Source organism: Cupressus sempervirens, chromosome 7 (assembly GCF_028749045.1).
Source record: "Cupressus sempervirens isolate cs-2001-9-10 chromosome 7, ASM2874904v1, whole genome shotgun sequence".
Taxonomy (NCBI): domain Eukaryota; kingdom Viridiplantae; phylum Streptophyta; class Pinopsida; order Cupressales; family Cupressaceae; genus Cupressus; species Cupressus sempervirens.
The window spans coordinates 631,819,590-631,891,678 of record NC_143124.1 but is presented as its reverse complement, the minus strand read 5'-3'; the positions used below and the strand labels follow the sequence as shown (position 1 = coordinate 631,891,678).

Genomic DNA, 72,089 nt, shown 5'->3' with positions numbered 1-72,089 from the left:
CCAACTTGTTTCTATTTTCAGAATCTATATGAGCAAATGCTTCACAACCAAAGGTTTTGAGAAAAGAATAACTCACCTTCTTACCAGTCCATGCTTCCTCTGGAATACCACAACCCAAAGGAGTAGAGGGACCTCTATTAATCAAATATATAGCAATATCAATAGCCTCTACCCACATGTTTAAGGGCAACACTACATGCAACCTCATGCTTCTTGCATGCTCCATTATAGTCATGTTCATGTGTTTAGCCACGCCATTTTCCTGTGGAGTCCTTGGAATAGTTTTATGTCAAAAAATACCATTACTAGAGAAATAATCTTCAAATTCATGATTGTAATACTCACCACCATTATTAGATCTAAGGCATTTTAATTTCTTTCTAGTTTCATTTTTAACCAAGCATTTCCATTTCTTAAAAGTTTGAAATACATCAGATTTTTGTCTAAGGAAATAAACCCATAATTTTCTAGTTGCATTATCAATAAATGTAACATAATAATGATAGCCACTAAGGGAAGATACTTGAGCCGGTCCTCATACATATGTATGTACAAGCTCTAATTTCTCACTTTTATTTTCCTTCCTAGTCTTCACAAAACTCACTCTCTCTTATTCTCCATACACACAACTTTCATAGAAATCCATATTGACACATTTCAAACCTAATAAAACTTTCTTTGAATGAAGTACTTTCATACCTTTCTCACTCATGTGCCCAAGTCTGTTATGCCGCAATATTGTATCAAAATCTACAATAGCTATTTGTTCTCCCTGCCCAACTACAACAACTACTCCTAAACATTCATTTTTATCTAAAACAATCAAAGTAGAAGGAACAATATAACTTGTACAAAGATATAAGGTGCCTACTTTCACACCTTTTGCTACTACAAGGGAACCTTTTGAAACCTTCTAATTTTTATCATTAAAAGTAACTACACAACCCTCATCACCGAGTTGCCCTACTAAAATTAAATTCCTGCTCAGCCTTGGAACATGTCTTACCTCATGTAGTAGCCAATGATTCCCATTCTGTAACTTAATCTTAACTCTTCCCTTTCCAACAATCTAACAAGGTTCATTATACCCTAAATAAACAAGCCCAAAATCCCCTTGGACATAATCAATAAAATAACCTCTATGAGGTGTAGCATGAAATGAAGCACCAAAATCTAAAACCTATGAATCATCAACACTTTTTCAAGACAAAAGAAAATCATCCTCTTTGGATTTGTTACTTATAACATTTACTTCCTTATTCCCTTCTGGTTTATCTCCTTCATTATTCTTTCGAGTCCAACAATCTTTCTTTTTATGCCCTAGTTTACCACAATTTAACAATCTCTTGGTCCTCTAGATTGAGATCTCTTTGCCTTTGACTTTCCTCTTGATTTCCCATGATTTCCAAAATTATTTTCTCTCTTAGTCATTTTGCCTCTACTTTGTACGTTCAAAGAATTTCTTGATGTAGATCCACCTAAGGATTTTCTATGAGTTTCCTCACTCAAAATAACACCGATCACATCATCATATTTTATGGTATTAGATCCAGAAATAGAATTATTCACAACCATTACCAATCCATTCTAGCTTTTAGGCAAAGAACACAAAATCAAGAGAACCCTAATTTCTTCATCAAAATTAATACCCACAAAAGATAACTGACTAGTAACAGTATTAACCTCATTTAAATGATCTACAATAGATCCACCTTTTGTCATTTTTATATTAAATAAACGCTTCATGAGAAATACCTTATTTGAAGTGGAGGGCTTTTCATACAATTTTGCTAGGTTTTCCATCAACTCTTTTGTTATCTTTTCTTTTGTAATGTTAAATGTCACTGATGGTGCCAGGCATAACCGAATACTTCCAAGTGCCTTCCTATCTAAAATCTCTCAGTCCTCATTTTTCATAATTCCTTGGTTTTTAGGTTTTCCTCCCAACGTCTTTCAGAAATCCTTCTAATATAGATAGTCCTCCATTTGCATCTTCCATAACTAAAAGTTCTACCCATTAAACTTGTCAATCCTTAGCTTATCCTCATCTATCATCACTCCCACTCAATTGTGAGACCTTCCTATAGAGGATTGCTAAAAAAAGAAACGACTATAGTCTAGCTAAAAAAAAATGACAACCATCTGGCTCTGATACCACTTGTTAGGACTAACCTCATAAAGAAATAATAGTTAGATGCAAATAGAACCAATACCATAAAATAATAGATCACACATAAGAGAACACAAGACACCAAGATTTAACATGGTTCACCCAATCTGTGGTCTACGTCCACTAAAAGCAAGTCCAGTATTATTATTATCTAGTGACTACAACCTAATTGCAATCCGTAATCCCTTACAGCTCAATACCGCCTCAAGAACCAATTCCGCATCACACCTTTGAAAATCCCTAACCATAAGCCTTTTTATACAAGGATTTTTTTTGTTGCTTACAAAATTAGGGCTAGAATAACAGAAAAATAGTAGTCAATGCCTTTTACAATATAAGGTCATTTTTGGCTTCAAGGGTACTGCCCCTAAAAACCCCCATGGGGGCATTTCCCCTTAAACCCACCTTGTACTTTGATAGGGGGTGCACCTGGGACGGTGCCCTTGGACCCCACCCTATCTTGGGGCTACCCCCAAACCCCCATAGAAATCATATGGGGAGAAAAAATTGTGTTGAATAAACCTCCAAGTCTAATTAGGCTCCACATCACAACACTAAGAACTCACAATGTTCAATATTATGTGGCATATAGATCATTTAAGCAATTATGGCCATAGAATCAGCTTGCTTATTATGTAGCCTTGGAAACTGAGAAAAATTGATTATGACAAATTTAGATTTCAAGAAATCTACCATTTTCTTGTATGGTAGTAATTTCTCATCTTTAGTTTCATAGTCATCATTAATTTGCTGGATGACTAAGTGGGAATCACCATATACCTTTAGATGTTGTATGTTTCATTGGATAGCTAACATTAATTCTATTATAAGAGCCTCATATTCTGCTATGTTTTTTGTACAATCAAATGCTACTTGGTATGATTTAGGAATCACATCCCCTTGAGGTGTAATAAACACGATACTAGCTCCTAGACCATTTTTGTGTGTGAACCATCAAAGTATAGTTTCCACTCATTAGCTATTTCCATGTTAAAGATGGCTTCATTAGGAAATTATGTTAACATAGGATGATCAGTTGGTATTGGGGCTTCTACTAATTGATCAGCTATCACTTTCCATTTGATTTCTTTTCTATCTACATACTCAATATCAAATTCAGTAAGGATCATTACCAATTTGGCTAAGTGCCCCATGAGAGTAGCTTTTCTTAGTAGATATTTTAATGGGTCAATTCTAGACATGAGCATTGTTCTTTGATAGAGCATGTAATGTCTTAGTTATTGAGCTACAAAGACCACATTGAGGCATATCTCTCAATTAAATAATAGTTTAGTTCATATCTCATAAGTGTTCTACTAATATAATAGATGGCTCTCTCTCTTCCTTGTTCATCATTCTATGCTAAGAGAGCTCCTAGTGTAGTTTCAATAGCTGATATATATAAGATGAAGGGCTTCCCTGGAATAGGAGCCATCAAGATAGGTGGATTCAATAGATATTCTTTGATTAGTTGAAAGGATTCCTTGTAGTGGTGAGTCCATTGAAAGGTTACTCCTTTATGAAGAAGGTGTTGGAAGGAGTGACATTTATCTACTAGTTATGTAATGAATCTTCAAATGGACTGTAGCTTTCCTTGCAAACTTCTGAGTTTTATCAAAGTAGTCATGGAAGGCATGTTATGTATTGCTTACACTTTCTCAAGATCAACCTCAATGCCTCATTGAGAAACAATGTATCCTAGGAGTTTTCCTAATACAACTCCAAAAACACACTTCTTCGGATTCAGTCTAAGCTTATAACTTTCCATTCTGGTGAAAATTTTGTCTAGTATACCCAAGTGATCTCTTCTTTTGGTTGTTTCACATAGTATATCATCCACATAATCTTCCATTTGTATATGCATGTAGTCATGGAAGATAGTAGTCATAACTCTTTGGTATGTTGCTCTAGTTTTCTTAAGTTTGAAAGGCATGATGTTCTAGCAGTACGTTCCCCAAGGGCATGTACAAGTTGTCTTGTGTTGATCCTCAAGGGCTATTCTAATCTAATTGTATCCTAAGAAGTCATCCATAAAGGATAACATGTCATGGATAGCTTTCATGTCTATGATGATATCTATGTTGGGCAATGGAAAGTCATCATTAGGGAATGCTTTATTGAGGTCTTGAAAGTCTATACATATCCTAATGCCCCCAAAGTGTTTACTTATAGGTACCAAATTTGAAATCCATTCTGCATACTCGGTAGATCTTATGAATCCTGCATATGAGAGTTTCTTTAATTCTACTTTGACAAGGAGAGCTTCTTGTGGATGCATTTTTCTCAATGTTTATTTTACTAGTTTAGCCCCTGGTTTTAATGGCAAGTGGTGAAGAACTAACTCTGGATCTAATCCTGGCATATCTACATAAAACCAGGCAAAGTTGATTTGTCTCTGTAGAGAGAATCTGATAAAATCATCCTTTTCTTCTTGTGATAATGAGGCTGCAAAATGTACGATCTTGGGATTGTTGGGTGTTCCTAGATTGATTTCTTATGTCATTTCAATTAGCAAGGAAGACTTCTTATTGAATGGGGGTATGTCCAATCTTCCATCTTTGGGCATCTTAGAGAGGTTTTCACCCTTAGAAATGTATTTTATTTTTACTTTTACATAGTCTAATGGTGCCTTTCGGTTTTCACCAAGAGACCCTTTCTTTTCATTTTTTTGATTTTTTGTTTTATTCTCATTTTTGTGACTAGATGATGGAGTTGACTTCCCAAAATATCCCAAGGTGTTTAATTCAAAATAAAAACTTGCTTTATGGTCACCATGTGGTATACCTTCATGGAGCTTAAAGAATTCTGCAATAGCTTCATCATTTTCAAATCGATCAAAGCTTGGTGGTCCTCACTGATCCCAATCTATTAGTTTAGGTAAACTAAATGGATGTCATCATTAGTGTTGAAAAATCTTTGTTTAAAGGTAAAGATATGGACATCAGGTTCATCAATATCATTGGTTCTATGTTCAGAGGAATGGGGGCTTGGGTCTTGGTGTATGTTAACCCAAGATTCAGGACGAGTTTTGGAAATAGGTGGAGTTTCACTAACATGTTTATCCTCCACGAGTAGATTATTAGGATCATCAAAGATATGGTCAAGTGCATAGGGGCTATTAGGATCATTGGCTTTTAGCTGGGTGTCCTCAAGTACCTTTTTATCATTGGAAACACTCACATTCTCACATGAGAGTACCTTAGTAATGAGAGGACCTATCATAATGGTTTAAATCTGAGGCCCAAACTAGGACCTTTTTGTCTTGTTGCAACAATGGGTTCGATTATTCCTTGTTTTCGGGGTCCAAGACCGCTATGTCCATCATATCCTTTTTTTGTATTATGGTAAACTCAGGTCCATATTTGTCAGGAGATATTACAGTAGGTTTTTGTCATTTATCTTTGTCAACCCATGAGGATGTGTTCTCATAAACATTTTCCTCATGCAATCCACCTCCATAGTGAATGTCATTGAGGGACTTAATGATATCTTGATCTTGAATTGTTTTATTGGTAGTAGATGTGGTTTATCATAAGACTTGGGGGAAAGTGGTAGTTTCCCAATATGAAATGCTTGAGACTTAGAGTATTCCCCACAACCTTTGTCTTCAATCTTTAGCTTTCCTTTGGTGGCAGTAGTAAGTTTTTCAAGATCCACATACCTAGAGGAAGAAGTGGAGTTTGCTTCACTATTTACTGGAACTTGTTGTGCAGGGGTTCCTCTTAGATTAGCACAAAATTGAAAAGTATCTGGATCACAAAGGATAGCAATTTCCATGTTATTATAAGAGAACTTGAGACATTGGTGATATGTGGATGGTACTACTTTGATGGTGTGGATACAAGGGTGTCCCAATATCATATTACAATTCATTTCAATATCTAAAACATGGAATATTGTATTCTATATAATAGGACCAACTCTGATAGGTAATATTATGACTTCCTTAGATAAACATTCACCATCATCATATGCCTTTATTGTGAGATAACCCTGATAGGTTATTGCTTTCTCCAGCACAAAAAAGAAACTCTTTTTACTTCAGCTCTGATACCACTGAAATGACCCTAGCTATAAAGGTCACTAAATCCTAATATTGTACTGTGGTAATTTGCAAACAAGCTTTTAATTACGGAATTGTGACAACCCGTTAATACTCAGTATGCAACTGTTAACAAGTAAGGGTGTAATAACTCTCGAGAACTAATTGTTTAACAAGATACAATAGACAATGATACCCTCAAGTTTTAAGAAAGGATCTAATTACAAGCAAATTCTTTATATATCCAACAACAGTCCAAACTGAATACAGAGCCTGTACTGGATATCTACAATAGCTAATAGTATCAAAAGAAAAACTTTAATTGGCCTTGACCCGTAGTCGTCATTGTACCTTGCTCAAGAATTTAGCAATGGTTGACATTCCTCCCGCTGCGTTGTTAACTCATTCAATCACTTCTACAGATTTCTCGAGACTTTGAATCACATTGAGCTCCAGCTGATGAATTGCTTGGGCATCCTTATAAGCCGGCATCTCCTAGGGATCTTTAAAGTGGGCATCAACTAAGCTAGCACCAAACCCTTCAACTTCCGCGAACTTAATGCCCTTCAAAATGGTGTCCCTGTAATCTGTTCAGTTGGTGCGCAATCCCTCCAATGTTGGTGCCATAACCAGCCGAATCCAAGTCGGGTCGAGCTCTGTAAACAGACAAGCAAATCATCCTACCTCCGACTCGCACTCAGATCTTGGTTTGGTGATTACTCTGCCAGGCCTCTTGGGAAAACGTTCGCCGTTCGGTAGGAGATGCCGCTGACTTGCCCGAGTTTAATCAAAATCACTGGGCGATGGTTGATTTAATAAAGACTTCTGAAATCGTTCCCGCCTATAGCTCGGTTATGGAAAATGTCTACCACTTGCTATTTAATGAACCGCGACCTCATCACCTCTGCTTGCGTTGGCCCTTAAATATATTTTGACCAATCTATAACCATTTCTCCGCTACTCCTTCGAACTTGTCCCCGATTAATGCATCTTCAGCAATCACAATTGATCATTTGAGTGTGGTAATCGCCCATGTAATGATGCAAATCAAGATGCAGATCACTCCCAGTCTAGTCTGAGAAATTCAAAGAGTTATACTGACACCGGCAAACTCTGCAATATTTACTAATATTCAAACAGTGTCGGAAATGAATGCAAGGAGACGCCTGACTTGTAGATTTTCCAGACACCACAACATAGAACACATGAAGATCACATGGATGTCTACTGAAAATCCTGAGCAATCGAACAATATCTTCAAACAAAATAACACGTTGTTCCCTGATATAGTTATGCAACGATTGTCCCTCGATTAGTCACTGCTCATCATTGCTTCACCATAGATGTTCTTTGCAACAAATCCTCCAATTCTGCCCCTGAACCGATGATCTGGATCAAATCCTTCAATGAACAAAACTACACATTGGCCTTAAGCCGCAAATAATCACCCTGATGAAATGACTGTATCGTCACCTCCAATCTGCAATAATTCGGATGATATTTCACACCCTCAAAATTGCGTACCGATTGAGAGTTATCATTCTCAATGGCCAACTGTGACAATTGCAGGAACCCTAGGTTCCACAATGCACCTGTGATTAAATCACAACCTGAAAATCAAAGAGAGATAATTAACTGCCTTATTCGAATGGAGCCCCGGGGTGCCTATTTATTCTTTTCCCACCATCCTCTCCAGAGACTTCTAGAACCTTTTTGATCTTATCTCATAAGTGACTTTATTAAATATTTTCCAAGTCACTTTATTAAATACAAGGTTATCTTTTAATATTTATTTATTTAATTAAAATAATTAATTAGTCATCCTTGGACAACCAGATTAATTAAATTAATTAAATCGAACTGTCACCAGAAAATTGGGGACATGACAGTCCGTCCTTCCTGAAATTGCTTGTCCCCAAGCAATGGCTGAACCATGAACCAATCAGTCTTCTTGGATCCCAAATGTAAATCTGTGTATCATCCCAATCCACATCATACTCCCGTGGAGAAATCATCAATACCAGTAACTGAGAAACTGTACTCAACATCCAAACAACTGAAACTTTTGATGAAATCATCTGAAAACCAACTGTAGATGCCGGTAGAAGAAAACATTCTGCGGAACTCAAGCCAACTGAAACATCAACTCTATCAAAACTCAAGCCCCTGTCAAAAAGACACCTGCACCCAACTGCATTGTAGATATGACAACAGCCATAGGTACCTGAATCACTGCCATCAAATCCGATCTCTGAAAAACTGCTCCGGGTGTGTCGATGCTGCAGGCTGAGTAACTTGCTACTACCAACTTTATTTTCAAAAGATGGTGCCAATCTATCCCCTAATGGATGGTAAGAAACTGGAGCCAATCTACATCTGCGTGAAATAAAATCTTCTATCTCTGTGTCAAAAGAAAAATGATGAGCGTACCCTACCATATAATGCCGGTAAGAACCTCCAAACTCTGTTGCTGGCTCATCATCACTGAACTGGGAATCAACAGATGGCTCCATTTTCTGACTCCAAGTGACTGTAGGCTGGCTAGGATCCCGTGCATTCTGCTCGACAAACCCCTCCTCGAGATCCCTGTGAGGTAGCATAGTAGAAAGGACCCCTATGATCTTCTCAACCAATCTGCAAATAACACTAGTGTCATGGATGAGAACACCTTCTGTCACTTGAACACATGCACTATCCAACAAATACTTCATGAACGGTTCAGTGCAGTAAAAATTATACGAGGAAACATTAACATACTCCCCTTTACACCACAACTGGTCCTCCTGTAAGGGTGGCATACTCAACTGTACCACACTATCAACTATCTGAGAAGAATCAATCTGGAAACTTGACTCTACCGGTATCCCGAACTCATTAGAAGTAGCTACTACCAAATCCTGAATATGTGTGTCAGCCTCAACAATATGCTCCTTAGTAGTAACTGCGGAAGTGTACTTACCATCATCCACCTCAGTAGTCAAATGAACTGGTGTTGGGGCTGGTCTTGATCGCAAATGCTCCAACTCCACGGTCACCTCCTTCAATTGAAACTGCGACTTCTGTAGATCTTGCCGTGTGTCCTCTAATGCCTCAGTAGTTGCTATGAGCTCTTGGGAAAGCTCACTCACCTCCTCTTCACGATCCAAGAGTGCCTCATAGGCTGTACTTCCCCACTCAACCAAGTGATCATGGTCGGCTACCAATCGTAAATAATCCTGCTTCAAAATCTAAACAGCTTCACGCAAGGCATGAATCTCTGCCAAAGAGAAGTAACCACCGCTGGACTCATCTGTCATAGAAGAACCCCAACCAGTAATAGCCAACAACTGAAGAGCAGTATCAAAATGCTCACAAGCGATAGCAATGTCTCGCTCACTAACTTTCAACTGGCTAACCACATGATGGCTCTGGCTGAACTGTCTCCAACAATCTTCTTCTGGAGCTCTTAAAGGAGTATCCTCAATATTAACATCCATATCTCGTGAATCATCTCCAGGGTCCATATCAATATCCAAGGTGTCAAAATTTGTAGTTCTGCTATCAAGCTCTTCTGTACCCAAAGAAACTATCAAAGAAGCTGTGTCTTCAAAACTGTCCATTTCATCCTCCTGGATGTCATCAAGGCCAAAATGATCCTGGGACTCATCCGTACATGATTGCAAATATGAAAAATCTTCAACACCTTTCAGCAAGGATGGTCGACTAGAAATATGAACCAAACCCAACAACGGTGCATAAAAACTAATACCAACATCGGACAAACTGTTGGCACAAGGAAAGACAACACCGTGTATTCTACTAATCAAATCCATGATAGCATCCAAGCAATCATTGCTACCATTAAAACATCTCCAGTTAATTGAATCCCAAATGTTGCTGAAACATTCTTGAGTCCATATCCGTAAACAAGAAACAGCTGGTAACTCAAGCAAACTCCTTACCTGAGTAATGTGACCAATACCAACTAACTTCACATACCTATCTGCCATTGTCCTTGTATCCTGGATGTGAGTGCAAGATGAACTCGTAACATTATCAGCTACCATATATGATCTGTCTGCTGTAAGGAGCTGAATGTCAGGCATGTAAGATGAAACTAAGCCCAGCTCCATGCCATGCTTATTTCCATGACTCTCCCAATCCTGTAATGCCAAAGTTGCTCGAGTGTCCTCAAGCTCGCAAGAAAGCTTGACAACTTTCTCCTCCTTCCTCCTCAAGGCATTTGAATAATCTTTGGTAAGGCTAAGAAGATGGTCTCGGTCTGATAGAAGATGTAAATAGCTTGACTTCATGGTTCCCATTCCTTCACTAATTGCTTGTAAGTCAAACCAAGAAGATTTTGCCTGAACTCCCTTATGTCTTCCTTGTAACTGAATCATCTAGATGTGCTCTTCTAACATCTCCCGCATCCTGTCATGATGAGATAAAGAAGCCTCAATACTATCTTTGCTCACCTTCAGCTAGCTGGACAAATCATGTGAAGTACTACCAGTTTCATCCTTATGTGTCGAAGCATCTAACTGAGCCTGGTACTCTCTCTCAGCAAAATCATAAATGCTCACTGTCTGTTCATTTTCACCAGGTATCTCATCATCATGCACAATGACATCTTCATCATCATCTGAACTCACTTCACTGAAATCATTGCTTGTCGGAACCAAACTACCCTGAGTACATGAGACATCACCTTTGGGAAACTCGTATTCAACTGTCTCAACTTGAGTGTCAAGTTGACAGTTACTATCCATCAGCGTAATATCCTTCACCACTTCTTCCTGTGACCGAACTGAAACCTCTGACTGGTTGCACACTTGTTTCTCGAACTCCTCATTAAGTTTCCTAGTAACATCTCTCATTGTATCAGTCAACACTTTGTGAGAAGATGTGCCAAAATGAAATCCAGTTGATTTATTCACCTTAGCTGGGACGGACAGCCTGTCAAGCATACGGTGGTGTTTAACCAATAGTTCAGACATGTTATGTTTGATTTTTCTGAGCTCATCCTGAATGTCTGAATAGCTCTCCTTACCACAATTCCGACTCTGAATACTGCGTCTATTACTTGTCCGAGATTGTGTCCTTGGAGACTTTGTGCTGTACCTGTCCATCTTGGTTGAAGTAGAGTGTTGATTACTCATGTAATTCGGTTCTCACCCCACAGGATGGCAAGAAAACCGCTCTGATACCACTGAGATAACCCTGACAGGTTATTGCTTTCTCCAGCACAAAAAAAAAACTCTTTTTACTTCAGCTCTGATACCACTGAGATAACCCTGACAGGTTATTGCTTTCTCCAGCACCAAAAAAAAACTCTTTTTACTTCAGCTTTGATACCACTGAAATGACCCTAGCTATAAAGGTCACTAAATCCTAATATTGTACTGTGGTAATTTGCAAACAAGCTTTTAATTACGGAATTGTGACAACCCGTTAATACTCAGTATGCAACTGTTAACAAGTAAGGGTGTAATAACTCTCGAGAACTAATTGTTTAACAAGATACAATAGACAATGATACCCTCAAGTTTTAAGAAAGGATCTAATTACAAGCAAATTCTTTATATATCCAACAACAGTCCAAACTGAATACAGAGCCTGTACTGGATATCTACAATAGCTAATAGTATCAAAAGAAAAACTTTAATTGGCCTTTACCCGTAGTCGTCATTGTACCTTGCTCCAGAATTTAGCAATGGTTGACATTCCTCCCGCTGCGTTGTCAACTCATTCAATCACTTCTACAGATTTCTCGAGACTTTGAATCACATTGAGCTCCAGCTGATGAATTGCTTGGGCATCCTTATAAGCCGGCATCTCCTAGGGATCTTTAAAGTGGGCATCAACTAAGCTAGTACCAAACCCTTCAACTTCCACGAACTTAATGCCCTTCAAAATGGTGTCCCTGTAATATGTTCAGTTGGTGCGCAATCCCTCCAATGTTGGTGCCATAACCAGCCGAATCCAAGTCGAGTCGAGCTCTGTAAACAGACAAGAAAATCATCCTACCTCCGACTCGCACTCAGATCTTGGTTTGGTGATTACTCTGCCAGGCCTCTTGGGAAAACGTTCGCCGTTCGGTAGGAGATGCCACTGACTTGCCCGAGTTTAATCAAAATCACTGGGCGATGGTTGATTTAATAAAGACTTCTGAAATCGTTCCCGCCTATAGCTCGGTTATGGAAAATGTCTGTCACCTTCTATTTAATGAACCGCGACCTCATCACCTCTGCTCGTGTTGGCCCTTAAATATATTTTGACCAATCTATAACCATTTCTCCGCTACTCCTTCGAACTTGTCCCCGATTAATGCATCTTCAGCAATCACAATTGATCGTTTGAGTGTGGCAATCGCCCATGTAATGATGCAAATCAAGATGCAGATCACTCCCAGTCTGGTCTGAGAAATTCAAAGAGTTATACTGACACCGGCAAACTCTGCAATATTTACTAATATTCAAACAGTGTCGAAAATGAATGCAAGGAGACGCCTGACTTGTAGATTTTCCAGACACCACAACATAGAACACATGAAGATCACATGGATGTCTACTGAAAATCCTGAGCAATCGAACAATATCTTCAAACAAAATAACACGTCGTTCCCTGATATAGTTATGCAACGATTGTCCCTCAATTAGTCACTGCTCATCATTGCTTCACCATAGATGTTCTTTGCAACAAATCCTCCAATTCTGCCCCTGAACCGATGATCTGGATCAAATCCTTCAATGAACAAAACTACACATTGGCCTTAAGCCGCAAATAATCGCCCTGATGAAATGACTGTATCGTCACCTCCAATCTGCAATAATTCGGATGATATTTCACACCCTCAAAATTGCGTACCGATTGAGAGTTATCGTTCTCAATGGCCAACTGTGACAATTGCAGGAACCCTAGGTTCCACAATGCACCTGTGATTGAATCACAACCTGAAAATCAAAGAGAGATAATTAACTGCCTTATTCGAATGGAGCCCTGGGGTGCCTATTTATTCTTTTCCCACCATCCTCTCCAGAGACTTCTAGAACCTTTTTGATCTTATCTCATAAGTGACTTTATTAAATATTTTCCAAGTCACTTTATTAAATACAAGGTTATCTTTTAATATTTATTTATTTAATTAAAATAATTAATTAGTCGTCCTTGGACAACCAGATTAATTAAATTAATTAAATCGAACTGTCACCAGAAAATTGGGGACATGACATATTGTGATCATATGAGAGGCATCAATGTCATTTTCAGAGTAACCAAGACCTTCAATAACTTGCATGGTACAAATATTAAGTCCCACTCCACCATCTATCAAGACTTGTCTAACCTTAGCATTATGGAAAAAGACATCAAGATGAAGGGGATCATTATGGTTAAGTCCATTTTGGGGAATATTGTGAGGTGAAAAAGTGACACGCTGTGATGTTGGCAAGTGCCCTATCATGGCCTAAAACTAGGCAACATCAATGTTATTCATAACTATAGACTCCTTCAGTGCTTGTTCAAGGATCTTCTGGTGCTAAGGGGATGAGTGTAGCAAATCAAGAATAGATGTTTGTGTGGAGGTCTTACCAAGCTGGTCAACAAGGTTATAATCAAAAGTAGCCAGAGGTCTAGAGGAAACTCTAAGTCTAAGAGGAGTTGAAGGTTTGGAAGGAGCTCCTGGTAAGGTAAGTTTGGTATGACGGGTAGTAACAACACAATGGGGATCTTGGTTCTTGATGGTAAATGTGGACATGTGTATCAATCTTCTCAAAGCAATTGATAGTATAGTCATAATCAGTGTGGGTGTAGTTAACATTGGATTTAGCATTTGAATTTGAACTAGAGGATTTTCCTTTATCATGGTCCACCAAAGGATTTTTAAAAATGGTGTGATCAATATCAAAGGATAACAATAATGATGGATCTATGTCAACTAATCCTTGGTCTATCAAGTCTTGAACTACATGTTTAAGTTGAAAACAAGAAATTCTCTATGTCCTTTTTTTCAATGGTAATCATATAATTTCTTATCATCCCACCAAGAAGGTTTCACTTCTGGTTCATATCTGACTGCTGGTAATTGTAGAAAGTTATTTTGGATCTATTGTTGTAGGACAACGTCAAGTGGTAATCCCAAGGGTGTAAAATTTTTATCCTTATTTCTAGGAGGTTGTCTAAATTGATCTTGAGCTAAGGTATCAAAGGTTTGTGTTTGAGGTGTTGTTTGAGATGTAGTTTGTGTATTTTTTGTACGAGGACCCTTGTTAGTGAACTTGGGCTGTGTAGTGCTAATCATTCAAGCATCAACAATACCATCATTTGTGACATTCTTGTTTTTAGAAAAGAACTTTGGTTTATCAATGTTTGTGCTCATGTTGTTTGTATCCTTATTGATCTCTAGGAACCCCTTGCAAATAAGGGCATCTTCAATGCCAAATCCTGTTTTCATCAACTTAGCAATGGTGCTAGGACTCTTGATCTTAAGTTCATACACCAGTTCAAGAACTAGGTTCTCAATACATAAGTTCGCTTGTTGTTCTTTTGGGATATCCATTGGAATTTGATTGGCAAGATTTCTCCAACATAGTAAGAAAGTCATAAATGGTTCTCCAATCTTTTTCTTTGTTGCAAATAGATCAAATAATGTCACTTCATTTGTTATGTTAAATGAAAAATGGGATATAAACGTTCTACCAATTCATTCCAATATTTGATGTTGCCAAATAGTTTAGAGTACCATTTGAGTCCTAGTCCACCAAGGCTTCAAGGAAACAATCTCATAAGATATGTTTGTTCTTGACCTATTTTTGTACAAGAGGCACAAAACTCTCTAATGTGGTCAAGTGGATTTCCCTTGCCTTAATATTTGTCAAATCTTGGTGTCTCAAAGTATTTTAGAAAAGGAGGCATGTATAGAATTTTATCAAATGGAATAGGACACAAATCTCATTTAGTGTATAAAACTTTATTATTTTGAAATTTCAATGCCTCAACTTGGTTAGTCAATTGTTTAAGCTTTTGGACCATCTCATCATTAGGCATGGAATCAAAAGTAATTATTTTCCCTTTTTTCTTCTGGGTTGACCTTTTACTTCGATGAGAGTCATGTCGGCTATGTTTTGATGCATCACTAGGTGGCGGTGGTATGTTAGCACCATGAATGCGAAATGGTTGTTTTTGTGGTTGTGTCGTTTGTTGTACATATTATTGGGGTACTATTAAGCTGTTGTTTTGCACGATGCTTAATGACAGGAATCCTTTCAAACTCCTCTCTTGAAAAGTCAATCTTTGTGGATCAAATCCAAGGTTCTGGGTGATCTTGTGACCTATTGAATTCCACTTAGTTGAAGATAAATGTTTTTATTCATGAGGAGGCCTTTGCTAGTTTGGATGATTTTGGATGAGATGTGAAAATCTGTTCACTGCTTCAAAATAAGACACACAAAAGAACTATGTTTTTGTATTTTTTTTTTAAATGAATGCAATCTAACAATGCAACTAATATGAATTTCTAATTTAACAAGGGGTTAGTGAAGCAAATAACAAAGATAGGGTATCAAGAAACTTAAGCAAATAACATGAAAGTAAAATTCTAATCGACATAAGCTATGGAAACAACATGTCTGTAAGTTAAGCTTTCGAAGAAATCGGTGGGTAACCAATGAAAGTAGGAGCAACGCTTCCATGATTCCATTGATGCAATCGTCAATTGGATTTTCTTAATAGCCATAAGATGTTTCACTTTTCATCAAATTGCAAGGCCATAGAAAGTGTGCTCATGTGAGACAAAAAAGTTATGTAGGAACAATTTGGTGATTTCTTCTCGAGCTAGATATGTCAGCAGAATTTGTCAAACCATAGCAAACACCAAAATTAAAATAAAAAATAACACAATACAATTTTGGCTCAATCACAATTCCATGAACATACATTCACAAAATATGACACACTTGGGCAAGATTCACTACACTTCAAATGCAAGCACCAAAAGCATATGTTATTGCAAAATAATGGTGACCCTGATTACATATTACAATCACGTATTTATAAGAAATCATCTCCTTAATTTGTGTTGAGAGTGAGAGACATATTCATGCAATCATATGCTTATAATTTAATAAAACAAACTAATTACATACAAACTAACTATCTAACTAGTGCTTAGTAGGACTCCATCCATTTTTATATCATTAATTGGATGCATGCGCCTTTACATGTCATAAAACAAAGAAATAATGAAAAAATAAGAAGAAAAGAGCCTTTAGTTGATGTGAAAGTGTCTAGAAGTTTCAAAAATAGAAGCTCAACCTTCACTAGGTGTTTTTCGAAGTTAAATTGTTGTCAGAATGTGTTTCTGATGCATGGAAAGCTCTAATTTTGGAACTGGCGATTAATTGTCGGCGTACCTCTAGAGAAGTGCACCTCAGGAAAAAGTGCATCAACGCACCTACACACCTCTGACTTCTTCAAAATTCTTCCAACACTTTGTGACAAAAAAAATGCATCAGCACACCTGGCCCAGTAGTGCACCAGTGCATGTCAAGGGTAGACACTTGTTGTGACTCCCTTTCAGGTTCTACTTGGACCTATTCCATTTTTGTCCTTAGAGGAGGAGGAGTAACTGATCCCTTTTCAACTTTTCAACACAAACTGCAACTTGTAACAGGGATGTGGATACATAAGCTACCTCAAGTCCTTGTGACTCTGGGGGCATATGAGTCCAATCTTCCTATTGTGGTTGATTGGTTGTTGTATCCTAGATCTTATCCCCAACTAATTTAGTTCCAATAGGCATAAAATCAAAATCTAACATCTTAAAGACATTAGTCCCCTCTACATCCTGTTCATCAATCCACTATTGCATCTCATCCTCTAATGTGGTAGTTTGTAGAGGTTCATCTAGGATTGGTGGTGGTGTAGCCATAGAACTTCTTCTTCTTTCTTGTTTTATGGCTCTAGCTAGCCTGGTCCTCCTATTCAAAGGTACATTATCCTCATCATGGAATTGTCCAACACTAGAGATTGATGATGGATGTTTTTGGGATTTTGGTATGGTAGACTAGAAGGATGTAAAATGGAAATGATGTTCAAACTAGTATTCTCACAATCTAAAAGTTTTAATTGTTGACATAACTGGAATAATGAACCAAATGGATATCCAAAAGCGTTTCCCATTTTTTATAAAAGGGTCTTTGGTGCTTTCTATCATAGATGCATAGTAATGAATGTGCAAATAAACTGAACAAATGAGTAGATATGAGTGACAAAAGCATGATCCTAAGGATTATAGATGTGCAAATACATTAAGAAAATGCACATGAATAATACACATAAGCACACAATTAGAAAAAAAATGCAAATATTCAGAATGGAAGCGCAACAATAAATGATAAAAGCACAATTGTTTGATAGAAGCACATAAATATGTGGCAAATGCACAATTCTGATGGAATTTGGAAAATTTTGTTTTGATTTTGAGGTTTTCTATTTTTTTTTATAATTTTTTTATTTTCTCTAATTTTTGGCAAGAAAAATATGCACATATGTAAAACAATATGAATGATTCCCTAAAAGTGTTTTCTAAAATGAAATGCACAAACACACCACAATCCTAAGGTTGGCCAGGACAATATCTACTAAATTCCCACTTGGACTAGGTTCAACCATGCTAACTCCGTGTGGATAGAATGGTAGCCTAAAGGCACAAGTTCCCCTTTATAATGCACTCACTTCTCAGGCATACCAAGCTACAAATTCCAAGGGTGATGAAATCCCAAGGAACCACTACCCCACAACAAAGCCATGAGATGTATGGGATGTCTAGCACCAATAGATAGATTTTTTTTGGCAATATGCAACAAAGTATATCGTAAGTGCATTAGTTTGTTGCTTTTGTCATCCCAACATAACAATATTACAACCACTCCATGAAAATTTCGTCCCAATGGATTTTTATTTATAGTGGATTGAAAGAGCTCGATGTTAGCTTGTCACCACTTGGGTTGTTCCCTCTCACCAGTTCTGTTAAAGAAAATCTTGGGAGGCAGGCCCTCTAAAGATTAGTACAACATTCTCTTACACATAGGATCCACGAATGGAAAGGAGAGATGATAATTTTTGTACTAAAATTGGGAAAACATAAAACATGGTTATTCCACAAGACATGATTGACACAGTGATCTACTTTAAAGAGGACACATGAAATTGAAAAACATGTTGTATTTTAAGCCCAAATCAAGGTTATGGTTTCATTTAACAACCCCTTTTAGCAACCTACAAAAAAAAGATTAATCAAATGTGTTTTTTAAGGGTCCTTCTACACAACATCCTACAAAATAAACCTAGAAAACTACCATAATAGACAACAACTCATCAAGATGTCAAAAATTGAAAATGCAACTAGAGAACTAATAAAAAGCTAACTACTAAAATAAATACACAGTTTAGTAATACAAAAGTGCAGTTAAAGTGAACCAAAGTGCATGTAAGAAACATGTGCACCAAAAATAGATGAAAGCACATAAAGGTGAAACGTAAGCATAGAATAAATGGATGCGAGTTTTTGGAGAACAGATGCAAGTTTTGGAGAATAGATGTGAGTTTCTAGAGAATAGATGCAAGTTTCTAGTGAATCAATGTGCCAATAGAATAAATGCGAGCTAGAAAAGGGGAGATGTACAAAAAGGTGAAATGGATGCATAGATATGTATAGAAGCATAGTTGTAATGGATGAATGTGTAGGTTTGGAGAGTAAATGCATTGAAGCAACCTGTAAGTCAATTGCACACAAAAAAATTGAAAAAAAAGAAGATCAAATTTTGGGGGCTGGGCCCTATAGTGGGTGCCCAAAAAAATGTATGCAAAATTAGCGACAATGTGGAAATAAATAATCTAAACTAACAATGCATACCCAATGAAGAATTAAAATTCAAAGTAAGTTAAAAATGAGACTTTTACCTTTCCTTACCAGCCATACCGTGCCTCCATTGTCCTCTTAAGTGATATAGTGCAAGGCAAGAGAATCCCTAAAGGAGATGTCCTAGCCCCCAACAAATAACCACACAATAGAAACACAATGCAAGAAATAAGATTTGATACCAAACACAACTCTTTATTCATAAAATAATTGATTGCATGCAACGTGCTAGGTTGTAATGCCTTCCCAATTATGGTCAAATACAAAGAATGTAATAGTTCTTCAAGATCCTCAAGATCCAACCCAAACCCTAGCTATTCTAGATCCACACTCTAGTAGACACCTCTAAGGAAAATCTAAACTTGTTCGCAAGCTATGAAGCAATCTCCTTGTTTCCCAACCTACAACTACTAGCTCTTCTCAAAATTTTCTCCTCTGCCACATCCTCTTCTCCAAGCTTCTACTAAAAATAGATCACACATTGAGAGCTTGATTACAAATGCTCATATGCCTTGCTTAAATAGGCACTTACCACCCAAGATGTTACAAACACAACCAATGTGAGATAAAAGGTAAATGCAACTACCTTACAAAAAATATTTAATCCCACCCAAATACAACTAAGCACCACCATGTGGCCAATTAGAAAATTATATTGCTCTTGTGGATCACAACAAATATTAAATGCATGATTTAAGAAACTTTCCACAAAATTCTAAGATGCCACCTACACACCTCGATAAATGAAATGATAACCATTTTTCTTATTTTTTCTTTTTATGCCACCCACACACCTTGATAAACGAAAAAGCCTTTTCTCTCCATTTTTTTCTATTTTTAATTTTTATTTTCAATTATTTTTCCTCTAATTTTTGTCAATTTCTCTCTCCTCCACATTTTTTTTGTATTTTTTTTATCACACCTCTTTTATTCCATGATGCAAGATGCTCCTGCATCACCAAGCTTGAGTTTCTTGATTTTGTGAGCCCTCAAATCTTGATAAGCTCCCTTCTTCAAGATGTTTCAAGGTTTTGGAGATTGTGAATTTCAATGCAAAATTCTATCAAAATGATCCTAGAATGCTAAATGCAAATGATGAAGATGGATGGATGAGAAAACTAAGATTCTAATGAAGCCATTGATGAACAACTATGGATTTGATGGATAATTTCTTTATTGTCTAATTCTTTTTATTTTTAAGTGTTCAAATTGCTAAATTCTAATTGTTTGTAAATTCTAAGTGTTCTGATTATCTTGTGTGAGAGAATTGGGGTTCCTTTTATAGACTTTTGGAGAACCCTAGCTTAGGTGACAACATCCGATGGTGGAGAGATAATCTAGGACACATGGACATGTGAGATTGACTTAATTGAAGAAGTTAAGAGAAATAAGGACTTAGTTGAGATGTGAGAGATATAGTAGCAAATGGAAAGACACATGGCAATCATCTCATCAAGACTTCTCGAGAGGACTCTTTCTCTAAGGGAGACTCCTGAACAAGTGTCTCGTGAGTCATCCTTGACTGTATGAGGTCGATTGACTGACTTCAAGTTAATAGAAGAAGTGGAAGAAGACTTTGTCACCCAGAGACATGTGTCCTAGAGACTAAGTCACACAAAGCCACATACCCTTTTTCGGCCTTATAAAAAATGACACATGGGTGAAGATAGATAGGATTAATTAATAATTAATTAAAATTATTTATCGGTGCAAATATGATGTGACACATGACATTGACTAAATAGGTGGGCAAGTGAGTGGATAATTAAGCAATTTTAGTAAATCACTTAATAGGATCATTTTGAAGACTTAGGATAGTGTAATTGACCTAAGTGAATTAGTTTAATAAATTAAATAATTTATTAATGCTAATAGAAGAATAATACTAATTAAATATAAAAATGTATATTTAATTAACAGAAAGTGGTTAACTTAATAAATTAAATAATTTATTAAAGTTAATAGAAGAAAATATTAATTAATTGACTTGACAAATTTTAAGTATATATAGTAATGTTGGAAGTTGAACACTTATATCAATTTCCATTTAGCTTTGGCCTAATTTGATGGAGGGACTTAATGTAAGTACATAGAGACAAGTGACACAACCTTATGTTAAGTTTGATTTGCAATCTAATACCATTATCTATTTGTTTCACACTCACATGTATCTATTTCCATGCATTCGTGCTTAACCCATCTCTATCCATGCACATAATTATATATTTTTCACTTACATACCATTTATTAGCTTGGATTGATATGCATTCCTGCACATTTGTCATTCAAGTATCTTTTATTAGCTTGCATTTATACATATGTCCACTCAGTCATTCATTGCCTTATTTTACTAGCCATCATAAATTGTGTCCACATGCATTTTTGCGAATTATTATATGTCTTGCTATTTAAAGATATTTAGTGTGCAATTAATTCATATGATAAACAAGAGCTCTTGGCGAGCATAAGTCCCTACCTTGTGTAAGGTTGAGAAAGTAGGTAATGAAGGTGCAAGGTCTTGATAGAGCTAGATGTTGAGTAAACAAAATTATAATTTTAGATTTTAGATTTTGAAAAATTGTAGGATATCAATGAAAGGAATAGTTTGTGATAATTTATTAACATTAATCTAATTAAATTTTAATAATTCTTGATTGATAATAAAATATATTAAGGTGTAATAAACTATAAAAAATTGAGATTTTATAATTAAAAGAATTATTAAATACCAAATATAGAATCTAATATTTTATATTAATATTAATTCTATCACTAATTAATAACTATTAACTACAAATATATTTATAAATACTACTATTTTAAAGGATAGTTAAGAATAGATATTATTTATCAAAATATTATATATTTAGATTATACTTGTAAATATATTTAAAAAATAATAATAACTTATTATTGAAAAAAATATTTTTTTTCACTCCCATGCGAATTCATAATATGAGCATATAGAGCTTCCAGCACTACTTTTGTGCATGTTGTAAGAAATAAGAAATATAAAGAGAAAATGATGTCTCACTTCTAAATGTATAATTATAATTAAAAAAATATCCCCAAGATTGTCTTAGATTCGCTGCTTCTACCCGTGGAACACATAATTAATGATGTCTCCAACTTGCCTAACATCAATAAATGAGTCCTTATCTTGATCACTTTCTTCTCACATTTTTTGTAGATTTTTTGTGTATGAAAATTTATTAAAAGCCCAAGAAATTCTGCAGCCACCAATCAAAAAAAGTAATTTGCATCAGATAATTTTTTTAAAAATATAACCTTTTGGAAACTTCAACATATATCAATTGATGAGTTGAATAAATTAAATCTAGGGAGGGCAAGTGAAAACATTAGTTCCTTGTCTTATATAAGGCATGGACTAATAATTATGGAGAAAAACATGTAGGAACATTTCACTTTTATAGTTAGAACATATTTAGATAAAAAAATATAATCTACATTATACAAGTTATTTACATGCTTGAGATTATTGTCACCATCCTTATTAGCATTCATATACCAGAGGTCATGGTAAAGTAGTTTTCACAGAGCCATCATTCATTCATATACGAGATATCATGGTAAAGTAGTTTTCATAAAGTCAAATTTAGTAGATTGGTTTTAAAGTTATAAAATATTTTCTTATATGAAATTCATTTCATGATAATTGAGTTTTTATCCTAAAGACTAAATTCAATCTACAAACTCTACACAAAATTAGAACTTAAAATATTTAATAAACTAAAGTATTCCATTTACTAGTGTCTTACTTTCATAAATTTTGATATAAACTAATAATAATAATAATCAACACAATCCAATCTATTTTTTTTCAAAATAAATTCTGTACAACAATAACCTTAATTCTCCAACATTAGTTCCAAAATTAATTTTTTTTTAGCATATTACATTTAATTTAAAAAAAAACTGTATTATTATTATTATTCATTGCATTTATTTACATTAACCTAGTTTTTGGAAGGGGGATTTTATTTCTGTACAAGAATAAAACTCTCGGGGCTCCAAAAATGAGTTAAAAAAGTAATAGAACAAATTGCCTTTCCGCAGCCAGTGCGGGCGCTTCTGGCGGGGAGAAGGGGAAGATATGCACCGTTAATCGTCATGATAAAAAACCCAAAAACGATTTGAGACAAGGAATCGATTTGTGGAACAACATAGGCGAACCAATCTGCATGTGCTGCAGCGGCAATGAAAGGGGAGGGGAAAAATTATATTAGTTCAAATAGCTCCGACAGTTGTTCAGACTCCGAATCTTCTTCTTCATCCTCATCTTCTTCCCCTTCGTCTTCTTCATCATCATCAGGCAGTTACAGTGGATGTAAAAGGAAAAGAAAGCACCGTAGTAATGGCAAGAGATCAAAGCATACCCACAAGTCTAAAACAGATAACCCCAGGTAAATAATTCAATATCTTCTTTCAATTCCATAATCTCATTAACAGTTCCTTAACACATCGTTTGAAATCTTAATATCATTTAGCCATAAGGTATAACGGAAATCCCAGTAGAAGTTGGCAGTTCCCCAAAAGAATCAAATAGATTTTTCTCTTTCGTGACGTCCAAGAACTAATGGGCAACCTTCACCAATCAGATGGCGGTTGGGAGAAATAAGCCGTACACCTTGGAGGTCAAGATAGCCAGTAGTTCGAGTAATGGAGATTCCTAGCACGCGGAGCACAGCGTGTAGAATTTTTTTATATTCGAATCCTGGCTGGTCCATAGAAAATTATGGTGCACAATTAGAAGGGGTCAAGCCGGGGACCTTTTATGAACTCTACTAAAAAATTGGAAGGAGTGGCTCTCAATGCCAATATCTGTCTGACTATATGCATAAGTCAAAATCTTCTCAAGAAATGCACGAGCATTTCGATGATCCAGAAGCCTATGTGTCCTATTGGTCCTGGAGCAAGTAAGTTGGGACACGTGCAGGAATTCAACACTGAGCCATGTTTGGATCCCTGTTTATTCTCTCCCCACGAAGGAGGGCTCAACCAGTGGCGTGAGCAAACTTGTATTAATACTGACAAAATTGAGAGTAGAGACTGACAGGTTTGAAGGACATATAGCTCCGCCGGCTTATAGAGGTTGAGGGAGAAAGTAGCAGTCGAGTACATAAATGACTTATGGACTGTAAAACTATTGAACATGATGGTTGTGCCAAAAAATGATTAGACCGTTGGCAAGTTTGTTAATCTGACTTTGGGATGCTATGGACTTCTATGATTTGCTCATTTGAGTAACTCATAAAATCCTAACAAAAATGCCTCTACAAGTCTATGCATATAGTGACATTGCAGAAATTTATTTTCCTTTGATATCTGTCAAATGAGACCCAGGTAGGCCTATGCTAAAAGTATTGGTGGAAAACTTGGACACGATAAGATATCACTAGACCCAATAAAATTCAACTCGGCAAAAGCTTGACAAGTTAAAAAATTGATTAAATTTCCTTGGGAGCATAACACATTTCTTTGCAAAATTCAATGACTAGATGTATCCAATGAGTCAATAAATGAATACAAATTTTTTTTTGTCTTTTAAATGGATTGATCTGAATGCAAATTGAGTACAAAATTGCATCCTCATGTGAATCTTGATGGATCATAGCTCGATAAAGTTGATAGTTGACAAAATGGAAATAGTAAAACTAAAAGTAGCTACAACATTTTACATCTTTCTCTATTGAAAACTAGGGTAGAGGTAGAATTGGAGGGTCTAGTATGGTGGCTCCTTGCTTGGCATGAAAGGCAATGGATTGACCTCCATCGTCGTAGTAGATGCCGATGACATTGATTTCTTGGCTTTACCAATATCATGCAATCCTATTTTTCTTGCTGCACCCACTTCCTTAAATGTCCGCCTCACAAAATCAAGAATCTCATCTTAAGTAGATAATGGAGGCTGCTCATCCTGCCCTGCCCAATTGCTATAAGGATCTATGTCATCCAAATCAATAGGATCATTTGATTTGTCCTCTATCTATCTTGTGTGTTATTTACTGTACAAAGACAAGGATATTGAGACATTTTTGAGCTAATTTGTTCCTCTTTTTTGTGTGGATGGCCTCATACAAGCTCCATTTGTAGTCACATTTGGATGCACTGCAAGGTTCACACAAAATGCAAAGTGCTAATACTTGGAGATTTGGGGTATTTGCACCCCACTTTGTCCACCAATAATTTATAAAACAAAATATTGACAAGTTAAGTCAAAACATATTTTATACCCCACTTCGTCCACCAAGAGTTTATAAAACAAAATATTGAAGAGTTAAGTCAAAACATATTTTATCAAATTATTAATAGTTGTAAATTTGAAATTTGCATTTTTTAGACATGTGAAAGGCTCCAAATTTTATACTTGGTGTTTGAGCAGTTCTCCCTTGGATATCTAGCTTCAAAGAAAAGAGCCTACGCCTTGCTTCTCTGAAACTTTCCAGTTCTTGGACAATAAGGTCTTTCACCTCAACCTGGGGACTCATCCTCCTAATGCATGTCGTGATGCTTTCCATAACCACGCCATTAGGATCTGAGAAGGTATCACCATTAGGATTTGAGAAGGTATCTAAATAGAAAACATTGGGGTTGAAGAAGTACCTTGATGCATTTATGGGTTAGTGGAACCGATTGTTCCACCTCCTACCAATAATCTCCCATATGGGATCAAATTTTATGCTTTCCCCCTTAAATAATTGTGATGGACTTCTTAGACCCATAAATATACCCCATCGGGTTTTGATCCCCATCTTCCAAATGAAGAACTTTAACCTAGGGTTCCGTCACCTACAATTTACAAATACAAAAAGATTTAAGTTACAAATTTATGATGAAAAACTTATGTTAAACAAATATTTAATTGGAATTTAAATTCTAAGTTTTGAAGTCACTCTGCCGATCTTCGCAGCTCTTTTTGCAATTTTTTTTGTCAAAGATTATGCTTGCAACCCGCTCTCCTTCAGTGATTTCTTTGAATAAGATGTGTCTAGCCATGCTTAACTCACAAGTATATGTTTCAAAGCAGTCAATGCACAAATAATGCTTTCTAATGTTAGAAAAACTGTTGCAGTCCTTGTGACATTCAATCTTACCAACTTCTTCCCTCGAGTGTCATCTATGATCAAATCAAGAACCTGAATGTGACTGTAGATAAATTTTACGATGCTCTTTGCCTCATCTATAACCAATGTCATCTAGTCAAGTTTGCCTATGTCCTCCAAATGAAAGTCAATGCAATGTGCTGCAAAAGTTGACTAAAAAACATCCTATGTTTGCCATGGAGCAATCTCCCAGCTACCATATACGTTGTTGCATTTTGAATTATGTTTTGCACAACATTTTCTGTGCCCACCTCCTTGACAACTTCCAATATTAGAGACAATGTTTCTACATTTTTACTTCGTTGGAGGCATCCATCGATTTCCAAAAAAACAACTTCACCTTTTGTTGCTATCAAAAAATCAATGATGGTGCAGTTTTTCTCTCCATCCACCCATTTCGAAGAATAGTGCAGTCATATTCTTTGCATACTTTCTTTAGTTTTTCCTCTACTAGCCTTGCACTTTTAGTTGCATCCCCAAGCAACCTACTAGATACAAAGTGAAAGTATAAAATTTTAATTATTAAAAATAAATAAATCTAAACTCAACATAAATCATATAAAGTAAAGAACATCAATTTAGCCTTAAATTGAACATAAATTAATACAAGTATACATTAGCATGAAATTTAAATCAACTAACTGTTGCCCCAATTTCAGTCCATATCTTTGCTCTAAGGTTCTAAGTCAAGTCAAATGTCAATGTCTTGAGTCTGAGTCTAGATTGCCTATAGGGTGGCTTTTCTTCTCATCATTCCTTTGAGCTAATCCAATGCACGAAATCATATGAGCAATGCACCATACCAAGGCTAGGTGATTAGGGTTTGGAGGGTTTTGTTATGCATTTCCCGATGAGAAGAAGGTCTAAATATTCTACTGATTCATCTTTCTTTGTTCCGAATCATGCCAAAGACAAGGATTCAATGCTATATTGCAGCTTTCATGGAAGACATTGCAGATGATCAAGATTAGAAAGCAAAGAAAGCAATTCATGTTGCTGAAAGCAGTTGAAACCCTCAAAATCAATGAGTGGTGAATGTGTGTCATCGATTCAGTAAATGGATGGTTCAGATGTGATCATAATAAGCTACGTGGGTTGATGAAAAGTCAAATGGATGAAAGAATGCATGTTATTGGCTAGTTGAAAGTCAAAAGCTTACCTGTTAGATCGGGTCCCATTTAGTTCTTTTTAAGCGATGCCTTGACAATTACATGATCAAAAGCCTTGAAAACTTGAGTTGAGATGCTACGACTAATCATAAGATCGCATTGTCGTAAGATTGCAAGCTGTAGGAGATGTTGAATGATCGGGAAGCTGAATTTGAAAGGTTACGAGGTTACGCCAATGTTGCCCTAGCCGTAAGATCGAAAGAGAAAAGGAACAGTGATACGATGCTACGAGATTGTCAGATCGCAAGAAGTATTAAAGGGTAAAGTTGAGAAGCTATGATGGTGGAAATATCGTATGATCGGAAGTCTTTAGAATTAAAGTCAAGATGCTATGGTGAGATCGTAAGATCGCATTGTCGTAAGATCATAAGCTAAAGAATGCATTGTAGGATCAGAAACCCGCAAAATTCAAGTTGAGATGCTATGCGGTTGCCGTGTGATCATAAGATCGTATCATCTTCACACAGAGGTTAAGATTCCTGTTGAAAGATCGAAAAGCCTTAGGATCAAGGCTAAGATACTATGATGACATCGTTAGATCGTATCGTCGTTAGTTCGTAAGTGTTGCATATTATCTTAACATTGTGATAATGTATCTTCAAGTCTATGACCTTATGATAAATCAACTAGCGTATGATCGTAAAGGTTTGAAAGAGGATTCTCGATTGCACAATACACAAGGTGTTGCAAGATTGTGTCATTGTTAGATCGTAAATAGTCAAATGCATCGTATCATTGAAAGGCTAAGATGAAAGAGCTTCGAAGATATGAAGAGGCCGTAAGATTGTATTGTCGTGTGTTCGTAAAGCTTGCAAAGAAGAATGTCACTGTTGTGTAATCAGGAGCTTTTAAAATCAAGGTTGAGATGTTACGTGGGCATCGTAAGATCGTACCATCGTCACATTAAAGGTTGAGGTTCCTGTCGGAAGATCAGATAACTTCAGGATCAAGGCTGAGATGCTACGAGATCGTCAAATCGCAAGCAAAGAAGATGGAAGTTAAGAGGTTATGATAGTCATAAGATCTTATGATCGTGAGATCGTAAGAAGTTGAAGGTATCGTGAGATCGCAAAAGCAAACCATGGGAGTCTCCAAAGTTGTGATAGATTGGGTATCGTAGTATCGTCAGATCATCACATCGGAGGATCATGAGATCGTAGTCATGATAACAAGGCTTTTTCAGTTTTATGACAACCGTCAGATATCAAGAGATTGATGGCTATCGTTATGTCGCTAAAATGAATTATACGAAGAATAACCAAAGCGATACAACAAAAACACTACATGTTGAATAGGTGGGTCCGTGTTACAGAGCAAACTGGATGGTTAGGGTTTCCTGAATCTCAGTCGTCTAATCCTTAAGATCAACGGTAGTCGCATCGTCGCAAGAAGTAAAAGGTAACCTTGGTCAAGATAGTGAAAAAGTGCTAATAAACCATGGTTACATCATTTGCATCAAATGAATACATCAAAGGAATGAGTTACGAAGCTACGATATGAAAGTGAGGGACCCACGGAGGAGATCGCCAAGGGAAAAATAATGAAGGGCTATAATGATTTAATTTGGACCGTTGATTTGAGATCAACGAAGGAAATTTAAAACTGTAGTGACTGTTGAAATATGAATCGTATGGATTTGGCGCCAAAGACAGAATATGAAGGAAAAGAAGATTGCTATAGGATTTCTAAGGTTACATTGAAGTTGAACAGTTATCGTATACTTTCAGAAACATCATAGATTCAGAATTATTGATAGAAAAGAGGCCACTGAATAATTTAATATTTTATTTCCTTTTCTATTTTGTGACTGTTGCTCTGCTGAACTGAAGGATAAACAACAAACTATAAATGTAATCTCATTTGATAATAAAAAGGTCAGCAAACTTGATGTTGAATTGGTTTGTAATTCCATTTACCCTATGTGCTTGTCATGTTTGGTGGCCCATGCATAAATTAGTTCTGCATTAAGAGTTGAAGGACCATTATATGTGATCCTGTGATAATCAAATGAATTCGATTTCATTTTGATATTTGCAGTAGAGGTGATTCCATTTACTTTCTTCATATATGATTCTGCTTCCTCTCTTGTTCATTTCATATCATGTTAGATAGTTTAATTAGGAATTGAAGGATAGATGTGTATGAATCTATTAGTAACTTGCTGAATTCCATTTCGTTCAAGTTTGGTAGTCAAAACAATTCCATTTCCCCTCATGAGCATTTCTTCTTCCATTCCTCTCTTGCATTTAGATGGTTAACACTGCAGTTAGAATAGAAGTAGGAGTGAGAAAATCTCAAGATCATCTATTACAGGTATTCCATTGAGTGTGATAGGTTATTCAAATCCACCTTGCCCAAATTGTTTGTGCCTACAAACAATTTGGTTATCTTTTACTGCTCTCAGGTTAAGAGCTTATAATGTCCAAACTTCTAATCTCATAAAAACATATTTGTTGCATATCATTGTAAATCATAGGGAGCTGTACCTAATCAATTCAGAGGGCAGAGATATAATATATACACTGATCCCTTTGTTGGTAAACATCATTTTGTCTCTCCAAACATTGGGTATCAAAGAGTTAAGATTATAAAATCTAATAGGAGAACAAACTGTTAACCAACAATTTTTGACGACTCTACTGGGGAGAATTCATGTGAAAGCTTTGAAAATTTTTCCTTCATATCAATTTGCAATCTATTTCCATATATTTGAGTTGCAAGAAGGGACTTGTGGTAGTCAGGTGTTTGCCATAAGGACTTGATATTGGTTTTACAACCTCAACCTTTTGAAGAAAAGAAGCAAATTCAAAGTTGAAGATTGGTAAGGTAAATTCAAAGCACCGTTTTTCTAAACATTTGATACACTCTGGATTCCAAATATACCAGAAGTGCCAAGGAGAAAGGAAAATTGACCCAATATACGAAGAGCTCAAAAGGGCAAATTTTCCTATCCTAGAAGACCTTTGCAGAAGAGGAAGAACACATGCAAGGGAATTTGTGACCAAACAACTCCAAGATACTCTTTTGTTTGCAATTGCTCCTCCAAATAGAACACAGAGAAGTCAATCTTCTGCTCCTTCTGTTGCTAGGACTTCCATTCATTCTGTTTTTGATGCGTTGTTGTTGATTGGTGCAACACTTCCAACTTCTGTCACTTTTCAAACGAACCAAATCACTGTACCAGTAGTTATGGCACAACCATGTAGAAATGCAATTGGTCCTCTTGCCCTTGCAGCTAATAATGATTTGCCAAGAGCATCAAGGAAGAATTTCCCAAGATTTAATGGTGATGGTTCCACCTCTACAGAACAGCACTAAAGTGCTTTCCATAAGTCTTGTGGTGTAGTAAATCCTCAACATGAGAATGTGGCTGCCAGAATGTTTGTAGATACACTTGTAGACAATGCTACTGATTGGTTTCAAGACCTACCTGCAGGATGCATCACAGATTGGGATACTATGAAAGAAAGGTTTGAGGAACGGTATAAAAGTACAAAGGATGCACAAGTATTGTTGTTGCAATTGGTGTAGATAAAGAAAGAACCATCAGTTTCCATGAGAAATTTTAATGCAAGATTCAATAAGCTCATCAAAAGGATACCTACTGCAAGTGCACCAACAAATGATAATAAGAAGACTTTCTACATTAGCTCTATGCCTCCTGATCTAGGATATCGAATTAGAAGAGCAAATGTAGCAAACTTGCAAGCTGCCTAGACACTAGCTGTGGAGATGGAGGATGACATGATAGCCTTTGGTAAGTGGAAGAGAGAGTTCCAATCCGGAACCATGGGTAGTATAGCTAGTACTTCTAATAATATAGAGGCTATGCTTCAAAAATTATCTAATGAGCTTATTTCATTGAAGAAAAAAATCAATAGGCTTGCTCATTCTTTTCATCAACCTCATCAAGAAGGATCTAGATATCCAAATGGAGGGAAAGCATTGCAAATACCACCTATTCAACAAAGATTAGCAATTGAAGGTGTCCCAAAAAGACAAAATATGTGTGCCTTTCATTTAAGGGCAAACCATGATGGAGATACTTGTGCTGATATGATTAGATAGAAGCAGATGGTGGACAATAAAGAACAAACAATTGAATATCTTGAAAGTGAGGATGATCATGCTCCTTGTGGCGACTTTGAAAACTTTTTCTTGGAGTATGAATTAGATTCAGAAACAGGAGGTGACTGCTTTGCAACTCTAGAAGGGCCTCAGTTGATAGTAATGACCAGAGGTCAGAAAAATAGAAATCAGATCAACAATTCAGTCCCTGTCAAAAATAAAGCATCATCAAACAAAACTGATAAAGATAAAGGTATGGTACCTTCAACTTCATAGAAGGAACACAAAGGTAAGTCATCTGATTCTTTTGACATAATACAATATTGTGAAGAAACAAGCATTTAGATATCTCCATTGGATTACTTGAAAGCTAATCCTGATCAGTTGAAAAGGTTAGTTGAGCATTACAATAAAGATAAAGAACAGATTAGTATTAATGCTTATATTGATTGTCTCAGTAAAGCTAGTACTAGTGGATCTTCTTTGGTTGATGAAGATTTAACTCTTCCTAAGTTGTTTCAAGAAGAGGAATCTATTGTCTTAGCCACCTATCCAAATCAAAAACCAGATCCTTTCTACCTTTCTTTGTTTATCAATGAGAATAGGTTGAGTAATTACATCATAGCTTCAGCAGCTCCTAATAATGTAATGCCTGCCTCTATAGCAAAAGCTTTAGGCTTTCCACTAACTAAGACCTTTGGTAGATGTTACTCAATGGATGCAAAACAAGTACCCTTGCTTGGACAAATAAAAGATGCTCAAGTTGCCCTAGCTGCCTGTCCTTCAAAGAGACTATCCTACTAGTAGACATCCTTGCAAGTTATGGAATGCTCCTCAGAAGTTTTTGTAAAGACATGGGAGGAGAGATAAAGCTAGACTGGTCTAGTGCTACTATCCAAGTTGGAGATAAAAAGGTGAAGTTAGAACTAGAGGAAAAGGCAAAATTTACTGTCTTGAAATCAGATGACGCTAGGTCTCAAATATTGTATCATGAAATGTAGTTTGGTAATTACATGCTTTTCTTCGATACTCTTGATATTTTAGAAGAATCTAAGCAAAATAAAGGAAATCAGTTGTGGACTCTGGAATTTGATGGCAGTTGTGCTAATGTTGGTTCAGGTGCAGGAACAGTGTTAATATCACCAATTGGGGAGATGACTTGTTTGGCATATAAATTAGATTTTAAGAATACTAACAATACTGCAGAATATGAAGCCCTTCTCCTTGGTATAATGGCAGCAAAACAAAAAGGGGTCAAGTTACTCAAAGCTCAAGGAGATGCAGAATTGGTGGTAAAACAAGTCAGAAATCAATATGCAGTTAAGAACTCAAGATTGAGAAGCTATCGTAATAAGGTGTGGGATGAAATTTAGGGTTTTGATGCCTTCTCAATTACGTCAGTACTCAGAGAATTCAATTCAAGAGCTGATTCTTTGGCAATTTCTGCATTATTGCTCTTACCGCATCTTGATTTCAAAGATCAAACCTATAAAGTAGAAGTCCTATTCAGACCTAATGTCCCTGATAATGAAGATTCATGGCAGGTGTTTGAAGATGGTAAACACATACTAAAATTCATTGAAGGGGAAGATCCTTTTGAATGCTTGTATTTTGAAGGAAGCACTAATGCAAATGGTGATTTTTCAGTGACAGGTGATAAAAAGAGAACAAAGCCTGATATGATTCAATTGAAAGGTAATAAGATTCCACCTCATCTAATCTCTTTAGAAAAGCTTTTTGATAGGCATGATGCATATGTAAAAAGAGAAAGAGATAAGAAAGGAAAAACCTGTGGTGAATATGATTGAATCGATATAGGGACAGAAGTCAGCCCAAAGATGATAAACATAGGAAAGTGTTGCACACCAGAGGAGAGAGTAGAGATCAGGAAATTACTTATTGAATTTCAAGATGTATTTGCCTGGAGTTATGAAGACCTAAAGAATTTCATGGGTGATAAGTTCAAACATGAAATCCCTCTTAAATCAGAAGCAACACCATTCAGGTAAAAACAAAGAAACTACAACCCTATAGTTGAAGGAGCAATCTTCAAGGAAATTAACAAAATGTTGCAAACCAGGATTATATACCCTATTCATCATTCCACTTGGGTTGCTAATATTGTGCCAGAAAGGAAGAAGAGTGGAGAGATAAGGATTTGTGTAGATTTCAAAAATCTAAATCAGGCCTCTCTCAAAAATAATTTTGCGCTTCCCAACATGGATCATCTCTTACAAACTGTTGTAGGGTCAGAGATGATATCAATGTTAGATGGGTTTTTAGGGTATAATCAGATATAGGTAGATGAAGCAGATCAATTCAAAACTACATTTACCACACCATGGGGTACTTTTGCTTACAACATAACGCCTTTTGGCTTAATTAATGCAGGTGCAACCTTTCAACATGGCATGAATTTGGCCTTTGAAGATTTGAAAGATAGAATTATTGTCATATGCCTTGATGACTTGAAAGTCTTTTCCAAGAAAAGAAAAGATCATATTAGAGATCTAGAAAAGGTGTTGTAAAGATGTAAAGATCATGGTATCTCACTGAATCCAAAGAAGTCAGTACTTTGTGTGACAGAAGGCAAGCTACTTGGTCATAGTATCTCAAGGAAGAGTGAAGATTGATCCAGATAGAGTTAAAGCTATTCAGCAATTAAGTCTACCATTAAGTAAAATTGGAGTGACGTCCTTCTTTGGCTAGGTAAATTTCTTGAGGAGATTTGTTCCTGACTTCTCTGAAATAGTTGATATGATGAAAGGCAATAAAACTTCAAATGGAGTGATGTTGGAAAAAATGCTTTTGAAAATATCAAGGATGCCATTGGCAAAGCCCTTGTGCTTGTCCATCTTGACTACACTAAAGAATTCATCATTTACTGTTATGCCTCAGAACACACAATGTCAGCTATATCGATTCAAGAGAACAAAGAAAGAATACAAGCTCCAATTGCTTTCATGAGTATACCATTTAAAAATAAAGAATTGAGATACTCACAGATAGAAAAACATGCATATGCAGTGGTGAGAGCCCTTAAAAATTTCAGGTTTTATGTGTTGCACTCTCATTTAGTGATATATGTGCCAGATCCTATAGTAAAAAGTATTTTGACACAACAAAATGTTGGTTGTAATAATAGAGGAGTTTGGATAGCAAAACTCTGAGAATATGATATAGAAATTAAGCCAACCAAACTTGTGAGAGGGAATGCACTTTGTAAAGCCTTAGCAGAAGATCAACAATTCAAATAAGAAGATACTCCAAAAGTTCTTATGGTAAGTCTTCAAGATGCTTGGTTCTCAAACATTACTTATTTTCTGACATATGGTGAATGCCCTGATGGATTGACTACTAAGCAAAGGAGAGATCTATAAACAAAGGCCTTGGAAGTATGTGATCCATGATGATGTCTTGTACAAGAGAGCAATTGATGGAACATTTTTAAGATGTGTGGATAAGGAGCAGTAGGTAAAGTTGTTAATATCTTTTCATAATGAGGCATGTGGAGGACACTTTTCTTCTACTGTTACTGCATTAAATTTTTTAAGACAATGCTATTATTGGCTTGGTATGTTCAAGGATGCATATAAGTGGGTTGCTAATTGTGAGAAATGCAAGATGTTTATTGGTAAACCTTAGCTTGCTGCCCTACCTCTCAGGTCAGTAATAATTAAAGCTCCTTTTCATCAACGGTGTTTAGATTTTATAGGACCAATTAATCCTCCTTCCTGTCAAGGACATTCTTACATATTGACTGCCACATACTATTTTAGTAAATGGGTTGAAGCAAAACCAATGAAGAAGACCTCATCAGAAGTAGTATGTGAATTTCTCAAAGAACATATATTAATCAGGTTTGGAGTTCCTGTGAAGTTGATAATGGATAATGCATTTTATTTTTCCTCTGTAGAGATCATTGAATTTTGCTATGATAATGGCATTCAAGTTGGGCATTCCTCTGACTATTTCCCTCAAGGAAATGGGCAGGCTGAGTCTAGTAATAAGAATTTGATTAATATTTTGAAGGAATTGGTCTCAGATAATTAGAAAAGTTGGCACAAGAAGATTCATGATGTTTTATGGGCAGATAGAACCACACCTAAAAGAGCCATAGCTATCTCACCTTTTGAATTAGTTTATTGAGTGGAAGCTAATTTGCCATTACCTCTAGAGCTTGCTTCATGTAAATTAAAGACTGTCATTGAAGAAGATGTTTTCAAAGATGGATTAGAGAAGAAAATCATGCATCTCACCAAGCTACAGGAAGAAAGGGAAGAGATGGTGCACAAGATTACTGAACACCAAGGAAGGGTAAAGAAGTTGTTTGATAAAATGGCAAGGCCTAGAAAATTCATGGAAGGTGATCTAGTACTGCTATGGGATAAGCGGCATGAACCAAGAGGTATACATTCAAAATTTCAGTCTTTGTGGAAAGGGCCTTTTTAGATTATTCAAGTGAACCAAAATGACTCCTTCAAGTTGGCATATCCCACTGGAGAAACCCTGCCATATTCTTATAATGGGCAGGATTTGAAGTTGTATCAAATGCAAAATTGAAAGCAGGTAACCCCTGCATGGTAGCTAGATAGGTTGGTTTTTCTTCCATGCAATTTGCTTTAACATTAGTATGCTTGCTTTCCTAGGTAGTTTGTTGCTATTTTCCTAGTCTAGTCTGTTCTTTTTGTTTCCGAATTGCCACCTTTTCCGAATTGCCACCTTTTGTGCGGAACCAGAGATTGCTAGAGTTCTTTCAAGCATTACCATGCTTAAATTTTTGTCAATAATATATTTCCCAGACTCTTTTTCAACTAAAGGTTTAAACTTCTGAAAGACAGGAAATACATTTGACTTCCTTTTAGGAAAGTATACCCACATTTTCTACTGAAATCATCAACAAACAATAGAAAATACCTGGACCTAAGAATAGGAGTAGCCATAGGGCGGCAAATGTCAGCATGAACAAGCTGAAGTATTTGAGAAGCTTGCGATGAATCACCACTGGTGAAAGGTGTGCGATGTTGCTTCCCAGCCTGGCATGCATCACAAACTCCAAGCTGTTAAGTCTGAATCTCTGGCAAATCGAGGACAAGCTCTTTTCAAGCAAGCTAAGAGAGATAATGCACATTTAAGTGCCCATACCGTTGATGCCAAAGTGTGCTTACAGAAGACCGTTGAGCAACCATTGCTAAGTCTTGAGAATCACTAGAATCAATAAGTTAGAAAAGACCATGATCCTCAAGACCCACTGCAACAATAGACCGAGTCACCCTATCAGTGATGGTACACTGAACTAAAGGTGACATCGAACCGTACAGAATGTCGCAACAATTGATTGACTGAGAGTAGATTTAGTTCCATCCCTGGAATGTAGTACACATCGAGGAAAATGAGATTCCTCCCCGCAGACTAAATTTGAATGTTGCCTTTATTGACAACAGTGTACTCTTCTCCACCACCAAAAATAACAGAATCTGAATAAGGCTGGTAGTTAGTGAACCAGTCTCTGTGATGGGTGAAATGATGAGAAGCACCTAAATCAATGTACCAGGTAGGCGACTTTACATGATCTGCTGGTCTTTTAGCCATGAAGGTGTAAAAGACAGATTATGCTTGCTTAGTGTTATTTGCACTATTCGCTTTGGGCTGCGAACCTGATTGCTTAAATTGGGCAGCTAGGCGTTTCCAACATTCAACCTTCATGTGACCAAACTTGTGGCAATAGTTGCATTGAATGTTCTTTCGTGAGCCTTTTGAAGCTGGAGTAGATGACTTTTGCCGAGACTTGCCTTTATCCTTCGGAAAGGATTTAGTAACAAAAACTTGCTTTGTGGAGGTGGAGCTGGAACTGCTATTGAACTGTTGTTTCCACCGATCCTACTGAAGCAGAAGTGTGCAAAGATTTGTGAACTTCAGATCAATACCAGAAGATGTGATGTTGAGAGTTTCGATAAAATGCTTGTAGGACTTGGGTAATCTCTGGAGAGTTATAACCACAATGTCCTCTTCCTCCATCTCGCAACCAATGGCAAACAACTGATCACGGATTTCTTGAATCCTATGCAGGTGAGCTTGGAGCGATGTTTGCTCATCCATGATAATAGAAAATAGAGTGTTCTTCAAGAAGAAAGCTTTGCTTTTGTCAGAAGTCTCATGAAGATTTTTGAGATGTGCCCATATCTTGGCAACTATCTTGTCGGATGGAATTTGAGAGAGCTGATCATTAGTTACGAATAATTTGAGAAGCATCACCGCCTCTCGATTATTCAGATTCCATGTATCTTGATCAGTACCAGGGACAGTTGGACGTTATGTAACACCTAGAATAATCTGATTAGTATTTCGATATTCAAAAATTGCTATTATCCGTTGCTTCCAAGTGCCATAATTTTGATAATTGAATTTTGAATTGCTCTTGAGCAGAATAATAGTCAAAGATGCCATAGCACGTTTTTCAATGAAAAAGCGTGGAAATCTGTGAAGGCATGTACTTCGAGGCAAAAAAACGGAAGACCCTAAAAATTTGAAGGGTACCTAGAATAGAGCTCAAAAAACTTAGAAAGAACATGTTGATTTCTGGATCTGCTAGCTTGAAAATCGAGGCACCCAAAAAAATTAGACGACAACCCAGTTGAGATCTCAAAAAACCCATCAAGAGTCTGTAATTTTTTTTGATCCGGTACAGAAAAAACCACAAAAAATGGCTGTAAGAAGTAGATATCACAAAAAATAATTTCAAAAAATATTGCTTTGATAATTTCAAACAAGAAATTATAATATATATATATATATATATATATATATTTTAAAGAATTGGCTCTGATACCATATTATGAAGTAATTGGTAAATATTTGCTTGATATTAACAGAGATCGAGAGGTCAATATATACAAAAGAATAAAATGATGTTTCCTTAGGAAACGATTCTAGCTAAAAGAAAACTAAAGAAACTCACTGATAACTACAGACTAATTAATATTAGAAACATTCTAATATTTACAATGGATTACGAATGGATAACCATTAACTAATAATAGAAGCTATCTATTATCGTAATAATGTAATGTGCCCTTTCTGGGCCATTAGAAGCCAATTAAATAATTAAGTTCTAAGTTGTCAAATTATATCAAATTTAATGACAACTTAATTTAATTATTTAATCAAGTACTAAAATGACTTTAATGGTGATTTTAGTAAAAAATGATATTATTTCCCTAAATTCAAATTAAAAGGGAAATGAAGAGACAGAAAAAAGGAATATCAAGAGACAGAAAAAAGTAATATCAAGAGACAGACAAAGGGAAAACAAAGAGCCACAGGTAGATGGTATTAAAGAACATTGGGAGGCTCATTCCGGATATGCTTGGCTTATTATTCTCTCTTGGAAAGTTTGGGAGCTTTGGGCTTTCAGTTCTAAAACTTGAGGATGAAAACCTTCAAGATTTCTTCGTGGATTGGACGGAAGCCCAGTTCATTTTCTGGGTGGATTGGTGACGAAGTTCATAGCTGGCCAAATTTGGGTGTTAGCCCCCTCATGAACCCCAATTTTTAAAAATCTCAAATTTGGATCCTCCCCCATTTTAATCCCTGCTAGGATGATCCTTTCATTCCTATTCTGCATTTTAAACTGTGATGAAGCACACATCTTGAACTCTTTTGAACCAATTCAGTTTGGTTCAGATTGGTTCAATACGCCCCAAAGTGAGTTCAAATCAGTTCAGGCATCTGCATACAGGTCCATATTGGTTTGCAATGGTTCAGGACAATCCATTTCAAGTTTGGTTTAGATTGACTCAGAACTATTGGAATACAATAGTTCAGAGTTTCAGTTTAGAAACATAAGTTAATTGGTTCAAAAAGGCAGATTCAGTCTCAAAATGCAGGTTCATAATAGCTTGGCAGAAGGTTCAGCTATGCAGTTTGAAGGTTCAAAGTGCAGACGCACAACCAAAAGTGCAAAGTTCAGAATACAGGTTTGTCAGCGGCAAGGTTCACGGTTCAGGTTCTGAAGTTCAGACTCAAATTCACACTTCAAAGTGAAAATGTTCCAACTCAAATCAGTGGTTCGAATTCCAAGGCACAATTCCAAATTCAAAGTTCAAGATCACAGGTTTGGAATTTGAAGCACAGATCCAAGATTCAAAGACCCCAAAGATCAAAAGTTCGGTTGGCCTGAATTCAAAGTCCTTCATTGTTTGTCTGAAAGTTTCAACACTCAGACTTGTGAACGTGAGCTGAATGAGGTTCAGCCAACTAATTTAGAAAGAAAATCAAATCCCATTAATGGCAGCATAATTATCAAATATGAAATTTGCCAAGCCTCTTCATTCTCATAACCAAAGCTGTTGAGCGAATATAAACTGATCCATGCTATCATCAAGAGCCAATATAATTGCAAGAAATATCAGAAAGCAGGTTCAAAGTTTTCCATAAATTGGGTCTCATATGTGCAGATTTCCTTGAGAAACATTGGAATGTCGAGAATGAGAAGTTTGCAGTCCCGTGCAAACAACAAAGATTAAGTCTCCACTTGAAACAAGCGGAGATATATGTATTGGCTTATTAGTGTAAGGCTCATTCTCTGAGTCTGAATTGAACTATCTTTGAGAGAGCCTCTATTTCATAAAATCAATCATGGGTAGAAACTGCTCAATGATTGTGTTAATGAGTTCAAGTCAGATATTCCGGTATGAACAACTCTGAGAATCAAAGTTACTAAGGCCTAAGTTCAATCGAATTGTTCGAAGGATCCTGCAAATCAAATATACATCATTAGCTCATTGTGCAAAATGGTGGAAAAGACATATTGATGGCGGGTTCCATGTCATACACCTTGAGGATGTAAGGTGATATAATAGGGTTATCAAATCTAATGATCCACGAAAGTGGTTAGTTATAGAAGATCCAAGTTCTTGCCTGACATTGTGCAAAATGGTGGAAAAGACATATTGATGGCGGGTTCCATGTCATACACCTTGAGGATGTAAGGTGATATAATAGGGTTATCAAATCTGATGATCCACGAAAGTGGTTAGTTATAGAAGATCCAAGTTCTTGCCTGACATTGTGCATCGAAAGGCATCCCCTGATACCGCCATCGATGGAAGTGGAGTCGTCGATGATGAAACTTGGGCATATGCTAAACATCAAAGTACAAGAAAGTGCCACATTCTCTCACACCTCCTTTCGAACATCCTGATATCATCATAGGCCGAGATCAATTGGAATAGAAATGACACATCTCAAAATGGAATAACAATAGCGAAGATCATTGGGTTTGGGCAAACAAAAGGCGAAACACTCGCAATGAAGAAGCATGCGACTCATTGACCGAATGTCAAAGTCCATCCTCCATTATGTGAAAACCATCAGATGACAAAAGAGGAGCAATTCTCATCAGATTATATTCGAATAGCAAACAATACACTTGTTTGTGGGTACATGGAGTGTAAAACTCAATCTATTTGGCAAAATGCCCGCAAGTCATTATGATCAATTCCATGGCATGAGACTCACAAAATTCACACATTCAACATCAAGTGCATAACAAGGTTAGAAGGCATGAAGATTTGCTTGGTATTAATGATTGTGAATCTTGAAAGAGGAAACCCGAGTGGTGATTGAGGTTTCAAATGTCGGTACAATGATTCTCCCCAAATTTATTCATGCGAGCTTGTTGATCAAATACCAACATAAATTTAGCAACTTCTTCAGAGCCTCTTTGATGCATATCAAGCTCCATAACTGTGGCCCCATGACTATGTGCTATGCACTGTATGGAAATCGGTCCATCAAAAACACTAGTTGATGGCACCAATATTACCTTCATTACATACCGACACACAATCCCAAATTGAGGCTTGTTATGAACATTCTTTGCATCAATGATATTTCGCATCATATGAAATGATTGATAATCTATTGATGGATTGAAGAACATAGAGAGGAGTAGTTGAGAGCCTAAGGTTAAAACGATGAGCTCGATGGCACCCTCGACTGCGACTTTAACGTGCTTAGAAGAATTCATTGCCCAACCCAACTTCATCAACAAAATTGGTTTGTAAGTTGAAGTTCTTGATGAGGATTAGAATGCCATCTGTCCTAATATGTGTCCACCTTTAATTTTATAAATTCCTTCATTATTATCTTTATGAAGAGAATGTTCATAAAGTACCAGCTGATATAAAGAAAATTGGGGGGGGGGGGGGGGGGGGGCGCAACATTTAAAAGATTATATACAATCAGTTATTAATAACTGAAAAAGATCAAGGAGTGGAAGTTAAATATGTTAAAAAAGATCAAGGAACATTTTTTTGGATGCAATTGTAACAAAGAGGAGAGGAATTTGTTAATTTTGTTTTTGCATGTTGATTTTTGGTGTGAGGATCATGATGGTCAGTCGGCTATGCCTGATTATATTTTGAAATAAAAGAATGTATTACCTTGAATCTTTGAGTTCAGATTTGTATTTTCTGACTACTAATGATTTGTAAGTTATTGGAGTCTTACTCTTAATATTTCTTGCTCCAATTTTCAATAATTTGTGAGTTATGAAACCTGAGAGTTTTATATAGTTGCACATGCAAAGATAAATGATAAGTTTTCCTTTTGTTTCTCTGTAAGTGAAAAAGATAGTCAAGAGATCTGTTGGTCATTTGTTTGTCTTTCTCCACATTGTTCAAGTTTGTAATTCTAAAAATTGCATCGATGTCATGTTGATGGGTGGATGTCAGTGCCTTCATGCCTTCCGGGTAAAGGCATACCATTAATATTATTCGTTGAATATCTTTTGAGGTAGTTGTACCTCGTTAAAAATTCAGAGAGAAGTGATTACCAAACACTTACCCAACTGTTAGTTGCAGACCGTGTCTTCTTGATTGGGCATTTAAGGGTTAATTTGTAAGGGTTTTTGTTGAAGACAAATCTGTTTACTAACATTGGGATAGAGGTATTTCATATTTCTTTGGAAAATATGATTGTGATGATTTATCTTCATAATTAATTTCAGATCTTATTTGAGTGTGATATTATTTAGTTTGCACATGAATGTTCTATAAATTCCTGTGATACATTTTTTTGGAGAAAATATCCTAAGGGGATATTGCAGCAAGGCAACCACTACACCAATAGCTCAGACTGGCACTGAATGGTTCCCACCGGAGTTAAGAATGAGGTTTCCGTCCTACTGGAGTACCAACACAAGCCAATCCCCTCATGGACACTTAGCTGCCTGACCATGGTCAGGTCCCAATTCTGGGTACATGCCCAACAAGAATCGACACCATTGAAGCATTTAGGCTGGGATATCACAACCCACCATGGTACGTAGGGCTTGACCTTGAGACCTTGATTCTGATACCATTGTAACATCCCTCTAGTATATTTTCTCAAGATATATTTTTTTCCAAATGTTTCACAAAAATTTATACAGCATATTTATGCGAACTGATTTCCCTTTACCCAACAGATTATATAAAATTCATATAATATCAAAACTGAAATAAGATTTGAAACTAATTATGAAGATAAACCATTACAATTTTATTTTCAAATGAATACGAAATACCTCGATCACAAGTTTGCCCAGCCATGAAGTCCGTTGCGAATCCACCCAAAAAATGAATTGGGTTTCCGTCCAATCCACCAAGAAATCATGCAGGTTTTTGTCCTCAGGTTTCATAATTGAAATCTTAAAGCTCCCAAACTCTCTAACAGAGAATTACAAACCAAGCATATCCACAATGAGCCTCTCAATTTTCTTTAATTCCATCTCCCTGCGACTTCATTTCCCCTCTGCCTGTCTCTTAATATTCCTTTTCTCTGCCTCTTTATTTCCCTTTCTTTTAGTTTGAAGTTAGGGAAATAATAATAAAATGACTTTATTTATTTATTTATTTTTTTGGTAGTTGACTTTATTAATTTTTACTAAGCTCACTGTTAAATTTTGTGGATCTCTGATAGATAAAAACAATTACAAAATTAATAACTGCAGAGAATATCCTTACTTGAATAGTGCTGAAAGTATTTCCTCCTTTATGACTTTACCAGCGATCACAGTTTGCCTTCCTTTGATTGTATTTTGAAATGAATGGAGATGATATATATTTGATGTTATTATATCTTCAAAATGAAATGTTAAACAAATGTCTTTTCTCTGATCACAGCTACTGGAATGCCGTGAATTGATTGCTTTTCATTGTGATCAGAGGGCATATATATAAGAGGGCAAAGCACATGACTCCGAAGAGTCATGTCTCTACGTGACCCAAAGGCCACGTAGAGCAATGCCTCTTCGGAGGCATGTTTCATAAGAAAAACAACTTACGTGATTAGTTATAAGCCCGACAAACACAAGTCATGTAATGAGACACGATAATATATATCTGCCGATAGTAAGGAGCCTGATCACAATATATAAAAGGCTGCTATATATATATATATATATATAGCATACATGTAGTTGATATAATCAGCAGTATTTTAATTCATTCATAAGCTTAGATCAGTATATCAAATAATCCATGTTTTGCTTCTTCTGATGCTAAAACATTAACACTCACCACTAAAGTCATGTTAATACTTCATTAAATAATTAAATTAAGTTGTCATTAAATTTAATATAATTTGACAGCTTGAACTTAATTATTTAATTGGCATCTAATGTCCAAAAAGGGGAAATTACATTGACCCCTCACCCCTCTCAGTAGAAGTATTGTGTTCATCATAAATTACTCAATGTAACATTTACTTTCACATGTTGAGTGGCCATTGGTTTTTGAGTCACTGTTTTACATGCTGTTTGTGAGTTTTGTCATGAACAAGATGCAGTATTTATGATAGTTTCTTAAGTAGTGGACCTGCAGTTTTCTTCTTGTTGATGTTTGAATCAGATCAATTATTTGCAACACTTTACCAGCAGATGTTGCACTCTGCTACTATTGTTCATAAGAAAATTTCATCTTGTAAAACTGACATTACTTGATTTATTGAGTGATTGGTAGGGCTGACAAATATTGCAACAAGAGCTTGTGAAGCTTCTGTAAGTTTCCTTAATACTTTCCAAATTCTCTCCTTTAGATGACTGGGAAACATAGCTTGAAATTTACCTAAAGTGAAGGTCATGAGTGTATAATTCACCTGCAGATTTGCACTTGCAATCTTTGATTCAAATTTAGCTCCATTCCAAATATTTCATCTGTTGTTTGGGAAAGGTTTAAATGTTTATTTAATATCAACCAAATGATCAAACAAAGAGTTTAGATGTGTGCTTCTAGACATGTGAGCATGCATATGCACACACACTTACATGCATAGGCATACATATGCATTATATATCTTAAATCTGATAATGCAATGATAGTGAGTAAGCATATCAGACTTAAAGGATCCTTTGAGTAAGCATATCAGACTTAAAGGATCCTTCAAAGCTATATCTATCAAATTTGTCAAGGGCAATCTTGGAACCTGGTTTGAGGACATATTCTAGGGATTGCCTAGTTTTTCAAGCATTTGAGCTAAAAGCAAGTTCCAAGATGAGTCTTAGGGGTATTTGGTTACCTTGGTCTTTCTAATAAGCTACTCATCTTTAGAAATACTGACTTTTCATGATGGATAATAAATTTTGATGTTTAGATTTTGGCTCAGTCCATATTTTCTGTCAGATAATGTGCTGGTTCTGTAATCGATTTTAGATGTTTTGCTACTGCTTAGAATTTTTGGTTGTACTCCCATGAGAGGGTTTACTTATAGTTACCATCTTATCCCCAAAGGGTTTACAGAATAAATTACATATTGTCAGCACAAAATTCTTCTTACTGTGAACCTTACACTTCTTCAAGAATCAAAACCTTGAAATCTCAAACACATAGAAAATCCTTAATTTAATGATTCGCTTTTGAAAAACCTTTGAGGCAATGATGTATATATATTGATTTGATTTCCCAGAGATGATTGCAATAGGTGCAAGTTAGGTTTTCAGAAATTGTTCATTGTGATCTTGTTTTATGCTCCATTTGTGTCACAAAACTGAGTGGACTTAGCGCATGACTATGCAGGTGCTGTCATGGTAACCAGCTTACTCTTTAAAATGTGCGTGTGCCAAACAGGAACTTGAAGTTGAAAAAGTCAGCTTCCTTTAGAGAAGACTCAACCAAAGAGAAAGCAAGGAAGCGTGCAAAGTATGCAGTTAAGTCTCAATGTGAGTCGAGTGATTCAGAGGATGAAGAAAGGATATACAAGAGAAAAAAGAATGAAAAAGAGAAAAGACGAAGGAACAAGCATAGAAAGCAAAAAAAAATTGAAATCAAGCATCAAACAGAGGCATGCAATGGAGGGGTGCTTTATGAAAATGCACTTATTACTGGAAAGACAAATGATGAAAATACTGCTTTTAAGGTACCAGGAATTAATATTTATTAAGGATATATTTGCACTGGATGAATATCTGTAGATTGCCCTGATGTTAATAAACAGATTAGTAGAACTTTTTCTATTTTTCATCTGCATTTTATTGAATTTTGTATTTAGAAGACACAACTAAGGATCTTCAATCAATATCGTGTGTCAGTGTAAGATATGCAATTGCTTTTGACATTCCATCTGAAGTTTATTTGGCATGCTATATTCGTATGTACAAAGCACATTATCTACAAATTTCTGATTTGTTTTTAATAGGTTCTGGCTGATGCAAAGGAGCAACAGAAAGCCATCATAAAGCGCAATGCTGAATTAGCCAAGGTACCTAATTAAACTCTTGATTTATTTTCTTTTATACATTTAAAATTTCGTCAATTCATAGTGGTTGTAGCCTTTTTTATGAAAGGGACAACAAAAGTTAATCCTATTAAACATATTATGCCTTAAGCAAGAGAAGGTCAATGTTTGATATATGGTTTGAAACTGGAGACTTCTTTTAAAGGAGAGCTAAATTGATTTTCTCTACCTAACAGGCGAGGCTAGCGAGTGGAGAACTTCAAAGGGCAAGGAATGAACAAATGAAAATGCAGGATCTCTATGGTTTTGTTGACTGGAGGTTTTTTTCTTGCTTTTCTGCTTTTAATTCGCACCATGTTAGCAAGGTCAATATATTTTAGTAATTGTGCCTATTCTAGAATTTCGATAAGAAAAATTAAAATTTTTGTTTAGAACTTTTTGCTAGTAGAAGTTGGACTACATAACTTAAGAATTTATAATTTTAAACTGAGTTAGCACTGATGTTATCACCAATGTCAGAAAGTCTAAAATGAATCAGCTATAATGCTGTCTGTAGTACTTATTCATAAATAATAATATATAAACAATGAAAGCAAAGTATGATTTAATTGTTTGAAAACAAGATTAGTCCTGGTATGCAATTAGCTGCCATATACTAGATTTGCCTTTGACTCTTTCAATAAGATGGTTTTGCTTCCATACTTTACAAGTTTTTCCAGCATTGGTTTAGTTTCATATCCACCTACTTTTGTCACTTGTGTACGTTGCAGCATTCTCTTGTTTCCTTGTGGCCTCTCCCCCACTCCCCTCCATGCTGTATTTCAGAACTTCATCTCTGTATGTATCATTATAATCAGGGTCTGATTTCTCCTAATTTCTTTTCCTCACTCACACCAACTGATTGACCCCTAAAATTCTAGCACAATTACTGTTCTGATATTATCAAAATATTGGCATCCAGACCATCAATTTGGTAGAGGCACATGGGACTTTAATAAGTAAAAATCTTGAACTATCACTGACTATAATTGAGGGTGACTCTTGAAATAGTCATTTTTTGGTTTAGTTTCATATCCACCCACTTTTGTCACTTGTGTAGGTTGCAGCATTCTCTTGTTTCCTTGTGGCCTCTGCCCCACTCCCCTCCTTGCTATATTCCAGAATTGCATGTCTCGCTGTATCATTATAATCAGGGTCTGATTTGTCCTAATTTCTTTGCCTCTCTCACCAACTGATTGACCCCTAAAATTCTAACAGAATCAATGTTCTGATATGGTCAAAACAGCATCCAGACCATCAATTTGGTAGAGGCACACGGGACTTATAATAAAAAATCTTGAACCATCACTGACTATAATTAAGGGTGACTCTTGAAATAGTCATTTTTTGGGTTCTTTCTATTTACCTCTAAAGGTAGAAGAGACCTAGAATACACTCTCCAAAGTAGGGTCAAACTGGAAATTCATTGCTGTTCTAAGTCAAATAGTAGACTTAATGACAATACTTGCTACTATACAAATCCTTTGACTAAACTGATCAGACAATCAGGTTGCAAGATCAGTCATCAATGCAGCTGTTCAACAAGTCAACTGTACTGTAGTACTCTTCGAATTGGATCATACCTATTGCTCACAAATGTATAACTAAAGGAAGACTTAGAGCAAAGTATAAATGTTAACACCACTCATAAGGGCAAATAAGCATTTAGAATTAAAAAAAGTTGCACTCTGTGGTTATAACTTATAAAAAGAAAATATATACTCCTAACGCTTCCCTCCTTTCCATTTCCCTTCACCTCTTCCCTTCACCTAAACATGTGATCTCTTTACTCTGAAACCATCGTAAGCCCTTTACTGCTAAAGTGCCCATCCTGCATTCCCCAATTTACTGGTTCCTTGCCATAGCACTTGACACCCATCCACCCCACACCATAACATGCCAACCTTACCACCTCCCAACCCTCTTTTTGAACTATATACCTTCCTTATCTTTACAAATTTCGCAGTCCATACTTCTATTCCACATTCCTTTGCGGTTCATTCTTCCTTGTCTCCCTTTTGGTCACAAGTCTATTTACATTGCCCAACTGTTATTTGAGGATAAAGGGCTGCCAGGATGATGCCAAGTAGAGCTCTATGTCCTTGAAATTTTCACCCATTATACATGCATCTCCATCACTATTTCTGGATTAGGATATAAACATTAATATATCTTTCACAGTTTGCTGCACTCATTTTTGTTATCACTAATATTTTTTTGCTTTAGATTATACAGTCTATGTAATGCATTGTTATCATATGTACTAACTGATTCTTATCTTTTATTGCCTCTCCCACTTGTGAAAACAGCAGACATCTTCTGAACCTTGTGATTAGGCTCTGGGTTAAGAGTGTTTTTAACTCCACCTCTATTATTAATAAGTCATTTTGAACTCTTTTGAAACAAAAAAAATGCTTACCAAGTAAAACTAGTATTCCAAATTGCAAAATGAACAATGGAAAAAAGGTTTAGAAAATATCAATGTGGTTTCTGTAATACTAAGTCCCGGGCCAACTGCATAATTCATGATTTTAGAGTATATGAACGTTGAAGGGTGATTTACTGACCTCATCTTTTTAATGAACTCTTATGCACTGTCTGAACATTTTTGTTCTCATTTTGCAGATTTTCTTGGGTACTTTAATACTCTTTATTTCAGTTATTCAAACAGTCTAATCATAATGTATCTTTCTGTAATTTAGGCTCTATCTGTAGGGTTGGTTAGTTGTAATAGCCAGTTTGGATCAGGAATATAACACCACCTACTGTAGTCTGCGCTTGTTTCATGGTTGCAAGGATTTGGGCATATACAGGGAATATTTTCAGACAATGCTGAGAGGAGTTATGGTCCGGAATAAGATTTCTTAGTATTATTGGAAAGCAGCTACAGCTTAAGTCTAAACCATAGAAAATTTGGTGGAATGTATCAATGTTTTACTTTTATTATTTATTCTGTTAAAATTTATACGTTGGCTTTTCCATTTGTACCAAGGGTATAAAAAGGGGCTTATTATCTCCATTCACAATACAAGTGCTACTTGTGGCTATTGTATAAAAAGGGTGTTGATTTTTTTATGATCAGAAATTAGACAATGCAGAAAAAACAGATAATGCACAATAAGACACAACAGATACAATAATGGACATAACGAACTATCCTGGGAAAACCCTCCAATTTGACAGAGAAAAACCCAGCCACAAATGTATCACTTATATATATTATGAAAAAGTAGAAGGCTGCGTGACATTCCAAACACTAGGTTAAACTGAAGTGATGATCATAGCATCTACCAATATACAGATCATAATAATTCCTTAGTATCAATCTCTCAGAAATAATAGATATAAATCTGTCGTCATTCGAATACCTCCTGGAAGAATATATAAAATTGTCTTGACCCTTCATTGTCTTGCTGTTACTAATTGAAGACCCTTCATCGTCTTGACCCTTCATTTCCTTGATGTTACAAAGTAGATGATGTTATGTGTGAGTTGACTTCATAATATATTTATTTATTTCAAAAACAGGAGAGAAATATATCCCACAACTCTAACATCAACACTCCCTCTTAGATAGGGATGTATCTTTCTAGATATTCATGTAATAGAGTCTCTCAACATGACACTCACTATGGCTACACCCATTTGTGTAAAACAGTTTATCACAGAATCTCTCAACCAAGATAATGTCATGGAGCCACTCAACATGACGTACACCATGGCCACTTCCATGTGTGGAAAGAAGCATATACACAAGTTCCCATCACGGAATCACTCAATGTGATGTCGTCATGGAGTCTCTCAACACGATGTCCACCATGGCTATTTGCATTAGTGGAAAGAGCAAATATGCATTTTAGCACATCTCTCAAGGGCTTTTACATTATATTTCTTTGTCTCAGAGAAATATGCATTTTAGCACAACATATCTCAAGGGCTTTCATCTCATATTTTTCCATCTCAAAGAAATATGCATTTTAGCACATATTAAGGATTATTGATGCCGAGACTCCTTCTCAGTATGATCAGCATTCTCCACAACACCAAGCAAAATCTTGAGGTACATCAACTGGATCAGTAGACTTGAATGGTACACCAGACTCCCTCTGGATGTTAGAGGTATCATCAGAAGATATGTCTATATCTTGAGGAGCTTCTTGTTCCTCAGGATCCATCCTAAAAGTCTCCAGGAAATTTATCAGCGAATGCTATAATGCCTGCAATGTATTTCTGCAGTGCTTTGTGCCACAGAGTTCTGTTTCCTGCTACGCTAGGAAATCATGGCAGACTCAAAGCTGAAGCAACATCCAGACAGAGAATGGAGATCCACAGTTTCACGAACATGTAATTTGCTATTCTCAAATGATACAAAACTATCCAACACATCCATGCATTCCTCCACATCCATAACTTAGTAATGAGTTTCATACCAGCAAAAGGAAGTCTCAGAGTGAGATTAAATTGATAAACTTGTTGTTACTATCTAAGGAGAGCCATAAAACAATATTGGTGTCCCACGCAATATAATCCCTTGGGAATAGAGGAAGCATGGTGCCCAGCATCACAGTTGGGAGAGCCACGTTAGCAAGTGGTTTATCTCTACATCTAGAGCCAACTTCTAATACCAATAGCTGGCGCACAACACACATACAACTTGGTGCTAACTGGCCACATAACACACATATACCCTGGTGACCGCCGGTCAACCACGAGTTCACCGTCTGATGATGATTTAAACAATGCTTTTGTATAAACTTCTAAGAAAAGAGTAACACATACCAACATTTCGGACAGGAGAAAGCTCTCACGGCAGTGAAGATAATTTGAAAGCTTTGTGTATAATGAAAGACAGCATAAGAATTTGATTCCCTTAAATAGTTGATGAAAGAGATAGAAGGAGCCGTGTGAAAAAGAAAGCATATTTTCCTCCCTTCTATACATGTTGAAAGAAGCCACAATGCTAGGCTCAGCAATCTCAAAGCAGTATGTACCAAGTGCTAAGACGTATATTCTCTAACCCCCCATTGTCCATACTTGCAAACTGGGCAAACCAAAATTTAGAGATATCAAATCCAATAAAGGTGCATTTGGCAACAACTTAGGATTTTCAAAATGTTGCTCTTGAACCAGTCGTCTTTGTTTAAAGGTTATAGTGCAGTAGATTTTAAACAACGCCCAATCAATATGCAGTAATCTGGACCCTCTATTCATCCTGCTACTGTGGGAAAACACAATCATGGCATAATGTCTATCGCTGAGTTCCATGCTGCGAGATAGTAATAACAAATGCAATAAGGAGAAGTTGTGTGAACAACAAACTTAATACAAACATATGCAAGGACTTGAAGTAAGGTAAGAAGGCGATATCGCTCCAAATGATGATGATAGAATAAACTAATCATAGAAATACTAATGCTAATCCAGTGTGTAATTACTTAATTGAATGCCAAAGAACTGAAAAATACACAAAAGTAATAAGGTTACTTAGATTTGTGATTAAAGAATGAATTATTCCAATGAACTGTCATTGGTCTGGTAATTGATGCCCCCCCCCCTCTCTCTCTCTCTCTCTCTCTCTCTCTCTCTCTCAGTATTACTCCTTGGACTTTGCCAAGGAATCTATGCTTTTTACTGGGTCGATTTTGCCCCCCTCAGGACCCAATGAAAGCATACATCATGGCAAACGAAATAGAGGGTTGCAGAAATGGCCTCCCGTCCTTCTTAGACACCCTCAAAACATCATTCAGAAGAGTGTACTGAACACTCTTGCCTTCACAGACACAAAAGTTGGCTATGACGCTATGTTGATTCTTTAGTGATCAGTGATAAGACAATGCAGAAATAACAGATAATGCATAACAATGGACACGACAAATTATCTTGCAAAAACCCTCCAACTTGTGGGAGAAAAACCCAGCCCCAAATATATCACTTGTATATATTATGAAAGAGCAGAAGACTACTTTACAAATTGCCCACACACTAGGTTAAACTGAAGAGATGATCATAGCATCTATCAATACTCAGATCATAATTATTCCTCAGCATGAATCTCTTAGATAATAAAAGCTATCACTCTATTGTCATACCAATTCCTCTTGGAAGAATATATAAAATTGTCTTGACCCTTCACTGTTTTGCTGTTACAAAGTGAAGACCCTTCATTCACTTGACGTTACAAAGAAGATGATGTTATGTGTTGAGTTGGCTTCAATAATATATTTATTTAATTTCAAATACAGGCGAGAAAGATGACTCCCACAGCTATAACATCAATAAAGGGGGCATATTATCTCCATATAAAATACCTAGGCGTGGATATTGTATGCTAGCTCTTCTGATAGAGATGCGTTTCCTGAATTGACTCACTTGAATTTTATTTATTTCTTCTCTTTTAAACTCTTTTTCTTGTGAAATTTGCTTCTAGGATTCTTTCTTGGATGAATATAGGAATGTACTGTTGTAATATATTTCTGTTAAGCCTAAGTACTTTATGAATCTAATGTAAAAGTCACCTCTCTTTAAACTACTTTTTTCTATGCAGGGCAAAGAAGAAGCTCCGAAAAGAAAAACGAGTAAGCAATCCTTAATTTCTGATTTATACTTTTAGACACTTGGCGAGCATTTTGCCAACTGCCGTGGAATGTTTGTCTACACACACATTGGAGGTTTCAATCCAAACAAGGCATAGTTAGCTCATTCTAGATTGTGAATTAGCATCTGAATTCATAGCTCAGTTTTGGGGAGCTTGTGTTGTCACTTTTCTCATTTGAATTATTCAAGCAAAGATAATCATAAATATATTTGTCAGTAGATCTATAATATTTGTACTGATTTAAGATCTGAACACAAATAGTGTTTTGCATAGTGAATTGAAATCAAACATGAACTTTGTGGCATTAATGGATGAACATATGGAGTTGAGGATATTTTGTTCTTTGCAGATCTTGGAACGAACTGTAGCCACGGGGAAAAGGCTAGCAAGTTTGGATGAGCGTGAGACTGCTCGAATGGATGCTTTCCGTGTCGCAGTGAGATTTTGAACTTGATTTCCTCTCTTCATTGTTTTTGTTTTGTTCTATTTCCATTTTTATCATTTCATACTTCATGTAACCTAGTCAGTTGCAACTGTGGAGCTAAAAGTAATATCAGAAGTCTAGTGTGAGTGGTAAGTGGATTTTAAGAGCACATCTTGGGAATCATATAATTAGGAAGAACATTAAATTCCAGTCCTGCTTAAGCAGATGTTCTGAGATTGTTCATCTTCATTGACAAATCCTGTGATATTAACTTCCCATTTACTTGTACATTTTTAATTTTCGAATTGATTATTACTCTGTTTTTACACCCTGCCAGATTGGCCTTTTTTTACTTTAAGTTATCTGGAGAATTTGATCTGGTGGTTATCAAATTTGATAAAGATTTAAAGATATTATATTGAATTTGGTTAATGATTTATTAATGATTTCTTCTCTGCAGCTCTGGACTCGGATCTAATTTGTTTGGGAACCAGAATCTAGTCCATGGATGTACATGGGCAGTTTGGTCCTTATTTTTAATCAGTCAACTTGAAAACCTAACCCTAAACCCTGAATTGAACCTTAAAGCATTTTAAAACACAAAACTAATCATATTTTCTTAATTGTGAAAACTAAACACAAATCAATTATATGTGTGTCACTTCCATTCTTACTTGTCATTGCATGTTTAGAACTGGAGAATAATTAAAGGTTCCAAAGAGGTTTGATAGCTATACCTACATGTTGAAGAACCCAAATTGAGTCAAGGAGATTGTAGAGAAAGATTATTGTATCAGGCACAATATTTTTCCCAATTTTTTCTTCTATGAATAATTTCCCTTGTTTTTTATTTCCTACCTTACATGAGTTGGGATGTTTTTTTTTGCTCTTGTTTAATTGGAATGTGTTATTTTCCAAACTTGTTGCCTTGAGGATTGCAATGGCAAACCCATTTTCGCTTTGGAAGTCAATGTTACTTCAAAACATACCCAAATTCACCCATGTGGAAGTATATTAGAAAGGTTTCCAAATTCGCAATGAGTGAGCTGTGAAATGTACAAGCTCATACAATTTGGTGAAAGCTCATTTGTATGATGCTTAGGCAAGAACAGAGCACCCAGCTAACATCTAAAGTACTTCTAGAGTGTTATACTAAATTCCTGAGAGAAGGGCCTAACAGCAGTAGTTGCCCTTGGATTAGGTCATTTTCTTTGGAAAAGAGAGGATTGGAGAGTATCTCAATCAAGGAAGCTACTTCTTTTCTCATCTTTTAGCATTCTTGATTGTGGTAGATAGAGCCTCCCATTTTCGGCCACGAATGAAGAAGACCCCAGTATACATTAGATAATGAACGCCACTGGAATAGGCCTATGCTTCTAGGTTCTTCCCATTTGGGAGTTGTTGCAGGGTTGAACAAGTTCTGCCTATTTTGTGGATAGGATGGGCAGCAACAATCTTGTCGCCTACCTTTGCTGAATTTGGGTTGTGCCCAATTGTACTTGGGAGAACCCATTGGCAATTGTTAAATATTAACCTGATAATCTTACTAGTCTGAGAAGTGCAGACCACACCTTAGTCTTCTCCTATTATATCATATGATAGCCTATATATACACTAGACTTGGCAATAAGATGGGCGGCGATCCTTGGCATAAATTATATCTTGTACTAATTATAACAATTTGTTATGCTAGTTAAACATTTGATAATTTCCTTTAGGCACCTATTTCTTCAAGTCCCTTTAAGGGACATGCCTTTTGGTCTTGATATAAAGGGTAGGTTTTATTGTAGTTTGAGGACACACAATAAAAACAAGTCTGCTCCCTCAAGCAATAATACCTAAGGGCCTGTTTGGTTCGTGGATATCAACAGGAATTAGAATTGCGAATTCTAAAAAAGTCGTAATCCACTATTTGGGTCAACGAAATGAGAATTGGAATATGAGAAAATTAGAATTCCGTATCCTCATTTATCCCCCAATTTGAGGTTTCGGTCTTCCTTCCAAATAGTTGGTATTGCTCAAATACTCGTTTTAATTCCAATTTTGGGAAAAACAAGCATTGCAAATTAATACAAAAGAAACTTTTTTTAAAGTCCAGTAGACCTAATTTTTTTTGGCGCTCAAACTTTTTGTCTACCAGATTATATTCGTTTACACTCCATTTTATCTCTGCAAACGTTTTGCTCCATTTTCTCTGGTTTCTCACGTTATTTGCAGATCCATTTTTTCTTTGCCAAACGTTCTGCTCTCCATTTTCTCTGGTTTCTCAACGTGTCTGCAAAGGTATGGTTGCATTTTGCTCTCCATTTTGTTAGGGTTTAATAGATTTTTCTCTGAATACGAGGCCCTTCTTTTTTTGTTCATTACGGTGCTGCTGTTTTTACTTGTGAGGAGTTGCGCAAAGGCATATGCGCTACTTACCCAGTTCATTATTTCTTCTTTGGTCGACCAAACTCCTATAGAATGGTGGTACTTTTGTGTTGAATGCAGATTCGCTGATTTTTTATGGCTTCTTTCTTGCACTAACCCGGCCTTTGTGCATTTCGCTGAGGTTCTGGTCGCGAGTTCTAACCCTAGCTGTCACAGTGGCCATTTGCTTCACTAACAGGGCAGTTTGTAGATTGTTTTCCTCTAATTTTTTTCGTTTTCTTTTGGTTTAATTCGTCTGCCATTGTGAGTTTTGGCGTGGCCATGCCTCATATCCAATTCCAGAAATGTGCAACCAAACGGTGAAAATTTGTATTCTCATAATGAATTCTTGGTGAACCAAACAGTCCCAAATCAAATCCTCAAAACAGTAATCTGGATTTCAAGTTCCAGAATCCCAAATCAAGGTTTGCGAATGCCAATTCTCGAATCATATTCCAGCAATTAAATGGGCCCTAAACGAATATATTGCAGATATAAATAAAATTCAGATCAGAGTTAAAGGTGATAACTCCTCTCAACTTCAGAACATTAAGAAGATTATCTTCAGCAATTGAAGGATATCATAGAAGTCTGAGATTTAGTACAGAATTTGCAGAAAATTTACATGGTATCAGAGCTCTGGTAGTCAAACTTAGGCTTTGCAAATTAAGTAATCAGACCTTATAGATATTTCTAGCATCATTCTCCTATCTTCAATGGCATACACAATCAATCCCGAGGGCAGGTTTGATGGGAAAGAACACTTTGATGCCTAGAAATTCAGAATCATGATGATTCTTGAAGAAAATGATGTAAAACAATTTGTTGAATCAGCATCCAGACAATCTACAGTTGAACCTCATAAATTCTTCTGGATTAAAGGAAATAGGAAAGCTATTTAGATCATATTAGATGGAGTGAAAAATGATATCGTACCTATGCTAACAAAACATCAAACAACATTTGCTATGATGAATGCACTACTAAATGCATATGAGTTTAACAATGCAACTAGAGTTCTCGCACTAAAAAGGCAACTAAATTCACATTCAAATAAAGAAGGGAGAATCAATGAATTCTTACTTCCTAAGGGTTGCCAGCCTAAGAGATGAACCTTCAAGTATAGGTACCATCATTAGTGACATGGAACTAACATTGATGGCTATAGATGGATTACCAGATTCTTGGGAAACTTTCGCACAAGGAGTAAGTGCTAGAGATAAACTTCCTGACTTCAATAGACTTAAGAGAGATTGTCTTTAGGAAAAATCGAAAAAACTAAAGAAAGGAGGGAAATTGAAAATGGAAGATGAAGATGTTCTTAATACAAACTCCTGTAAAGGCAAGAAGAAACATTTTAAGAAGAAAAGGGGAAATTAAAAGAATGAAAAATCTAAGAAAGATCTATCCAAAATAAAGTGCTTCAGATGTGAAAAGTTTGGATGCTACAGATCTAATTTCCCAGAGTATTCTAAACAAGAAGTGAACTATACAAACGTTACTAGGGAAGAAGATAACTACAATCTTGAAAATCGTGTATTGTATTCGTCACTATCAAATGAAGTCTCAAGTAAAGCATGGGCGATTGATAGTGGATCATCTAGACATTACAGGATACAAAGAAGCACTAGACTCTATATTAGAAAAAAGTTAATGGCAAAGTCACCATTGGTGATAATTCAACACATTCCGTCGAAGGAATTGGAAATTGCACCTTGAAACTAAAATCAGGAAATTCTCTGCTTCTCAAAGGACTACTTTATGTACCAAGAATAAAAAGAAATCTAATCTCGGTTGCAACACTTGAAGATGATGGACATAATGTTGCATTCATGGACGGTAAAGTAATAACTTGGGCTAAGAACTCCACAGTTAAGAAAGCGAAGTTGATTGGTCAGAGAAAAAGGTATTTGTATGAATTAAATTTAGAACCTAGTCGGCCTATTCAAGCCTTAATTCATGAAGCTGCAGACATAAATAAAATATGACACAAAAATTTAGGACATCTAAATTTCAAAATCTTATCAACTATGGAGAAGATGGTTACTGGTTTGCCTAAACTAAATAAAGACCACTCAAGCATATGTAAAGGGTGTGCTCTGGGTAAGAACACCAAAAGTCCATTTCATGATAGCACTAGAAAAACCAACAATGGTTTGGAATTAATCCATGAAAAATTTATGTGGACCTATGTCTGTTCCTTCTCTTGGAGGATTTTGGTATTATATTTTGTTCATAGACGACTTCTCTAGGAAAACTTGGATTTACTTATTAAAATGCAAAGAATCAGAAGAAATCCTAAAGAGATTTAAAGAATTTAAAACATTAACTGAGAACTTATTAGGACATAAAATTAAAACTCTTAGAACTTATAATGGAAGGGAATACACCTCAGATTTGTTTAAAAGGTTTTGTAAAGAAACAAGAATTAAGAGGGAGTATACAGTTCCTTATAACTTAGAACAAAACAGGGTAGCAAAAAGAAAGAATAGAACAATTATAGAAGCTGCTAGAGCTATGATATTTGATTAAAATCTAAAATATTATCTTTGGGCAGAAGCCTCTTGTACTGTTGTCTATATTCAAAACAGAAGTCCTCACGCCTACCTTAGAGGTATAACTCCTAAAGAAGTCTTTACTAAGGTTAAACCCAATATAAGTCATCTTAGGATTTTTGGGTGCCTTGTATATATCCATGTTCCAAAAGAAAAGAGAACTAAGTTAGAACCCTCCGAGAGGAAAGACATTTTTGTAGAGTATAGTGAAACATCTAAAGCATATAAGATTTTCATACCTGGACAGAAAAATATTGAACTTAGTAGGGATGTAGTTTTGAAAAAGATCTAGCATTCAAAAGAGCCCTAAGTTTTGAAGAACCCTCTCCTTTACTTAGTTCTGAAAGAAATCTGAGTCTGAGTCTCAGAGGGAGAACATGGAAGAAATTGAAGATGAAATTCAAAACCTCAATCTTGGAGACACTCAAAATTCAAAGAAAAGACCACTTTGGGCCATTAAAATAGTCGAGGAAGCACGAGACTTTGCTGCACCTTTTGGAACAATCAAAGAAAGCAAAAGACCCAAAAGATTTTTTAGTTATACAACAAACATGAATGATTTGTCTAAATCAGAACCAACCAATACTTCAGATGCTATTAAACATACAACTTGGAAAGAAGCTATGACAGAAGAATACCAATCTATTATGAAGAAAGATGTTTGGGAAATTGTTCCTAGACCTAAAGGAAAATCTGTTGTTTCTTCCAAGTGGATATTTAAAATAAAGCATGCTGCTGACAATAGCATTGAAAAATATAAAGCCAGATTTGTAGCTAGAGGATTCTCTTAGAAAGAAGGGATTGATTATGAAGAAACTTTTGCTCCTGTTGCTAGAGACAGCTCTGTAAGAGCAGTTCTAGCCAGTGCAACATCGAAGGGATGGAAAGTACATCAGGTGGATGTAAAAACAACATTCCTAAATGGAAAGATTACAAAAGAAGTATATTTGGAGCAACCTGAAGGATTTGAAACTCATGATCATAACATTTTTTTTTGTAGGCTCAAGAAAGCTCTCTATAGGCTTAAGCAGGCTCCAAGGGCTTGGTATGAAAGAATTGATAAGTATCTCATTGGCTTAGGATTCTCCAAAAATGAAGCCAATCCAAATTTATATTATAAAAGGGATAAGATGATATGGTAATTTTGATATTGTATGTTGATGATTTACTAATAATAGGTGATGATCATCTCATAGATCAATGCGAGAAAGATCTAATTAGAGAATTCGAGATGAAAGACTTGGGACTCCTTCATTACTTCCTAGGATTGGGAGTACGACAAAATTCTGATAGCATTATATTCAATCAAGGGAAGTACACATCAGATATTTTGAAGAGATTTGGAATGTGGAATTGCAAGTCTATGTCTTCTCCAATGGAGACTAATCTACATAAATTTAAAGAAGTAGCAACAAGATCACCTTCCATAGATTCTACTCTATACAGAGAGATGATTGGGTCCCTTATGTACTTGGTAAATACAAGACCTGATATTTGCTATGCTATTAATGCCTTAAGTCAGTTTATGTGTGAGCTAAAGGAGATTCACCTAGTTGTAGTAAACACATTATGAGATACTCACAAGGCACTCTTAATCTTGGGCTCAAATATGAGAAAGTCGACTTAGATTTACATGGATTCATTGGCTTAGATTGGGGTGGAAGTGTTAAAGACAAAAAAGTACTTCAAGATGTTTCAGTTTAGGATCAGCAATGATATCTTGGATATGTAGAAAACATTCTTTAGTAGCACAAAGCTCCACAAAAGCCGAATACATTGCGGCAATGATGGCCTCTCAAGAAGCAGTTTGGCTAAGGAAGTTACTTGTGGGATTATTTGGGAAAGCCATGAATCCTACCATTATTCATTGTGATAATTAGAGTTCCATCAAGCTTCCGATGAATCCAGTTTTCCATGATAGGTCCAAGCATATCAAAATTCTTTGCCATTATGTAAGAGATATGGTAGATAGGAATACTGTAAAATTATAATACATTTGCACTGTAGATCAGACAATAGACATTCTCACCAAACCTCTCTCTAGAATGAAGATAGATCACTTCAGGAAAAGACTTGGTATGGTTGAATTGTAATTCATTTGTATTCTTTAAATTATTAATAAAATAATTTTAGTCAGGCTATTGACTATTATGGGCTCCACCATCGGTATTCATTATTTAAGAGGTAACAATCTTTGAGGTAATGAATATTTGTATTAAAGACATTATGAGAGATGACGATTCCTTAGATAATGTATTGAACAATATAAAACTACTATTCGATCTAGGTGAGTTCAAGATCATTTGTGACATAAGCATTTCCATGTCTATGAATCACAACTTGGATAAAGGAAGAATTTATTCTTCAGACTTTATCCTATGTTCTAGTAGATCTTAACTCGAGATCAAGTTGTGATATAGGATTGCCAGTTCCTATGAATCACAACTTGGATAAATGCAGAACTTAATCATTCTTCAGATTTTATCCCGATGCAATACTGACATCACTAGTATAAAGTGACAAGTCAAATCACAAGATGGTTATATGACTCAGTATCATATGTTACATGATACCATTGTTCTCAGAAGATTCAAATAGATATAGAGTATCAATCTATGCTTATTCATCGCAATTGAAGATGCTAGATATGTTATCTCTTAGTATGATTATCAAGTTAAGAGGGAGTGTTAAATATTAGCCTGATAATCTTACTGGTCTGAGAAGTGCAATCCGCACCTTAGTCTTCTCCCATTATATCATATGATAGCCTATATATACACTAGACTTGGCAGTAAGATGGGCGGCGATCCTTAGCATAAATTATATCTTGTACTAACTATAACGATTTGTTATGTTAGTTAAACATTTGATAATTTCCTTTAGGCGCCGATTTCTTCAAGTAGTGTTTGGGCCGACCTAGAGAGGGTCATGTCCCTTTAAGGGACATGCCCTTTGGTCTTGATATAAAGGGTAGGTTTTATGGTAGTTTGAGGACACACAGTAAACACAAGTCTGCTCCCTCAAGCAATAATACCTAAACGAATATATTGCAGATATAAATAAAATTCAGATCAGAGTTGAAGGTGTTAACTCCTCCTAACTTCAGAATATTAAGAAGATTATCTTCAGCAATTGAAGGATATCATAGAAGTCTGAGATTTAGTACAGAATTTGCAGAAGTTTTGCAGCAATTTCATCAGAATGTGCAAAAAGGTGAAAATATGAGATTTTTCACAAAAAACCACATGCCATGTGTTGATTTTGTACAGCATGCAAGTAAATTAGAAGCTTAAATCTGCAAAAATGAAAAAAACATCAATATTAATCTTTCCGTAATTGGCAATGAAGCAACAACGGTGTAGGGGTAGAGTTGTTTGAGGTTTAAAACACAAGAAATACTATTGTGCGAGTTTTAGGAATCTGTGGTCAATTGGTGGTAGATTTACTATCCTGTTAACAGGCTTTTGCATGTTTCTTAGCCACATAAAATATGACATCTTGTAAATTTTGATCTCAACATGGATAGATGCTCATGGCTGTTACAATTTTCTCCCTAAGGCTGTAAGCATTTTGTCTGCCAGATTGATTGCAAATGTAAATTTGTACTTTATTTGCACAATGCAAAATATTGAATTGTTCAGTCTTTGAATAGGAGTAATGTTCTAAAGTATATAGGCTGGATATATCAAAGTGACATGGACTAATGTTTTGCGGGACTCAGTTATGCTGAAGATGAGGTCTTGGCACTGGTATAGTTCGGGTATGGGTATGGGTATGGATTGGGTGCTTGGACTTGCCGTGGGTCCTCCTATGAAGGATCCACAATGAAGCTTGACACTTAGGAAGTACCCAAGGTACCTGAGCAATTATACCAAAATATGTGCATGCATATGAAATAAAATATGCATTATTTGTAAATTCTCATCAGATCTCTATATGAATATGCCAAGCAAACCTCTCTATTAAGCCTTTTAAATATTTAGAAGCAAAATATGAAGAACCTAAGACTGTACAATGCTTATGATGAAAAAAATATGAATTTGATACTAGGTATTTCATTCAAAATTTTATTGACAATTATGGATTTATGAGTATCACTCTTCTTTTTATATTTTTAAATGTTCAAACACATACACACACTAACTAATGAATGAATTTATGTGTATCAAACTTCTTAGTTTGGCAGGTAATTGCAGCCACTGATGGATATCAGTTTGGTATGATGGTTTTGATTATAAATTAGATGATTTATTTTCAATTATGATTATGTCTGAAGATTACTAGAGTTAAGGCAGATATAGAGCCAATAGCATTAATGGTATAACTATTTGTTTGATAGGTAATATATATTTTCATTAATCAGATAAAAGTTTACATTTCAAATATGCCAAAATTTAGCAGTAATCACTATACCAGTTTAATGAAAAAAAATTATAAAACCCTCCCATTTTTTTTTGAGTAAAAAATAATGAAAAACCTACCCAAAATTTTTTTGGGAGAAAATTACTAAAATCTCGACAGAGAAACCTTCATGCATCAAAATATTGAACTTCATGTGGTAAAATACTCCAAAATAGTTTTTAAGGAAAAAAATTCTAAAGCCCTCAACACTAAATTTTTATGGACAAAAATTGAAAACCCAATACAATTAAAACTTAATTTTTTCAGGCAAAAAATTAGAAAAATCCACCCAATAATTTTTGTGGAAAAAATTATTAAACCCATATCTGGCTTGGAACAACCAGTCATGACTTGTAGAGACTCGCAGGCATGAAGCCACCATTACACGCTAAACCAAAATCCAAAAAATCCTCAAAATGAGGACAATCAGTCCTCTCCACAGCGCCACCTAACAAAACATGAACATAGAAAGGTTGCATGGGTGGGAAGTCACACAGGCCAAATAATGGTCAGAAATCCCAGTGAAAATGATCCACAAAAGCCAATCAAAATGCGAGCAGGAAGCCACACACTAATAGAGAATAAGCAGTGCTAAAAAATATTACGAGGTAATTGGTAAATACTTGCTTGTTATTAACAGAGACAGACAACTTATCTACTAATAATAGAGGAAGGCACACACTAATAGAGAATAAGAAGTGCTAAAAAACCCAAAAAAACTGCAAAAAAATCCAATACGAGCTGGAAAATGGATGTGGGTTTGATAAACGAACAAAGAACAATGGTCATGGGCTGAAAATGGCAAAGAAGCAACCTGTGCGAGTGAAAAGCGTGGGTTTCAACACCAAAAAGAAATCCACAAAAACATACGACCTGAACAAAAAACACTTTGCACACGGAAGAAATTCGATGCTGCAGCAAAAAAATGATCACCATCAACAAAAATGGGTTGAAAAGCCCTTCAAAATCGTAGAGAGAACCTCTCAATGTTCCAACAATTTTTCCACTAAAAAAATATAAAAAAAATTCTAGAATTTTATTTAGGAACAAAGGTCTCGAATTTTATTAAAATATCTGCCAAATTTCATAGAAGCCTGTCAACCCGTTGTGATACTATGTTACACTATTTCATTATTCATAAATGAGTGAGCACAAAATGAAGACAAAGTCTTCTTATTAAGAGAAACAATGAAGAAAGTTTCTAAAACAACTAACTGAGAAATTTAGAAACTACCTAATAGACTAAAATAATAAACTAAATACTGAAATGACCATTAATATAATATTAAATGCTTAATTAATTCTTTCATAGAGTCTTTTTTTGTTTCATTTTTATGCCAGAAGGGCAAAAGATATAGGGCATAGCTAGAGTCAACAATTTCTTTCTAGCATTGAGGCATTCTATGTTAATGTTCTAGTAGCTGCGAGATAAATCTTTCATATTCCTGTGTTTGGACTATTAGAGTTAAATCTCCCTCTCTCTCTCTCTCTCTCTGTTCCGTATACTTACTTCTATTTCTAATGGCCACTCTTCTTATATGTTTCCATATTCTCTCTTTGTTCAATAAGAAAAAAAGAAGAGTGACCATTAGAAATAGAAGTAAATCTATGGAAGAGAGAGAAACAAAAATAGAGAGATTCAAGTCTATTATGGACTTCAGGTTTTAATATGAAGTTGGCTCATGTTTTTGAGAGATTCACTGGTATGTCTTTTATTATTCTAATGACATCGTTTTTAAAGCCTTCTCCTTATTTAAGCCTTTGAGAGCTGCAGGTGTCATTGCATGTGTAACTCTGTCAGTATCATCCTTGATCTTCATATCCTCAGTGATGTTTATTAAAGGCATTAATAGTCCAACAATGAATTGACACTTATTGGTCACTGTCATCAGTTCAATTTGGCTCGGGCTATTGTTGTGATCATTTTCTGAGACGATTGATAATTGACTGAGGTGACTCCACATTCTTGTTGAGTCACCACCCAGTATTTGACATGGCTCTTACGACAAGTGTTAGTTGTAATGGCAATCTTTGATAACCATCACTGCTTAGAGTAATGAAGATGGAAGCTTAAGCATTGTCGAGTATATGACCTCCGCATTTGACAAAAGACCGCCCAAGAGACAAGTTTGTATTCCATGATCGTGTATAAGGATGGACATTCGTTCTGCATTGTTTGGTGTGACGAGATTCCAGAGTGAATTCTCATTTTTCTTGATATCAGTGTTTGTATGCTGTTGTATCTTCTGCAGTTATTCTGGGAGATTATTTTGTGTGCAAATTCTTGTGTGTTTGGTATCGATAAGATGCAATAGCATGCTCTCTGTACTGTTGATGTCAAAGAGATCATTTGCTTGCATTGTAAATAGTACACTTCTGATGATTCTTGAGAGTGAAAAATCTCTGATTTATTCTCATTAAGCTTGAGAGCTCTGTATTCAGTTTTGAGTATTAAATTAAGGACCTTTTCTCGGTTATTACTGGATTTTTCCCTCGAGTAGGAGGGTTTCCCAGGGTAAATCTCTGTGTATCAGGAGTTCACGTATGATTTTCCTGTTATTTATTTATGCTATTTTGGTTCTTGAAAATTTAACATGGTATTAGCGTGGGTCTAGTAAAGATCCCGAATCAGAATAGAAAAATTGAGAATTTACATGATGCAAGAAATGAGGGATTCTTATGAGAACATGTAGCTGAGGAACCTTGGAGGGTAGAATCTATGAAGAAGCTTCCATTTTTTTGACATTGATGGGGAGTATGCTGTCATGTTCGTCTATGCTTATATGGTTGACATTTGGTCTATGGGGATAGCAGATGTGCTGGTGTTCAAAATTTTCACTCTTTGCCTATGCTATATATTTGTGATGGCAAAAGATCTATCAATGGATTGTGAGGAAATCTAGGCAATAAAGAGATACGTATTTGAATATTGATCATGAATTTATGTAGTTAATATTAATTCATGTTATAACACTAGGAGTAGTGTATGCTTTTAGCATTGATCTGTATATTTCTTTTTAGGATAGTTTGATTCTATGAACTTCTACTAATTTCACTAAATATGCTTCTAGGACGAATCGAGAAGGAATGGCATGATGAGAGATTACATGCAAAGTCATGTAGGCTGTCGAGGTGAACTTGGGGGCATTGCTTGCAGCCATGGAACTGAAGTGGTGACACATAGCATCATTTAAGACGAAGAACCTATATAGTTTGTCATTCAGATTTGTTTCTTTTAAGAGGAGGAAATGAGTTTCAGAGGGAGCTTGTGTGATAGAGGGAGTGTCAAGTCCTTTGCGGAGGATCAACAAGTTCGTGAAGTAGTGACTGCAAAAGATCCTTTGGCTGGTCAAATGTTGGAATCAGCTCTAATTTATTGTGGTATTCAAAGCAGTGAGATTGCTGCCCTTGCTGAGAGGGAGTCTCTGTTGAGAGAGACTCTTGGCTTCAGTGATTTTTATACATGTTGGTAATGAGTTCTTCTTTGTGAGGGAGAAGTTCGAGGTGCAATCTTTTATTAATGAGTTCTTCTTTGTGAGGGAGAAGTTTGAGGTGCAATCCCTTGTTTATGAGTTTTTGTTTGAGAGGGAGAATGTCGAGGTGCAATCCCTTGTCAATGAGTTCTTCTCTAAGAGGGAGAATGTCGTGGTGCAATCCCTTGTTAATGATTTCTTCTCTGTGAGGGAGAAGTTCAAGGTGCAACCCCTTGTTAATGCTTTCTTCTCTGCGAGAGAAGTTTGAGGTGAAAGCCCTTGTTCCACCCTTTAAAAGTAGCCATGATGAATGTCATACTTGAGATGACATATCATGTTGAGAAAATATTAATTTATGACAAAGTTTTGTTGTTGACACATTTTTGGTTGCAGCTCTTTGTGTTTGTCATGTTGTGTGACACCATGACATGAACAATCTTTCTTGCTTAGAGGGAGTGTTAATGTTTCGGTTGCTGCGGGAGAAATCTTTCATATTCCTGTGTGTGGACTTCCAGTTATAATATGAAGTTGGCTCATATTTTTGAGAGATTAACACTTGTATGCGTTCCTTTACTCTAATGACATCATTTTTAAAGCCTTCTTATTTAAGCCTTTGATAACAGCAGGTGTCAATGCATGTGTAACTACTGTCAGTATCTTCCTCCATCTTCATAGCCTCAGTGACTTTAATTTAATGCATGAAGATTCAGAAATGAATGGGGCACTTATTGGTCACCATAGTCAGTTCACTTTGGCTCGGGCTATTGTTTTAATCATTTTCTGAGACTGTTGATTATCGACTGAAGTGACTCCACGTGGTTGTTGCGTCACCGCCCAGTATTTATATGGCCCTTATGGCAAGTGTGAGCTGTAATGGCAATCTTTGATAACTGTCACTGCTCAGAGTAATGAAGATGGACGTTTAAGCATTGTCGAGTATGTGACTTCTGTGTTTGCCAAATGAAATGCTCAAGAGACAAGTTTGTATTCCATGATTGTGCATAAGTACAAACCTTCATTCTGCATTGTTTGGTGTGACAAGATTCAAGAGCGAATTCTCATTTTTTTGATATCAGTGTGTGTATGCTGTTGTATCTTCTGCAGTTATTCCAGAGATAATTTTGTGTGCACACATTCTTCTGTGTTTGGTATCAATAAGATACAATAGGGTGTGTCTACTGTTGATGTTAAAGAGATCATTTGGTTGCATTGTAAATAGTACACTTCTGATGATTGTTGAGAGTGAACAATCTCTCAGAAAGATCTTTATTCTGATTAATCTTGAGAGCTCTGTATTGAATTTTGAGTATTATATAAAGGACCTATTTTTTGGGTGTGGCTGGGTTTTTCCCTCGAGGAGGGTTTTCCCAGGGTAAATCTCTGTGTCCCAGGAGTTTGTCATTTGATTTTTCTGTTATTTATTAATGCTATTCTGGTTCTTGAAAAGTTAACATTTTAAACTTTCTTTAAAGTTTTACTTTGAATAGAGTTTGGTACAATGGAGATTCAAACTATAACAAGTGTTCAACTTTTAAATGATATCCTACTTAGAGTGCATTTTGAAACACAAGGCTATCCCTAAATGCTAGGCCATGCTCCATGACAGTACATCTTACTAGTTTAGGGCTAGCCATTTTTAATAGATAACCTTAAGCAAATACAATAGCTTTTTCTAAACCCTACTTATTTTTCTGAGATTGGCATCTTTATAAGGTATAATGTCTAGTTTTATCTTTACCCACTACATTTGACATGGAATTGCAAAATTAGTTATTTTCCTCTATTTTTACAACTAATGCTTTGTTTTTTAAGCGCCCAAGTTTTGCATAGAGTTTTAGTTGAATTCCATTTACACTTTTTCCATACCATGTTGATGCATGTCTGTCCAGTGGCATGTAGGGTTTTTGATATATCTTGCAGCTTGAGCAGAACACTGTACTTCTTTTATAAGTAATATAAATTTAAATATTCTCTGCAAAGATGTGAAGTTATTCTTATTACTTTTATGTCAATTTTTAATGTGCAAATGCTTGGGTAACTATGTTTTATGGGTTTGTATCAGTTGCTCCCCTTCCACTCATTGATGACTGAAGAATATTTGAAAAAGTGCTTTCTTTTTGTTTTTAATTTCAAGTTGATTTTTGTTTTTTTCACAAACTCAGCCTGCAAGTTTCAGCAGTCCAATGAATCTGCACTGTCTGTCTTGGTTGAGTCCGCGGGTGAAGACTGCAGATTTGTCAAGTCTGACTGGATGTGGTTGTGCAAGTCCTCGCCGAGTCTCAAAACTATGGATAATCAAAGTCTTATTTTAAACCCCTTTGGAAGTTGAAATTAGGCAACATGGAAGATGGAAAGTAACAGAATGGAAGATAGATCAAACATTATTGTAAGAAAGCACACCATTCATTGTGAAATGCTTTTTCCCAAATTGACTGATTACTCAAGATTGCCTACACAAATGAACACATATACTCACTGCAAATAACTGCTGCAATAGAAATTCTAAAATTGACCTTGTAACTGCACATCTTCTTATATTCTATGGTTTTAAAAATTTCCTTCCCATTTTCATTGTAACTTTTAGTTTTCGATCATTACTACTGACTTTTTATATTTTGAGATATTTATTTCTTAGTTTGGGTATGTCCATGCATTCTTTCCTTATGGATGCCTGTAATACTTTCCGTTGCATTGGTTAGATGAAAGATTTTAAAATGCTTATAGCTATTAGCACTTTGATCATGACAGACTTAAGTCACGTATTGTACTGTATCAAATATTCAATAAAGTCTGGCTCATGGATAGAACTTTATGTCCATGCATTCTTTCCTTGGATGCCTGTAATACTTTCCGTTGCATTGGTTAGATGAAAGATTTTAAAATGCTTATAACCATTAGCACTTTGATCATGACAGACTTTTAAGTCATGTATTGTACTGTATCAAATATTCAATAAAGTCTGGCTCATGGATACAACTTTATGCTTTATGATTTTACTAGGCTTCTTGTTGAGGCTATTTTTCATACATCATACCTTTTATTATCCCAGAAACTAAATCTATTTCAGTGGTCCTATCTTGTTGCCAAACAATTTATTTACCTTCAGCCATTCTTACTTCACTCGTACAGCTCTTGGAGAGGTTTTGACATCTCCATTTCTATTTTTATTTTCTGTAATCCTCTAGTGAGTAACTTGGGTTACAAAACCACGGCTTCTGATTGCCTTGGTGTAATGCTGCATCTGCAATTCACTAGAATGTTTATACAGAAGTATGCAGCGTCTGTAATTCACTAGAATTATTATAAAACAAGATGTATACTGCATTTTAATTTTCAATTCATGATTGTCTTCTAAAGTCTTCTGCATGTGACAGGTAGGATTACCAACAGCAGAAGCACAAAGACAAGCAGAGTGGCGGGCTCATGCTACTGAGAGTTTAGCTGACTTTTCCAAAGGATATGGGTCAGCAAAATCAATTTCTAGACATTCTAAAGTTATTGGTCCTTGTTTACCTCGGAGCTGAAACTTTATGCAGAAGATGAAGATCTGATTGGATTTAGATTTTAGGGAAAACTTAAATGTCTTCTTCTATATGTTCAAATTCCCAACAATTATAATATAACAAACAGTGGTAACCTCCACGTATGCTTGCATGGTCTTTATCCTCTATTTTTATTGCCCTTATGTTTTCCTTGACAAAATGTCCTACTTCCCTTCTGTAATGACCAAATTCATCCTCGTTTCATATTGATATATCTTAGGTTTGTTCTTAACACAGGTAGTATCCAAGTTGTGAAAATTCGTTTTATTTGGCTATAGCCATCACAACTGTACTTGCATTGTTGAAAGCTACACCATAATTTGAAGCCTAATTCATATCTTTTTCTCTTCATAGTGGGAACTTTTCTAAAGTGGTAATTTGATGACTACAGTCAGCTTTATCTTGTTTTTTTTCCCATTTTGGTAAGAACAAAATGTTATTTTTTGTTTCTTTGCTAGAAACACCTGTAGCAAATTATGTAAGTTTGAGGGATTTGGTTTAATTTTTTTAAATTTCCACTATCAAATCTGCTGCTTTGTGAAAATTTGTTTGATCTACCTCACATGTCTAAAGGATTTTAAAAAGATAAGCGACCACCAGAGTTGGACAGAGTGGACATACAGACTTAGATGAACTGGTCAATTTAATCTGCCAAAAGAATAATTGGGAGATTAATGATTGGTTGATGAAAGTCAGAAAGTTTTTAGTTCTTCCAAGTTGATTGGATTAAACTAGATACAACACAATGAGTTGCATATGAAATCCTTGGAGGCTAATGTATGTCATTTCGTATGTATTAAGCACTGTAGCTAGTCTTCCTATATGTTTTTGTATTTGAGCTTGGATATTGGCAGACATTTAAGTGCAGAGGTGATTAATTTTCTTGCTTTATGTTTTCATGGTGCTAGCAAAGAGATAGTTGCTGAGGTGAAGGAAAATACATTTGTTTCAAACGTAAGGCCAAATTTGGAAAGGTAAGTCATAGATGATGTGGGGATGTGTGTTATTTATGCCTTTATGAGATCATTTATGAAAGCCAACCAATAAATTAGAAGAAATATGCTTTATTGTCTATGTACGATGTCTAGTTGATACATTCATGATTAATTCCATGTTTTTGTCTATAGCCATTGATTTTGTTAACCTTTTTAACATATTTTCTAAGTTGATTAATGTTTGGGGACGGGTTCGGGTACTAGAATCCGGTTTGTGGATTTGTGATTTTTTTTCATTATGATTCATGTGCGTGTCTATATACAAAAAGAAAAGAGAAATGTACATAATTGTAAAACTCAATCATTCAACAGTATGAATCTATGATGCTTGACCATTGATCAATGTCAAAAGTCAAAGATAAAAATAAAAAATTTAAATACTTGATCATTTGGCTTATGTTCATGATTTTGAAGAAAATTATCATATTGAATTACTGAATTACAAATTGAAAATTGAAAATACTATTCATTCAAGTTTGAAACATGATTCAATAATAGTGAGTTTCCACAATTCATGAGAATTTTTCAGTTACCAGTGGAATTGATTTTGAATTATTTTTCATCAACATTTCGGATCAGACTCCATGATCCGTCATGAGGATGAGTTCTCTTTTAGCCTTCTCTCTTTCAAAATTCTCTCACAAATTCGTCCTAATGATGGATCACAGAGTGTGAACTAAAATGTTAATGAAATTTTTTTATCAAACAATCAATTTTAGAAGTAGTAATTGAAAAACATGACTGAATGTTCATGGATCATGAAAGCAGTCATCAATCATCAAATGAATTATTAAAAAATCTAGATTGGTGGGGTGTTCAACAGTTGGAAGTGGTAGATCATCATCATTGGAACCCAAACCAATTCCACTAGTACTAGAGGGTGTTGTGTCATCCTCATCATCATCCATATTGAGTAAAGTGGCTCTAGCAAGATCTTGAATGTATCCTAGTCAGCAGACTCAGGTGCTACATACCAAATATTTTTTGCCCCCTTCTTGTATTTGATTCTTATGCGTCAAGAGGCACAAGTTGTTGTTAACAAACACCGAGTCTTTTGCTTTTTTATGAACTCAATCGGTTATGCTTTGTTGAGTGGATAAATGAGTATGTGTTACAATTTCATTCAGCGGTAGAAGAACTCACAACCTAGAGAGAAAATAAACAAAAAATAAAATAAAAAATATAAGATAACTTTAAGTGTCTAGTGTTAAATTTAAAATGCAAACTTAAAAACTTGTAATAGGATTTTAATTACAAGAGGTTGGAGGTAACCATATTCTTGTCCATAAAGGTACCACCATTTAATAGCATCCATTTTGCTTTGGTCATTCACAACAATAGGGTCTACATCTTTTCTTGAGATGAATGATCCAACTTCTAACCTAACATTTGCCTCCACCTTTGAACATTGAAGAGTCTACTAAATGCCTTCTTATATCCACTAGCAACTTCAACATCTCTATATGGTGC

The 72,089-nt window shown here is 35.8% G+C and overlaps 1 protein-coding gene across 1 annotated transcript; it reads left to right on the top strand.

Moving 5' to 3' along the window:
- Window positions 1–23,084: 23,084 nt before the first annotated feature.
- Window positions 23,085–69,975, top strand: LOC149548285 (uncharacterized). The gene is made up of 7 exons (XM_089792345.1): window positions 23,085–23,534; window positions 45,580–45,868; window positions 46,148–46,210; window positions 46,423–46,505; window positions 52,770–52,800; window positions 53,170–53,256; window positions 69,457–69,975. The coding sequence occupies exons 1-7, from the start codon at window positions 23,329–23,331 to the stop codon at window positions 69,604–69,606; spliced, it is 909 nt and encodes a 302-aa protein (XP_089648471.1). The 5' UTR covers window positions 23,085–23,328; the 3' UTR covers window positions 69,607–69,975.
- Window positions 69,976–72,089: the final 2,114 nt, after the last annotated feature.

Coding starts and splice junctions, on each gene's coding strand:
- LOC149548285 (XM_089792345.1), top strand. CDS start 23,329: ATGAAAGGGGAGGGGAAAAATTATATTAGTTCAAATAGCTCCGACAGT. Junction 23,535..45,579: donor TCTAAAACAGATAACCCCAG/GTAAATAATTCA, acceptor TGTGCCAAACAG/GAACTTGAAGTTGAAAAAGT. Junction 45,869..46,147: donor ATGAAAATACTGCTTTTAAG/GTACCAGGAATT, acceptor TGTTTTTAATAG/GTTCTGGCTGATGCAAAGGA.